The 71,592-nt window shown below is 47.6% G+C and overlaps 1 long non-coding RNA gene across 1 annotated transcript; it reads right to left on the bottom strand.

Annotated features, from left to right (window-relative positions):
- Window positions 1–34,090: 34,090 nt before the first annotated feature.
- Window positions 34,091–47,161, bottom strand: LOC136012628 (uncharacterized). The gene is made up of 3 exons (XR_010611861.1): window positions 47,002–47,161; window positions 36,946–37,183; window positions 34,091–34,380 (listed from the first exon to the last, which is right to left on the bottom strand). It is a non-coding gene; the product is annotated as an uncharacterized LOC136012628 (long non-coding RNA).
- Between the last annotated feature and the right edge of the window lie 24,431 nt (window positions 47,162–71,592).

Here is a 71,592-nt window from a genome sequence, read left to right on the forward strand (position 1 = left end):
AGCAGAAGAAAGCTCTCCTGCTGACTGCCTTGTCCTGCTTCCCAGCGCTCACTCACTAGCTGGATGCAAGAGCATAGAGGCCACACAGTGGTCTGAATGAGAGAATTAATCTGGATTAAAACTAACCAAGGGAAAAAAGTATGTGTGAGGGATCAGTTCTCATGAAGCCAAAGACGAAGATTACCTTAGGGTGAGAACTAGCGGCAGGAGGCAAGGGAGGCTGGGACAGCTTCATCTGGCAGGGGATGGCTTAGTCTGTGATCACCAAACCAGTGTCAGCTGCTGTCCCCTGCCAGGGCCAGGCTGCAGATCTTTCTCTCCCTAACGTCACACAAGCCTACAGACGGAACCGGCCCCTGCAGGTCAATAAACACAGAGAAGCATCTCTACCTGACCCATTTGCTGCTGGTTGCTTAACACTCAGAAGCATGAACAACCCGTCTTCTGCTTCTGCCCCAGCTGCACGCGGTACCTGTGGCCTGGAAATGGTCCACCTGAGCCATGCCTTTCCCTCTGGGTAGCTGCTGGCAATGCAGAACCCACAGTTTCCCTGTCTGACTGGAAGAGTGGGTTACTTCAGCCTTTCTAAGACGTCTCTAGCTGAAGCGCTTCATCAAGGACCAAACAGGGGTTTGCATAACAGGTTGAAGCCACAGTGACATTCTCCTTTGGAATTGCGCTGTTGCAAAGCACAGCTCAGTTGGTTCAGAGAATCTGCCCCAAAAGATCAGTACTGCTGGAGGGAAATAACATAAGACAAGGCAAAAATACTGCCTTGTATTTAACATTTTCCACCAATGGTCCTTCATTTATTGGGTGTTTCAGACATGCAGAGGACACAAACAAGCTGGAGTGTATTACAATGCCTGAGTGGGTGCCTTGAAATCAGATTTTACCATCCTGGTGGTGATTCCTCTGCTTATATGCAGTCCCAGATGCAATCCCCACATCTAGCCTGAGGATGTGAAAGCTTTTACTGTATTTCTGGTGAGATGGCCAAGGACAAGTTTCTGAGAACAAAAGCAACTGGGCTTGTGTGACTTTTGTCTTCTTACTGGCCAGGAGAATATAATAAATAATTCAGACTTAGAGCAAGCCCATTAAGACACAAAACTTCACCTCTTCCTCTTTTGAACTTCTTAGAGCATTCCATCCTGAGTCTTTGTCATTTGTTTTGCTCCTCCACACTGTGCTACCTGCAGAGGTTGTGTCTTTACCAGGTATTCCTTGAGATGCACCCGTGCATGGGGCATCACATAATGATCAGGGTGCTGTTGTTTAGGCATGCTTAAAAAGCACAATTTAATGCTTGGGATTTGTCCCTGGGTTGGGGACTCCCTTTAAAGTCCCTGGAGCTACTCCTGAGAGCCAGAATTTTCCCTAGAGTAAAATGATTTTTCTTAAGTCCATGGCTGTCTCTGTCTTTAGTCTTCTACCATGCTGAGCACATTGCTGGCTCTTAAATAATACTAAAAATAAGTAATGATTATTATCAAATCCTAGGTTCATTGCTTCCCCAGACAAGGTAGATAACAGTGGCTATTGGTGAGTCTGAAGTCCTGCTGAAGGAATTCAGTATAGAGTGATTTTTTTATGCAGGAAAATGATAATCAATGATGCACTTCAATGGTTGCGGATGGGAGGGTCCCAGGTAAAATATGTTGTATTTCAAGAAGCTTCAAATACTGTTAAAATTAGAGGTGAGTTGGACTAATCCTTCCCTCTGCCCCTTCCACTTCAGAGGTGATCCAGAGGAGGAGTCAGACATAGCAGCTCCTGTTGTCAAAATAACACCTGGAGAATAAAACCTCAAGATGTACAATGGGCTTAAGGATAAACAGGTAAATGCAGAGTGAAGAAGTGGTAAATGTTCACATAAATAAAACAAATTAACAAAGATAGCCTTGTGAGAAAGTCTGCTTGGAACATGCACTGGAAGAAGTCTCCAAACCCCAGAAAGTCCATGTTTCTCCCACCTCAAACACATCTCGCTCTGCTCTTCGTCGCTCACAGGCAGCACCAGAACCCCCCTGCCTTTGATTTACAATTAAATTAAGAATTACTTTGGTAAAAAGCAGCGCTTTTCCCCGCCTGCTTTGTTTTGTGCCTCCAGGCTGCGCAGACCCCTATTGCTTGCTGTGCGAGAGACAGTGTCATACGGCTTGTGAGGAGCTGCAGGAACTGAAACCAGTTCTATGATTTATAGCACTAATAAGGCTCAACTGCCATTTCTTGTGGTTTCCTCCCAAGTTGTCTTTGATAATTTCTGCTTGTACTGTGTTTATTGTTGCTGCTGCTAGGGTTCAGTTGGCAGGTAACTGTTGCACTGTTTCGCAGGGTCTGCTCTTTCTTTGGCTTTTTTTATTGTGTTATTATCATTAATAAACATTTATGTTTGGGCAGTGCCAAAAGGGGTCAGTGGGCCACTGTCCTCCTGCTTCCCTCTGTCATACTGGGTACTGTCAGAGGGATGAAACATGTGCCCTGCCTTGAGGAGTGCACATTTACACGGTGACAACCCTTCCTTCCAGGCCACCTCCATGGCAGGAAGGCTGCAGAAGCTCTCCTGGTGGCCATCTCATGACCAGCCAGCCTGTGGTGGGGCTGTTCAGGCTTGCTCCAAGGGCCACCTTAGCTCTCAGAACCTTGCCAAGTCACACTAGGATGGTTTCTAAGAGTACATACCTTGGCAGGTTGCTGGCGGGTATTGCCTCTGCAGGTGAGCAGCCACAAGGAAGATGTGGCTGGTGCTTTCTCTCTGGCACAGATTAGCACCTTGGCTGTGAGCTGCTACAGCAAAGGCAAGGCATATCCTCCTTTTCTGCCATCATCACAACAGAGTCAAGCCATCAGAGGAGAGGTCCTGCGGACAGTGTGCAGTGGCCTGCTTTGATAAAATCTTGGTGCTTGGATGCCTCAACCCAGCCTGAGCAGGTCTCAGTGGCTGGGCTAGGTCCAAGTATTTTGATGGCAGGACATAGTTGGCATGAAGAGACTGCAATGGAAGAGAAAGAGGATCCTGCTGTTGACAGAAAGAAAAATCAATGCTAGGAGGATTGGAAGTGGGAAGACTTTTTGGGAAATGGCAGGAGTGAAGGCACACTGCCTTCACTGTAAGTCTGATGGTTGCAGTACAGTTGGGCAAGAGAGAGCCCGCCTGTAGCCTCTGATTTATGTGCTTCCCTTGTGCTAAATTTTGGACTGCTCTCTGCCTGCTTTTGCAAACTTGGCTCAAGTAAAGCCTGTGAAAACAACTGAACATTATCACCCAAGGATACTGGAGAGTCTTTGCTGACACTCACAGCTCTGCTTTGATAATTTGCCTGGTAGAACATGTGCGGAGGATTATGGGCTACACCACAAAGATGCTGATGAAGAGTGGCTGTGCCATATTTTCTTGCTCCTGAGCAGCAGTAGCAGTCCATGGCTGGCTGCAGCTGTACTGATCATGGCACAGCTAGGTCTGGGTTTCCCCTGCCTCATCGCAGGCTGTACACAGCATGAGAGGGCACTGGCAGAGGTGGAATTACTGTTGACTCAGCAGGACACACTGGCTGGAAATTTCAGTACTGTGGAAGAAATGATAGCTGCCCACTCTGCTCTGCCTGGATCCATGTGTCTGTGAGAGCTGAGCAAGGCAACAGGAGGGTTGATGTCACAGAGACGAATGCAAAACTCCTGCTATTTTCCACCCACCAAGAACTTAAAAGCTGGTGAGGTCACCATGTTGCCCTTGACTGTTGGCCTGTCATCTGCGCCAGGGCCACAGAGCCTTTCTTTGTCAGACTCCCATCCCATTTCAGCTGCCAGCTATGCAGCAAACAGGGCTATTACATGTTTGCCTGAAGGGCAGAGGAGGGCACTCCGTGTTGGGTTGATCAGGGTGATGGTGTTGCTATCAAAACTAGGCAACCCTAATGGCAGAGCACCTGAGACTCGGCAGTACCTTATGCCCAGGAGAAGGTAAAACCTCAGAGGAAAAGAATAAATTAAAGGCACTGTAACATGAAAGCAGCAACAGGAGTTTCGTAATGCAGCTTTCTGTACCTGGGTGAACTGCATTTATCTGCTTTCTGGAACTTGCCATGTTTCAGGATGTGCTTGAGTTAGAAAGGTTGGTGGGAGCCCAGCTTCTTTTTTTTTTCCCCATGGTCTGATTTCTCAAGGTGCTATGGTAACTTCTCCTGGAGCCTTCCTAGGAAGAGGCACACAGGCTTTGGCCAGTGGCAAGCTCCAGATCCTCTGCCACTGAGCCCCACTGCTTCTTCAGAGCTATGTCTTGGGGTAGTTCTGGCTCAGGCCATAGCATTTTGTTGAGCCTTGGCTGAGAAGAGAGCTAAGTCAAATCAACAACTCTAAGACCAAGCACTTCCCATATCAAGGGAGTTAGATCCATCTGCTGCTTTTTGAAAAGCAGTAAATTACTGCTTCTTCCCCTGCTGCACACATACACACACAAACACCCACAGACTTCACAGTCTGAAGATCTGCTGTCTTTCCTGCTAGAAGGGCAATTTCTACTCTCATTTTCTATGCTCATTTGCCAGTAAAACCAGCTCTTCTCTCACATGAAAGTCTGAAATAATTCTTGCAGGCAGCTAAGAGGGCTTGCAGTTATAATACTTGACATGGATCTTCATGACATTGCACTGGGATTCATTACTCTTTCCTGCTATCCCAGTGAAAATGAAGTGGGGCAACTGAGGCCATCCACAAGGTCAGCAACAGGTTCACCATTCCTGGCTTTCTAACTTGTCTTCTAGACCATGGAGGAGGCTCTAACCTGGGTTGACATTGTGAGAAGCTTCACCGTGCTGTTTCCATCATCCAATTGCTTGTGGCACAACAGGGCTTTTGAATCAATCTGCCAGTTATTCGTACTTAGGAAAAGAGCATTCACAGGTGATGTGGAGAGTTTTCCAGGCATCAGGAAGTGGAGTAGATAAGGCAAAACTGCAAGTCACTTTAAATCAAGGAAAATGCTTTGTTGTAAGGATTTTTACAGTTCTGATTCCTTTTGACTTTTCAAAATCAGGAAATGTTCCTTCTTTTTAGTTTGGTTGTTCCCTCCTTATCCTCCCCCCTTTTTCTTCTTTATCTCTCCTTCTGCTAGATTTTCCCCACTTTGTTACTAAGGAAGTAAGAGTAAGAGAGGGGAGGAGAAAAAAAAATGGGTCAGAAGACATTAGAAAAGTCAAGCTACGCATGAAAGTAAAAAATGGGTGAGATTCAGCTGCCTAACCTTAGGCAACAGGAGATATATGAGATACTTCAGGGTTCCCTTCAGCCACAGATTTGCAAAGGCATGGTCGCTGTTAGGTCCTCTGTCATGTCTGCAGTTCTGTGCAGGTGTCTCGGATGCTCTAGCACATCTAAATGGTAACAGGCACCCTGGCTTGAGCAGCAAAATCATCTTGATTATTTCTATTTCTGTTGGACAAACTAGGAGTTTTCTGACATGCATGGAATTTTCAAGATTCAAGAAAATCCCATCTGCATACTCTGAGGGACTGAAAAATAACATTCTCCTCTATACAAATTCATGGAAGTCTCCTTAGAATCAGTGTCAATGTAATAATACATGGTGTGCCAGCCCAGCTGTATTTGCTGCTGTCTTCTATATGTGTGCCATTAGCTGGCAGGCATGCACAGAACAGAGGTTTCCATAAGCTGTTCTTTATAATGTAACATTACATCTCTGAGTGTTGAACTCATTTGTGCCTTTATCTTGTAAGGTATTAAATACAGGAATCTGGCTTTTCTCTGGCTTGCTTGGTCTCTTGCATATATATATATGCCTTAAGGTACTGCTTATATGGTGATTATAACCGTCATTTTAAAATGTGTTTGGGTTCAAAATATGCTTGCTGGTGCTCATGACAGGATATTCCCTATTTACCTGAAAATCTCATAATTTAAATAAGCATTTACCATCAACCTAATCTAATCTAATCAAAATCAATACCAATACTGCAGGATCTTGTAGAACATGACCCACATGGCAAGTTCTGCCACTTGTTAATTACGCCCTTGGAGGCAGCAGTCAATAACTCCCAAGGGTTAGATGGTTGCTACTTAGTCAGGTGTTTTCATGGAGTACTGCTGGCATTCAGTAAGGACTTCTGCAGTCACAGAAAACTTTATACTGTGACATACCACCATGCAAATTAAAAGGCTTAGGAAAGTCAGCAATTAGAGAATATTTTTAAAGGAAAAAGAAAGAAAGACAGAAGCTGGCCATGGAGCCGTGCAGAGCAGCCTTCAGGGAACTGACAAAACAATTTTTCATTTCAGAAAAAACATTTAGAAGAGGTTTGTGTCTCATCCAAAACCAACACAGCAGCCTGAACTAGCACAGAAGTCACCGCAAGTACTTGCTTAATGAAATGTCCAAACCTTTGGCTTGGGTAGTTCAACATAGCTCCATGGAAAGAAGCTCTTCCAGCATCTGGCAGATGATCATCTGTCCAAATTAATATGTCCACTGATAATAAAAGCAGATAATCTTGTTCTTTTCCCTCCATTAAATATGAAAATATTTGTGGTCAGAGTTATTTATGAAACAGAAAACCTTTGAAGAAGAAAAGATGGGAGCAAGCATAAGCTCACTGTGCTGGAGAAACTTGGTTTTAATTTTGTTTTAAGCTGCTGATTTAAGTGAGTGAGTCTTATGAAAAACCACATGTGATTGGGTTGTTGTGACACAGTTGGACCACCTACATTAGTTAATTTAAAAGAGCATGAGGGGAAAGTTGATGGCCTGCCTATACTGTATATCCATCCCAACGTTCAGTTATTGGTGCTATTGTTCTTTCCTAATTTCATTGATTTATCTGCTTACAGTAACAAATTGAATTGTTCATCTATGCAGTATGAAAGAAAGGGCCCTGGAAACAAATACTAGTACTGTTCCATTGGTGAGAACGCAATGGAGGATGCACAGGAAAGGCAAAGAGAGGAGTTACAGTGCTGCCTCGGGCTGTGATCCATAAAGACCTGCTCTGAAGACAGCATGAAATTCCAGGGCACCCAAGCAGGGGCCACCCAGCCACATCCTGCTGGAGAAGCAGGTCCTGGCTCTGTGTTTCACATGAGTAAGTGTAAACTCACACCAACCTCTGCCTACAGAGGTTGAGGTTACAAAACTAATGCAGCACATCAGCCATGTATGGTACCTACCATATAGGTACTCCTAATGCTAATTGACTTGTTTGCATCTCATTCAAACTCAGCCTATGTTCAGATAATGCTCTGTGTCATGCTACAGTGACTTAAGAAATGTGTGCCACTGTGGCTGGAGAAGGCTGTCTCACAGGAAGGAGAACTGTGAGGGCGTGTACTATTGAAAATGCAAAGTGAAATGGGTTAGTTTCCTAAGTGTCTGAAACTCATCTTACTTTGCAGTGCAACAGACTGAGAGCTTGCAGATGGTCAGTGGCTCTGCCTCATCTAAAAGATATTTCTCTACTAGGTGTGGTAGCATTTTCAGCCATTCTAACGCGGTTATAAGGGTAAGTCTGGTCATGCCCTCATATGTCTTTCTTTGCCTTATCTGGTTAGACAGTGCCCCTTTCAGAACAGAGACAAGCAATGTGACATTTCAGGTACTACTGCAATCTTAATTGCAAGTCATTCTAGTAGCTGGGGTGACTAATGTAATAAAGGCACACACAGACATTGATGTCGACAACACACACTGCAAAAATGACTTTGCCAGTCATTTCTCTAAACTAACTAGAAAATACTATGATGTGCATCTTGCTGCTGAAGTCTTAGTGGTACCCCTGAATAGCAGACAGCTGGGCCCCACTCTTAAAAATAACAGCAAGGTATGAATGAGTGCAGGTTGGTTCAGCAGGAAAAGAAGAAAACGTGACTTCAGCAGGAGCACAGGAGTTTGGTTAGGTTTTGTTTCTCTTGCTACAAACTGCAAAGAAATAACTTTGTTTCATAATGAAAAAGGCATTTAATTCAAAATGAAACATTCAAGCACCCCAACCAGAAGTGAGAGGAAGAGGTTAGATTCAAAGGGGGAGTGTGGAGGTGAGGGAACTGCCCCTCTCTAGTCTAGTGGCCTGGCTGTTAGAGCACAGCCATCTTCATTTCAGGGTAAGGAGTAGGCTCAGGGAGTCAAAGATGCTAACGTGACCCTGACACTGTGCAACATGAAACACCTGAAAAGGTTTTGGGTTCTGAATTCAGAGACCTCAGTCTACTTGGTTACCATGGCAAACAATCACCAGTAGAAGTCTTTTAACCTTTAATTAAAGATACACAAAAAGGAGAAAAACCAGTTTAAGCACTTGAAAAAAAAAGTATTAAGTAAGGCTTTCTTTTTTAAAAGCATCCATTATTCCTCTTCCTTTAGCTGTTGAAAGTTTTTGTAGCAATGTCTCCTTCCCTTTATTGAAGTTCATAGCAGGGGTAGCTGTTTTGGGGAAAGAGAGCCACTCGACAAGACAGACTGGATCTGTTGTTACTACTCATCTTTTGACTGAGTTCTGATCACTTGAAGACACACGTATGTGCAAGGGAAGAGAAAAGGACAGCAAAGACAAAAAATATGACTTCCTATTCTGGCGCTTTTACTTGCGGTCTCCCTGCTAGAAAAAGACAAGCACAATACATGGCCTTAGCCCCTCTGAGATCTAGGAAATTTGAACCACTACCTATCTGCCTCTTTCAGACATTGCTTTTAGGTGTCTCCCTGACTGCAGTTCACAGCTGTATTGCACAGCCTGTACCCCTCCTGTCTAGGCTAGTTTGATTAAACAGAAGGTGAGGGAGAGAGAACAAGAGAAGCATGTGAGGAAATGACAAAGCAACTAAGAAAGGGGTGGTATGAGGACCCCAAATCTCATCTTCCAAGTGGGTTTCCAGGACTGAGCTGAAGTTGGTGGAGCCAGCAGTGACATCTGCTTGTCTCCTGTCCAGAAGCTGGCCAGAAGGTCATAGTGATAATCTAGGTCTCAAAGTTGGCGGTGGTAACTGCCAGGATTTCTACTTAGCATCAGCCTATCCTATGCCAGCAGTCCCCAGTGATCACACCAGTTTTGGTCCATTGATTTTGGTATTCATGTTATCAGCCCTAAGCTCAGTACAGGCTGATATCAGAAAGGCTTTCTGTTTGGACTAATTTGGTCTTCCTATCTTTAACTTGTGCTGACTGTACAAGTAATTTTCTTTAGGAGACTAAGCTGCCTTTTTTTTCCTTATGAGCTTTAGTGTATGGGTCTGCCTGACATAGTGCTTGTGCAGGATGTGCAGTGCCCTCTTTTGCTGCTATATCTGCCCTTCTGATTTCCCAGGAGAGTGCTGCAGTAGTGAGAGCAGGGGGATCCTGGTGGAGGCACTCTGCCAACAGGACTTTCATGTTCCTTAATAGTCCAATACTCATTAGCACAGACTGGGGAAGCCAGGTGAATCATTTCCATGTGAGGGTTTCAGCCGAGGGTCTAGAAAGACCTGCACAGACCAGGACACATCAGTGGCGGGGAGTAAGAACAACCCACCTTAGTATGCAGCACAGCACAACCTTATGGTATTCTCCTGAGAGATAAGTGATGCTGGTTCAAGTTCCCCCAGGCAGAGGAGGAAATTAAACCCAGGACTCCCACATCCTTTATGAGTGAATAAAAAGTGGCTGTCTTCCTCTCAGCTTTGTGAATATAATCCTGACATTTTTTCTAGGAAAGCAATTTGGTAAGTCCACACTGAATGCGACAATCATTTCAGGACAATGGAAAAAGCATTTTTCAATGAGAAGAATACTGACTAAAAATAAATTCTCCTGACCATAGTGACAATAAAACAACCAGACAGACCCCACTGCTCTGCCACTTTATATCCAATAGCTGGGGGACAAGGAGCCTCTATTGCTTGCAGGCAATGATGGAACTTATCTGGCAATGTGAAATCTTCATAGGAAAAAAACAATTTGAGGGAGTAATGAAATCCTCTAGGTATGGCAGATGAAACCTGAATACTGGTGGGACTGCTCTGAGTCCTGACACAACTGCAGTGGTGTACAGGAAAACCTGTGTGAGGAACAAACCCACTCTATTTGCTGAGATGTGACCAATGTCCTGGTTCTAGTTAGGTATTAAAGGCCTGAGAAGGTTTACACTCAGTGTTTTCAGAGTTTAAAGACGGGCTGTATGAGGCCTTGCTGGCAACTGTAAGACTGCAAAAGGAAGCAGAGGAAAAATGGCTCTTTACTTCTCTGACCTTCTTTAGTGAACTTGGAACTGTGTCTACTGGCGGCCATGTCCCACACAGACAGGAAGAACTGACAGAAGTCAAAATCTGCAAAGTGAGATGCTCTGCTACTGCAGAAAGCCCACCTGTAGAATGTCAAACATCTGTGGGTTGTTGCCCTGGCAGTCTGTCTTTCCAGTCTTCTCTTGAGAGAAGAGTAGGTCACTGTGTGTGTTTGTGTGTGCATGTGTGCATGCGTGTGCATGTACGTGGTGCTGAGGGTGGGCCTGAGCATAAGTAAACTAGGAAACTTTTAAGGAACAGCCAGTGTCCTGGACCTTGTCATGAGCGAGCATGCCTGTGATGGCAAGCAGTGTCAGTTGATGGCTGTTGCTCCACCCTGCAGTTCCTCTCTCCTTCTGAAGGAATGTAATTGCGAACACACTCCTTCCTGCTCTGAGCTCAGGGCTGCGGAGGACAGACTGGTAACCTCAGCAAGAGGGAAAACTGAGGTTGTGAGTTTGTGTTCCTTATCTGCTTTACAGAGGTGGGATGAATCAATAGAGACGTTGCTCAAATTCTGCAGCATCAGGTCACGCACCTAGCCAGCCTTCTGTGTTGTTAAACAGGGATAGAGGAACTATACATCCTCTTCAAGCACTTCCAGAGGCCTCGGGATACAGTTAGACCGTGAATCCATCCTCAGTAGTGTTAATGTTTCATTATCAGTGTCATTACAGTGATGTGAGTGTGTTTGCCTTCCTGTCTGGACATGGTCTGAGTATTCCTTCCAGGATAACACCACTGAAACAGTGTATGCACTGTTTGGAGATGTACAGAGCCATGGCTGGTTGTGAGATGCACCAGCAGTGTCACTAAGGTGTGATACAGAACAGAAGAGCACAGGTGCCAGGCTGTGGAGATGTGACAGCACGAGAGAGTGTGAGGGAGCATAAGTACCAATGGTTGTCTAGAAATGGGTTACAGCTCAGCAAAAAAATGTTTCGTTTCAGCCAGAAGAGTTCCCTGTTCCACCTTTCTGCTAGGCTACCCAGATGCTACTGCCAGCATGAAAAGCAAAGAAAATGCATGGCTGGAAGTGGAGGGGAGGATGGGACAGTTCTCTATTGGTCTTAGTCTACATAAGAAGCCCATCTAGTATGACAATATGAACATAAGCTCCTCTGATCCATTACCTAGAACTTATTCCAAATGCCACACTGCTTCATACCTCCTTTATTTTAGGGAAGGGAGGGACTCCATCAAGTGAAATGCAGAGATTGCAGAGGGCCAGGCCACTGTGCAAGAGCACGCATCTGCCTGTAGGGAAGCAGGGTGGTCCTTAGCAAAGGGCAATGGACTTAAAGGCTACCATGGAGGCTGCATGTTTGTTCTGACAGGCACCTTCTTCACTCCCCTTCCAGCCAGCATGAGATACACCTCTACACACATGCATGCTCATTTCCTATCAGGTATAGTAAGGAATGAACAGGGACAGAAAAGAGAGGCTTATCTGACGCCAGTGGCCATAAAATAGAATTGCTACCATACTGGCCAACGAGGCTGTGGCAGCGAGGCTTTCTTTAGCATGCCTGCTTACAGTGTTGTGCACTGGCTACACTAAACTTTCTGGGTAGAGAAGGAGCAGACACTTGCTGAATCTGTGTGCTTGATCAACTTGGCACCAAATCTGTGCAGGTACAACAGCAGTAATAGCTGGTATGTTCAGAGCCTCATATCAGTGCTGTCACTGATTTTCCTGCTGCCAGGATAGGACATAGGACAGAAAACAAAGACTTCTGTGATCAGACTGTGATTCAACACCTAAAACCACCTTGAGTCCAAATAAAGGTCACTAAGGACAGCAGGACTGCTTGCTGACGCCCTTGGATAGCAAACTGCAGCTCTCTGAGACACAATATGCAGATACGGCAAAGTCTGATAGATTACGAACTCAGACCTGGAGCCTGTGGCATAATCCCTTTGATCAGCAAGACTGGGGTTACTGTAGGGTCAGGGTTGACAAACCCAGCCAATCAAGGAAGATCACCCACATATTTAAATTAACCTTTTTTCTTTGGGGCAATACAATTTTCTTTAAGGATTTTTTCTTTTCTGCATGGAGCTCTGTGTGTCTCTGTTTGCCTCCACATCATTGCTGTGGTAGACGCAGGCGTTGTTATTCATGTACTTCAGTCCCTCATACTGTCGATGAGCAGTGAGCAAGGTTGCCAGAGGTTTTGTTTTAAAATAATCTTTCGATCTCAAGGAACTTTCCAATAATCACTATGTACTTTCACTAAAAAAATTAAAAAGCATCAAAGAAACAAACCCCAAAATGTCTTCAAATCTTACATGTAATTTAAAAAATGCACAAATATTCTTTCATTTCTTTTTTGCAGAGGGGGAACAGAATCAATTTACCATGGTTATGCCTCCTGCCAATTGTTTAGAATTTCCAGGATTTCATCTTTCATCCATGTGTGTATCCACTATTTACCTTTGAATGAGATAATGCATAATGCATTGGGCTTTATGGAAATGAACCAAGAAAACCTGCTTTCTTTTTTTCTTTTTTTGAAGAGGAGAAAGTTGTACTCTCCCTTTGTGGGCTAGAAAAAATAGTGTCAATGTTACAATAACAGCAAAAGCATGGGGATGTACAGGTTAACTTACTATGAACTTAGAAGATGTCGCTTGTGAGGGCAAGCATGTATAGTGCAGTGGTCCTGCATAATTCCTCTACTTGAGGCTTAGTACCGGTGAAGTAGCATCACTGCTGTAATGTAAGCAGAGGTGGGATATTTACTGTCTTCTTCCCTGGATGGAACTACGTCTTTGCGAGTGCTTGAGAATCTCAGGGAAGTTCAGGAATTGTGCAGTAACATGATCAAAGTGTAGAAGGAAGGTGCAGAAGGCTGTGAATATGCCTGCTACCAGCAATAGGACAGAGGAGATCATAAAATGGAGTGTTATATTGAACAGTAAGTACTTACAGATCACTCTAGAGGTGTTCTCTGGACACAATTATCCTTGGTTTGAATGCTGCTGTCCACTGCACCTACAGCCAAGAATTAAGTGACTGAAATGGATTCTGTCTGGTTTTACTTTGTGCAGAAGAGGTAGCAGTAGCTTTGATGTAAATCAGGCGCGATGCCATCTCATGCTCTAAGTGTCGTGTTTGTCTGCAACCATCAGCAGAGAGAAAGCAACACTTTGACATGTCTCTATCTCTGCTTCACACGCATACATGTGCATCTACAGATCCTCAAAGAGCCAGAGCTGGCAGAGGTCTTTTAAGGGGTTTCCTGTCTAAGAGCAGTGGGTGTGAGCAGTAGATGGGGAATTTGGTCTCAGCTTTCTTCTCGTGCTAAGAGGTTTTTTTTCTTTTTTTCTCTTTTTTTTTTTTTTTTTTTTTTTTTTTTGTTTGTGGGTGATTTACTGACTAGAGCAGCGACTAGACTTTTCCTGAAGCACACGCACAGAGGAATTGTTCTCTCCTGGCCTATCTGTTGATATCTAGCTAAATGTGATGGAAGCATAAAGGAAAAGCAAAGAGGTCATGGGCACAGAATTTGGTGCACAGACTGGATCAAACTCTACTTTGCACTACACCAGACAAAGGGAAAATTGGCTGTGGTTTGCTGAACTAGCTCCCTTCCTCTTACTCAGTGGTCAACACACTGTCCTTCCTTTACAGAGAGGCCAGATAGCCAGAGGTAGCACCCAGACACATAGTATCTAGGTCTTAACAACGTAATTCCCTCATTGCCCTAGGTGAAGAGGGAAGCTGTGGTGTGAAGAGCACCACAAGCACATAGAAGGGCTCCCTTCAAGTTGTCCCTGTGGGATCAAGACCATATTGTGTTACGTTTTTGCTAGAAATGCTATTCCTTTCTTTTTTAAAACAGTAAGTCTGTGTGCCTTTCTCCTCCTGGTGCAAAATAGAGAGAACTGTCAAAGTCACTGATGGAACACAGTTGGAGGAGTGTAAGAGTGAAGAGATCAGGACAACAAACTGAGTTACTTGGATTGTGCCATTGGGCTGATAGGCCTGATGAAGGTTGTATCTTCCTTTGAAAAAATCACTCAGCAATATACAAATGTGCTGTCTGATGCCATCTCATAATTCCAAATCATGCAGTTGTGTTTCAAAACAGCTTTCATATAGGCAAAGCTCAGAGGAGATGTGAATTTAATCCAAAACAAGGAAGTAACTCTGAGCTTTCCCTCATTGCAGAATTGTAAGAGGTGGCTCACGAATGGTTCTTGTTTCATCTGTCTGACTAAGGAAGAGATGGGAATGCTACGCCTGAGCTGTGCTGCACATGGAGGAACTCCTGCACCTGCATTCAGACCTCCTGATTCCACAGAGGTTCTACTCAGGCCCCAGAAACCTGGTTGTCTTAGCCTTCAGAAAGCTAAGCATGGCAGCCTCACATGAAGGAGCATAATTTCTACAGGGAGAGCAATCAGTGAGGGACTGCTAAAGAAAAACACAAAGCTTTGGTTCAGACAGGAGATGAGAATAACTTGCTAGTGCGGTCTCCCTCCAGCAGGCAATTTAAAAATGACCTTGGAGAAGAATACAGCAAATTAATTTGTCTCTGATGAGAGGTTTTGGAGAGTCTCTTGCAATCTTATGTATGTTGGTTAGGCAGCCTTGTCCTGGCAAGAACCCTTGCCAGTTGCAGGGATGCAGATAGCTGCTGAATCTTCCATTGGACTCGAGGGGGGCTTTTGAAAAAAAGATGCGCTTCTTGAATGACTGAATATATTGTGAGGAGATATGGCAAGGTATCTCTATTATGCTTGTAACTGGCAGTTGTAGGTGGAACGAAAGGAGAGGCCTTGGTGGATGGTCAGATTAGGGTATTTGTCTTCACTGGAAGGAATAAAATTCAGGGAGAGGCCTTCAGGATGCTGGGGAGGAGATTAACAGCTGGAGTACTTTCATGCCCAACACAGGTTTAGAGGAAGGGTGTAGGGTGAGTCTCTAAAGGACAGAGACAGTTACAAATGTGTGGAAGTGACTTAGTCACCTTGTGAAGGTGATCAAGTAAGTTTTTCCAGCCCTTCTTTTGCCAGGCTCCCTCCTAAACATCACATTTGAGAGCACTCTGTGTAATATCAAGTATTTTCCCTTCTTTGCATGGAAGTAAGTTAATCAGCACTCTAAGACAGGGCTTGGGAGTATCTGCTTCTCCCAAGAACAAAAATCCCACAGCTAACTGAGTTGCAGTGGTGTTCAGAACTCTGAGATTCCCACAAACCAAGGAGATGCAGTCTTAGCTAGAAGAGGCTACTTAAAGGCAGCCTGAGGAATAAGCACCATCCCTTTCAGTATTTATTACTATCCTCTTTTTCCCTTCCTACATGTCTTGGCTACCTTTCTGGTAGCCAAGCACCTGCCGTGCAAGTGGACAGCAGTCTCTCAGTGCAGCTCTCCTACGCACTAATCACTTGCTCACTCTCTTCTTGCTGGCAGGGATTGGGAGGTGGGCAGAAACTCAGGGGTCTGAGCTTGGAGCAAGTAGGAAATAAGACTGCTCCTGTAGTCCTGAAAACAGAAGATGTCAGAGTGGAACTCCTGCATCTCTTTGTCACCATATACTAGTCAATGACTGCAGTGTCTGGTCTCAATCAACAGTGATTAATGAACTACCCATGTTTGTCCCTAACAGATGCTTGTAAGTGTGTTGGCTAAGGTTTGGAGTGAAATAAAGTACACCATTTAACAGGCAGACACACTTGCAGTGAAGATGAGTCACATTGCATCATTTTTTCTGGTGGTGGTGGGGAGGATTTAACCCTCACCAAGTAAAGGAAGAGCTGATTTAGTCAAGTCGAGAACAGGATGCAACACATTGGTCTAGCGCATTGACATTTGCATCTCTGAGTGAGAGTGCTGGTTTTCAACAGAAGAGCAGCAAGACTGCCTTTTGAAACATTTAAAGGTAATTAAGCTTTTGGAGGAAAAGAAGCAGATGTATTTTGATGGGAAGCTTTGAATCTCTCTGGACTAACCAGAATGGTTACAGAAAGACTTCAGCACTTTTATGCATGCATCTTTTTAAATTGTGTGGTCTGTTTTGGGATTTGTAAATAAATACTTAATATTTGCATTCTACTTTCACCTGATGTAATAGTGATTTCAAGGTACATGGCTAACAGCAAAGCATCGTTGATCTAAAATTAAAAGAATGCATCTATCTAAAGCAGGGCAGCTCAGGTTGAGAGCAAGTATCAGAAGGGTAAGAGAGGAAAATGTCTTTTCCACTGCCAAGGAGACCTTTCTGGCATACAGCAAAGGAAGAAAACACATGCTCGAATGCTTAAGTCCTGAATAAATTTTGCATAAAGAAAAAGAAAAGCCAACTTTTGCCCTGTAAGTACACCATTTAAGTACACCACTCCCCGCTTTGAAGTCCTTTGGGACTGCCGTGCTAATTGCTGGTGGCTGGTACCTTGCACAGCGGCTGCACTGTGTCAGGCGAAGGAGAGAGAAACCTGTCAGAGCTGTGTGGAAGAATCCCTGAGCATGTCCAGTCCCCAGACACAAGCTCAGACTATGTCTGTTCCTAGATTTAAAAGCACTGTAGAAAAGTCCAAATGGGCTAAAAGCTAACTGGGACATGAAGGAGGACTAATTCTTTTGAAATATCAAGGCAAATATGTGCCCTTCCTCCAAGGAAAATGAAACAAATGTTATCTCCTTCCATAGTGGGTGGAATCAAAAGCAATCAAGAAGTCACCCATACAGCACATGACAGCAGCACAGTTGGATCCCAGCTCAGTCTTTTAGCTCTCTGTGCTGCCACGCAGAGAGAGCAGTGCTCAGCCTCGGGACTCCAGGCTTTCGTCCACAGTGTGTTAGGCTATTGTCATGGAGCCCTCATGAATTTTGCACAGCAGCAAACTCTGAACCTTACACTACATGTGTGCGTTTGTACAGGAGACAGAAAGTAAAATTAAACAGGGTATGTAATCAGGTATTTCATGCCACATCATATTCTGCTAGGGTTTAAAAGGCATATCCAACAATTGCTAATGACCCAAACTAAGGTCCATGTGTTTCCACATGCCTATCTCTCAACTTTCGTATGATACAGAAGCCTACAGGCATACATCATGCATTTAAATCTGGGCAAGATTTGTGCTCCTATCTGGACACCTTTCTTGTTGTGCCCCTGTTCTGGTGAGTTACTCCTGGAAACCAGTGCCACAGCTCTTAAAAGCAGTAACAGTGAGGCCTCTGTAGGCAGATAGGCAAAAATAGCTCACACAAGGGTGGCCAGTTAGCCACTTCATAGCTAATGTAGGTAGGCCAAAGCTTATGTGAACTTTGGCTACTCCGTGGAACTTTTCAAAATTTGCTTTTATTCTATTCGCTGCCTTTCAAGTAGAATTCATCTTAGCAAAAGCAGGAACTGTAAGGTGAAGAAGCAGCAGGTATGGGGGCTGTTCTAAATGCTGGAACACGTTGACCTGCCTGTGTCCTCATGTGGTTGTCAAAGAACTTAGAACAATGCCAGATGCTCACAGCCATGGCTGACCAAAGTCACCCAGCCCCATCTGGTCTTTGATGGTAAGTGGTTCTGGGTGCAGACAGTTCTCACCGAGAGAGCATCTGAGGATCCTGGATGTTGTGGTAGGGCTCATATAATTCCTGGGGCTGTGACTGTGCCAGTTATGGTCAGGAACATTGTCTGCAAAATGTCCCAAGTTATGCTGGTTTTTGCTGTGATAGAGTTAAGTTTCTTCACAGGAGCTGGTATGAGGCCATGTGTTGGATTTGTGCTGGAAACAGCATTGATAACACAGGGATGCCTTCACTATTGCTGAGCAGTGCTTACACAGAGCCAAGGCTTTTTCTGCTCCTCACAACACCCCATCAGAGAGGAGACTGGGAGTGCACAAAGAGTTGTGAGGGGCACAACCGGGACAGCTGACCCCAACTGATCATAGTGGTATCCCATACCATGTGGGGTCATGCTCAGCATAGAATGCTGGGGAAGAGGATGGAAAGGATAAAGAGTCTTTATCTCAACCCACGAGTTTCTCACTCTTACCCTTCCGATTCTGTGCCCCATCCCACCAGGGGAGAGTGAGTGAGCAGCTGTGGGGGGCTGAGTTGCTGGCTGGGGTTAAACCATGACACGAGTGTAGACAGAGTCTTTGGGAAAATGGGACTGGAACTGTGTTTCACCAGCTGCCTGGAATGGAGCAGGATATGTTGCTATCTGGCAGCCTTTGCCAGCCAGTCTGGCTTTCCACACCCCTTGCAAGGGCCAGCTTCTCACAGACAGGCCCCTGATACTTTCAGGACTGAAGTTTTCCAGTATTGGCTTTTCACCCAAAACCCGTGCTGCAAATCTCAGGCCTCGCTTGAGCTGACAAGAGGAAAAACATCTTACCATCTCTTGAATGGTCTGGAGTAACAGCAATCTCTTTGACGAAGGTGGTAACACAAGTTGGGTTGAGCATCTCGTTAACATGGTTTGTAAAACTGCCTTATGCAAACCAGTATTAAATAACAGTTGAGCCCTACCCCTGGTAGCCAAGCAAAACTACTATTGCATCTCAGGCAAAAAAAAAGTGTTCATAGGCAAGATTTTTGAACAGTGTTAACGTGATTTTGCAGGCCAGTGTAGACAGTCCTCCAGGGTTGGAATCAGCAGAAATAGGATGGATGTTGCAGCTGACTGAAGTTTTTGGAAGATTTTAGTTAGCTAGGAATGAACAATAGTGAAATGCAAAGCATCGTGCTGGGCCGACTCAGTTGGAGGAAGCGATGCAGCTGTGTCAGTGCAGGGCCCTGTGTCCGCTAGCGACTCCTGCCTTTGAGGACATCACAAATCACTCGCAGCCCACGTACTGGGCCACCCACCCGCCATGGTCCTCGGCCAGCATGGCTGGAGCTTGCTCGAGGTCCTTCACCTCTCAGTCTGTGGTCCCAGACCTCGGAGCAGCAGCAGGTCTGTGGCAGGTGGTAGCTGGTAGATGCCAGTGCTTTGCTGCTAAGCTTCACGTGTGCTGTATAATGGTGTATGAGAGGAGTCAAACCTCAGTGCTGCCTGGCTTGATAGCATCTTTGAGTGAAGTGACATTTTCCTCCCCCCCCACCCCGCACTCTCTCTCCCCATCTTTTTTAAGGGAAAAAAAGAAGAAAGGAAGCTTGCATTCTGATGCTGGGTCAGTGGATATAGGATAATTCAAATGCAGCACCTTCCTCCAAGCTATGTGGTACCCAAGGGACAGTATCTTACTCTGCTCCTTCCTATCACTCTGTGCACTTGTAGGGGCTTATGGTATTACTGCAAAACACTCTAGACATGCACAGCATGAAGAAACAAGTTGAAAGGTGCATTTGGATGCTCCAGACTCAAATCAGATAAACTCACAGGATTCACGTGGCCTCTGACACCAGGTGATTGCAAATGGTAATAAATACAATCCAAATTTAGGTTGGCACATGATTTCCTCGCAAGCGGACTGAAAATAACTGCATTTTAACAGACTAAGTGGTTAGAGAACTTTGTTAATTCAGACATAAACCTGTTAGCATAAAATATTGCCGGAGGTCTAAAATGGCCTCAGACAGTTTACATTTTTTATCAGGATCGCTGTTAGAGACAACTAACCCTTTCTCTCCCTCCTTAAGAATAATGTTGCTTTTCCACAAGACAACTCAAAAGCCAATCTCTTTGTACACAAGAGAAATGCCTCTAATCTAGACTTTATTAGACTGATCATTATATAATGGCTTTAGAAACTCTGGACAGAATAGAGCAGTGGGTTTAGCTGACGGTAATGTCAGATTGCTGTCAATAATCCCCAGCAGATGCAAACGTGTGACCCTTTTTCCCCTTAATTGTTGAATATTTATTTTTATCTTATAATGTTAATAAGGTTTATTGTGCTGCAGAGAGAGCTGATATCACATGACCTTCATCTTCCTGACTCACAACAAAACCAGAAACATTACACTGCCTGTCACGTCCTGTTGTTTAATGATAATGTGTAGGTTAGTTGCTTTTCTTCCCCATACAATATTATTTATTCCTTTTGGACTGCCTTCCCTTATTTGGAGTTGCCATCATGTTGAGCAAAAAAGCGTGACTGAAATAGGAGGTTCTGGAGCACCTTTTCAGCCCAAGCAGCGGGAACAAAGAAGACCCCAGTAAACTCGACTAGTTTTAAGGTAGCACTTTATCAGTTTATGAATGGCATTATAAGACGTGATTGCCTACCAGAGCAGGGGACTGGATTTGATGAAGCAGGAAGGACCTAGCAATTCCATCTTCCTAAATAAGACCTAGATAAAAGCCTGAGTAACCCCCCATCTCAGTAAACAAAAGCAGACTATGAGAAGCACATGGGAGGAAAAAAAAAACCCAGACAATTTTCATTTTCTTTGGAACAAAACTGACTCCATCATGTATATTTGAGATGGCAGGAACCCAAAGTAAAGGTTTGCATCTGGTCCTCTATTTGTGCTGCGCTGAGCCAGGATCCCCAACACAGATAACTCATTTTGGATCAGCCATGTTGGTGTTGCACAGGATGTAAGAGCCAAATTGGTATGAACAGAAAAATGAAATATCTTGGAGAGCTAGGCTGTAGCTTAGGCTGCACCTTTTCACAGCACTGCAAGGAAAGGTGAGGCTCACATTCAGATGGATCAAACTTATCTTGAATTCACACACCTGCAAACGAATGGCTCCAGGTCCCAAAGCACTGAGCAACACTGCCATGTCCAGCAACTGCTTCCCACTCCCTCCACAGCAAGGGGAAACCCAAGGTGTGCTTCAGGCCCAGCACCTCCTACCAGTCACTGGGGCAGACCAACCAGGGCATCACACCCTTCAGTTCTTGGCCCCACATCTAAACTAAGTAGGGATATGGAGCCCTCCTCAATACGCTTCAGAAAAGCAAGCCCAGTGGGGAGGATGCACAGTTAACTTCCAGCTGGGAGGTCAGCCCTTTGGGCAGTGGGTACCAGCCGCCCAACACGGCCTGGCTATGAGTGGTCTTGCTGGAAGAAATGGAGGAGGAGAATTGTGGAGGAGGTCCCCCACTTTCTGGGGGCAGACAGGACCTGGCTCTGGCTTTGCATCAACAGCTTGGCAAGGGGTGCAGTGGGATGCCCAGAAGATTTAGCATATTGTCTGTGCCAGGAATCTCCAGCTGCACAGTTCTGAACACAAACTTGGTATATCCTCAAAACAGTGAAGATAAGTAATTTCTGGGTTTGTAACATGTTTTAAATGGCGTGAGAGCCCTCAGCTATTCCAACACATTCCCTTTGCAGGTTCATTAATGAGACCTATGGGAATTGGATTGGGTTCTTTTTCACTCTGTTATTTGGACTGTGAGAAAAAAAAATGCAGAAAGGAGAAGCTATTTTCAAGCCAGGACTTTGGTTTTTTGGGTTTTTTTTTGTTTTGGGTTTTTTTTTCTGCTTCAAAACTGAAGTGTTTTACCAGGCTTTTGCTGCTAAGTCCAGATATTTTGGGTATTTATGAGTTGTGCTGAGACTGGTCTAGATTTTTGTGGGTGGTTATTTTCCTTAGATCTCTGTGATGAATTATTTACATTGGCATTTTTTAAACATGATTTTATGGGCTGAAAATAATAATTTATGGTATAAAAATAATGTTTCGATCCATGTGGTAGTCAAACAATATAGTACTTTTGTTTTGTTTAGACGGTCTGTAAGCATTAGTGAAGTGAATGTCAGAGTGCACTTGTGAATTAGGCAGTACATCCCAATCACAGTGACACATGACAGGACTCCTAAATGATTTGGCACGGGTATAACTATTTTGATGAGAGGAGGATCATTTTTACTAGGATGATAAAAGCTCCACAACCCTTAAGCCTGGTTGCAGTTATATCAAAAATGAAAGTACTGTATCTGGGTCTGGCTGTCCCCCAAATACTGGTATTAGCACTCTTCCACTGACTCTAAACTGGCATAGACCAGGTCTTGGTTTTCAGCTTGTTACATCAGTACTGATGTAGCTAATGTGTGACAGATGTCGTGGTGAAATCGTAGATCCATTGAAGTCACTGGCAAAATTCCATTCATTTAAATAGTCCCAAGGCTTTGCTCTGCACAGTTTAGGCTTCAAGGGCAGTACTCAAAACCCAGGTCACCCCCTGTTACAACATGGCTGTTTCCCTAACCTAGGAACAAGATGATCAGAAAGTGGCAGTGTCCTCAGGCATTTTCACAGGGTGGGCAAATCTGGTGGGGCCAATTGCCACAGAAACACCTCTGACCATCTCTTCTTTACATGCACATGACACTACAGAAGCCACTGTAGTGGGCAAGCAAAGCTTTAGCTAGTTTTGAGGCAACTTACTGTTAAAAGAGAAAGAAGAAGAGCTGCATTAACTTTCAGCTTCCCACTGGCTGCCTATCAGGTGGAAACTTTGACCCTCTGTGTGCAGTTTTACTGGTGATGCAGGCCTGGGATTCAGTGCATAGCCTCTGGGAATCACAGGGAAATCACCCTGCAGTCACATTCCCTGAGCCGGGAAACAGGCACAGATGCACATGGACTGCCTGCATGGCCCCATTTTTCTGTGCTTTGGCTGAAGCTGTGTGTGCCTCTGCGTCCTGTGAGTGCTTATGCAGACGGAAGCTGCCTGTGCTGTGGAGCCACAGTCCCAGCTCGGTGCGGGAACCAGAAAAGCTGGCCCATATCTCCCTTAAGGAAAAATCAACAGTCTGGACTTCTTTTTGTGTCCCTCCTTGACGGAGTTTATGTGCCATAAGCAGCATGCTTACTGCTGTCTGTAAATCCAGGGGAGATGTTGATTCCTCAGCGAGCACTGTTTAAGAGGAAATAGCATCCACCCCTGTATGGGCTGATCCACTGAGAGACAGCATCATGAGCTCTAGCTTGGCTTTGCAATGCTTTTGATGCCCACTCTGTTTAAAGTTAGGCAGGACGTCTCTGCCATACACAGTGGTGAAGTCAGAACCCACTGCATCGCTAAGGTTAACTTCTTTTACCATTAAAGTAAATGAGCTAGCACTGTGGACTGCAATGGCAAAGATTAGGCCTCTGTTTTCAACAGAGGCAAAAGCTGAATGCTAGACTGTCCCATCCTCACACCAGTTCCTATCCTCCACCTCACTCCTTCCGAAGTGCTGCAATGGGAAAGTTCAGCAAAGGGAAGGGAAGGTGGGATGTCCAGCCTCACTGTGCATGAGGAAAACTCCTTGACAGTAGGAATGCTGGCTGAAGACTGAAACAGGTAGATCAGTAAGGCAGTATGGCCTGGATCACTTTAATGAGATAGGTACAAACCCCAGAATGTACCTATGTAGTCAAACACTAGGACATACATTCAGAAACAGAATACATGCTACAGTCCTAGGACTGCAGAGAACTCCAGATCTACAGAGGACTGACTTTGAAAAAGATGAGTGTGTCTAACAGTTCAAGAAGGTTGTGGATGAGGTGAGGATGAATCCAAGAAAGGCCATGGAACAAAATGACTAAGTACTGGAAAATGTGGCTTGAAGTGACAGACTGGAGAAGACACTCCATCTGTTTAGCTTAACGAAGACAAAGTTGAGAGAACGACTTGATCATGGTCTCAAAGTACTGACATGGGGAACAGAAATGTGATAATAGAAGGCTTTTCAATCTAGCTGATGCAACCATAATATGATCCAACTGGAAGTTGGAAGCCAGACAAATTTTGACTACAAATAAGGTGCAGATGTTTAACAGTGAGGGTAATTAACCAGTGGAACTAATTACCAAGGACTGTGGGGACTATCAACAACAACTTTAAACCAGGATTAGATTTCCCCCCTCTCCTGCCAAAGATGTGCTCTAGTTCATTCAGGAATGAATTCATAGATGTCCTTCATTGCACGTGTTATAGGCAACCAAGCTGGCTCGCTCTGCCGTTGCAGTCTGCACCCCTACGATTCACTGTCCCTCAGAGTACCCAGACGCCACGCAGAAACCTGCAGTGCCTGCCCAAGCTGGCTCACGCTCTTCATTTCGTACCCCAGGCTGTTAAGTAAGGGGACAAACGGGTAAGAGTGGGAGGAGAAGGCTGTGGGCGATAGGATCGTACATCCCCTTCATGAAAGCCTGTGCATTATGTTGGTGATTCAGTTACCTCTTAAAAGATATAAAAAGAATGTAAGAATTAAGATGGTAAATGTAATTGTCTGCCCTGCTAAAAGCACTGCAGACAAAATGAGCTTTCAGGAAAGATACTGATAAAGCACGTTTTGTGTTCCTCTCACTGTGGCCGTCCTGACTTCGGCCAGGGCAAGGAGCACCCTAAAATTCAGCAGAGGAAGAAGCAGCCCCTGTCTGGAGTGAAGCTGTCCTGGAGAACGTCAGGGAACCACCGTGTGGGTCCTGGTCTGCAGTTACAGACAGCGGAACTGCCACAATCTGTGGTCAGGTCCACGTGGGCATTCGATCTAAGAAAACAAACAGCCCAGCACCCGCGAAGTCTTGGGTGCAGCAGCCAAGAGGGAGGCGTGCTGGCTGGCCTGGGGATCTGCGATGGACAGAACCCTGTCCAGGACTTGCACAGTCCCTGGTGGGACTCATGCTCTGCTCCAGCTCCCACTCGCCTGCTGCTGGAAGGCCACACTGGCCCCTCAGCTGAGCTCAGGGCGGATGAAGGGGAGGCCAGCACATGGGACAGGGTATAGACAGTGTCTCCCTGGCTATGAAATCAAGGGAAGACAGGAGGTGTTTGTAGTTCTCCTGTCACAACCATTCTCCCTCCTGACATGGTGGTGATGCTGACCCCATGGCAGGACCCAGGGGCCGGGCAGCATGCAACTGCAGCTGGATGACAGAGAGACCATGGGGGGCTCTCCCAGGCAAGGCATAGCATTGCCCTGGACCACAGTGGCCCTGCCAGCCTTCGGGAGCCTTCTAGAACCTTCCAGCACCTTCTCCCCCTTGCCCATGTTGAGCATAGCCCCTCAGAAACGAAGCATGTGAGACCCATGTCTGCCAGCCGCGCCTCTGTCGAGGCCGGGACATGCCGGGAGCCGTCCGTGCCGAGGGGAGGGCTCCTCAGCTGCCTGCTCGCACCTGCCGGCGCTCGCAACTGCAATTAGCTGCACCCGGTCGAAGCCAAATTGAGGCCCCTTTCAAACCGCAACTCTGCACGTTTTGTTTCCAAAGGGAAGTTCATCTTTTATGTGCATGCGAAATGGATACAACCCAAGGAACGGCTCTTTTTTTAGTGTTGTTTTCCTTCTCTCAGTCAGGCAGGGATTTGCTTAAAAAAAGCAACCGCTGCTGCGGCGGGGGATGCAGCGGCTTGGGGTTTTCAGCCATCCTTCTTTTGTGGCTTCGGAAAGGTTGTGTTTTCCCAAAGAGCGGGCTCGGCGTGTGGCCTGATCACAGTGAGGGGCTCCCTGGTGTGGGTGGGCAAGCTGGACCCCCTGTCCCGTTTGGGAAGCCTGTTCCCTTTGTCTGGAGCTAGGAGAAGAAGTGGGGGGGGATGCACTTCTGCTGCTTGTGGGGAGGACATGTGTCCCAGGGGTGCAGAGAACCCTCTTGGGAGCAGCACGGGTAGGGAGCTATCCGTGCTAGGCAGCCTTTCCATTGCCTTTGGCTCTTTCCCTTCCCCTCAGCGTTGTTGTTCCTGCATACACATCCCCATTCCCCCATGTGGGGTTCCTCCTTCCCAAGGAGGCTGCAGGCGTGGTGGTCCCCAGCCCCACTGAATCTGTTCACCTGAAGGCAGAGCCCCGCTCCGGGTGACTGGCAGGAGGTGCTGATTCAGTGGTGTGTGTGGGGTCCGGCAGCCACAGCACTGAGAGGGTTTATAAAAGAGATAAGGTGCAGCGCTGAGCTTCCCTTGGTACTCATATGGCATGGAATTCGGGACTGTATGGACACTTCTGGCACTTTGGCTGACAGGTACACAGTGCTGATTCAATTGTCCTCAAAGCCGCTACTAGCCAAAATAAGGGGCAACTGGAATTACAAAGGATTTCTGGGTAAGCGCTTAGCTTTGATTCTGAGTGATCTCTTAGAGATAATCCACATGTAATCCTCAATACAGAGACTCTGCTTTAAAGGTGGCTCCATTTTGAGCAGGCCTCAATAATGCATGAATGTGCCGATTCACAAAATAAAGAGGAGGAGGAAAGGGGAAAGCCACATTGGTTTTGCAGCCTTTTTTCTAGGCTGAATAAAATTTAGGGAAGTGGGCGATCATGTATATACCATTTATTAAGAGAAGATTACCTGCTTGGTAATTCCTTCTTTGGGAGAATAATTTTACACTACAGTGACCATGTATGACTGTCTCAGGCAGGTCTGATGTATCTAGAAAACAAACAAAAGAACAAAAATCTCCTGTAATGACTCGGTTCATGATGTTTATACCTCAGAACACTGTTGTTGTTGTTATTTTTTTTTCTTCCAATGAAGAAAGTCAGAAACTGAGTAGCAGCTGAGACTCAATGTGAGGGAATGATTGCGCTGATGGTTATCGCCTTCTCTTTTCTCCTCTACACATGCTGGTGTGAAGGATTGCCTGGTCCAGTGGCACTTACGCAGCACCTGAGTGTCCCTCAGACACTGGTGCATTGGTTGGCCTCATTGCAGCCCTATGAAGTGAAGGAGGAAAGCGTGCTGCTCCCAGAGGCACATATCCCAGAGAGGAGCTGGTGCTTTCCGCCTTACTTCGGTGTCCATACCCCTGCAGTCTTGGTCACAATCTGGCACCTGACCCTGCACGGCCCTGACTGCTGGGGCTGTAAAGCTGCGGTTAAGCTCAGGCCCCTAACATCTGATACCTGAAGCCCCTTCTGTGGTCAGCACCATCACTTCAGGCTCGTTCTTCCCCTCCTGAACTCATCGTGTCAGAGCGAGGCATGGGGAACACCGCAAAAGGGGCGGCACTGCAAGAGCAACACTTCCCAACCAATCCTCTTGCTCTGCACGATGATGAGCCCTGCTGTTCCCTCGGAGAGCTGTCGTGGGGCAGGAGGGAGGCTTGCAGGCAGGATACAGGTCTGAACTACCTGTCATTTGCACATGTGTGAAACTACAACCGTAGGCTCACAATTTGTACTGCTGTGAGGCCAGACCCAGAATGAGAGAGAGATCTCCGAACCCATCTACATGTTTTGCATGCTTTATGCTGGCATGAGACTTAGGGCTGGGTTTTCAGAAGGTCCAATTCCCCCGCTTAAGCATTCATGCCTTGCTATTTATCTCCTTTGAAGAGTGCTCTTCCTACAACAACTTGGTTGCCAGAGAGTGAGCACAGAACCTTTTGAGTCTGCGACAATTACTTGTGTGAGTAATCCTTGGGTAATCCTGAGAGGTTTTACCTGTCTGACTAAGGACTCTCAGAATATCGCCAAACTCTGGGATATACATCTTCTAGAAATATTTTTGGCCCATTGCTTCCTCTAGGGTTTTGAAGGCAACTGGAATAGGTTTTGTAATCTCGGGTATACCTTAATTTACATCCCTGCAACATTTTAAACAACAGGCTCAGCTCTTGGCTATACAACAGAGACATGTGGGAAATGATACCTGCTCATCCTGAACCATTATTCTCCTAGCTACCTGCTACAAGCAGGGAAAGGAGGCCCTGCCAAATATCACAGGAAAAAAATTTAATCTTTCCCTGTTAGCAAATTCTGAAAAAGCAAATAACATTTTCCTAGTTTGTTTGCCCATTTGTTCCTTAAAAGAGGCAAAGGAATCTGTGAATCAGGAGAACTTCCATCTCAAAAATTGCTTTGGCAGCCAGTGGCTTGTAATTTAAGATTAAGTGATTGAATTTCATGCAGCCTTGCTTAAAATTCAGTACCCCACACACTGTCACCATACGCATAAAAAACCCCACACAACAGCCCCCCTCTCCCCCACCATCTATAACATCTACTATAAATCTACTATAAGCCGGTAAAAAAATGTCCAATCAGCTGGGAGGTCACAAAATGCACTTAATAAAGACATTGCCTGCATGACTGCTGGATTTTTCCCCTCACAGTATTCACAGCCTATCAGGCAGCTTCCGTTCCGATGCAATGCCAGTGCCCGAGCTGACTTCAATCAGGCTCCACAAATCAGCAGAGCAGAAATGCCTCCTTTCCTCCATCACCTGAAGCCAATGCTGACTCATCTCTCCAGACCCATTCCTGCTGCCCCTCCTCTGAATTTGCTGATTGCTGAATCATTTCCCACTACCCTCCCTTTCTTTTTTGATTCCCCCTGAACTGAGTGTCCCGCGCTGAATGCAACATGCTTTCTTTCCACATCTGACTGAAAGGGAATATGGAAATTAATTGGCTCAGGCTGCTTGCAGCCTTTTACACATGCCTGTACTCCGTGAGAGGTGCCGTGCAATTGCCTTTCCATTGTGGCTCCCCACCAGCCACCTGTCTCTATGCGCGCACAAGCCTGGGTACCAGAGATGGATGTCCCCTTTCTCTCCCTGCTGTCCAAGAGGAAGGGCAGCTGGCAGGGCTGTCCTCCTGAGGGCTGGAACTGCCCCCATTTGACTCAAAATAGGCCAGATTTAGTGAATTCTCCAGCTTGTGGTAAATAGCGTGTGACTGGTGCTTTGATGAGGGCTGCAGAGAGATGTTGTACAGCGCAGTGTCACTTCTGCTGAAATAGTTATTTGTTCTCACTGATGGAAGCAGAGCCCAGTTGAAAGAGAGCAGCCGGGGAACATCCCTCTGCTGTGGGAGGAGGGTACTGGGGCCCTTGCAAGTTGGAATGTAATCTGGCTCCATGGCTACACTCCATCCCAAACATTTTCACGCCTAGGTTTCTAACTTCCATTGGTTTCAAACCCTATTTTCTCACGGGGCTTTCTCCTGACTGTGGAGAATTTGGGTTTCCCTGGAGAAGTTACCCTATGCCTTGGATGCAGGAATGCTATTACTACCATCGCAGATGCATGGACTGAAGATAGTGGTCCCTCTGTCCTGCACTGAACAGTCTCCTGATGAGCAGACCCAGGGCTCTGTGGAGCTTTCCCAGCTCCATGCAAAAGACAAAGCTGGGCAGAAAGAAGGCCTTATCTCCATGTCATGCAAGGGGAAGCCCAAATGGAATAAGATTTTACAGCCAGCCAGGCAGCAGGGTGATGTCAGGCAGGCCAGGAGCACCTGTGTAACGTAGGGAGGAATGGTTCAGACACAACTGCTCTGAGATTCTGGGAGTAATCCAGTGATTGCTGGAGAGTAATAGGCTCTTTTGAGTGACTGATTCAATCGCTTGCTGGACGAGCAAATCTGAGATCTAATGTTCAGGAGAATATTGATCATTTGTACTGATTGTGTTTTCTTTGGAAGCACTTCAAAAAGTGGTTTTTAGAATCCCGGAGAAGGACTTCTGTGCCCAGAAACTTGCCTCATTTTCCCCTCTATAATCAGCTGGCCTAACAAAAGATACTGTTTCTACACACAGACTTTGTTTTACTTCTGTTCTTTGACCATTAGTCATCACAAAACTACTTTGAGGTTGCTAGGGCATTTGGCAGGAGACAAGTGGCATGAACACTACAGAAGTCTATAGCTGTCCTAATAAGAATATTTAGGTAGAGACACCCTGACACCCTCACCTCACCTACGGCATCAGGCCTTGCGTCCTACTCTCAACAGGCTGACGGTACGAGGCCCACTGGGTGTTTGTGACTCACTAGTATTTGCAGAGACTTGGGATGGCCCATTCTCACAGAACTGTAGGTCTGATGCTGCTTGTGGTGTCTCTGGCATGATGCCCATCTTTCTCTTCCATCTTTGAACTACCTCTTGCCCTAGGACTTGTGGCCTACAAGGACCACTTCCTATTATTAATACAATAGCAAGAAATGAAAGAGCAGGCACATTTTAATGTGTTATCATTTACGGAAAAGACACGATCTTCTGCACACTGGATGTCAAAACCAAATGAGAAACTTTTCTTCTAGTTTTGTCACAGTTTCTCCCAAAGCCACTGCTACTTGAATTCTAGAAATTTACAGGATGAAGGATTTTGTCATGATATCTAATTCTAATCTGAAGTGATTTACTGTTAAGTTGAAAATCAAGCCTGTACATATCCCCCTCCAAGTGGTTTCTATGACAGTTTCTATTAACCATAAAAATGTCACTTGCTAGGAAGTATCAGCCTTCTTACAGGCTTTGCAATCATCACTACCAGATGCACACTTACTGAATGGAATAAATAATAGTCTCATACAATTAGCCTAGCATGCAGGACATGTCTGGCTATCTCTCTTGGCTCCAAAGTGATGTTTTCACAAGCAAACCCATACATCAAGAGATGAGGTCTATTTGGATCTCTGGAGTTCTTCACAACTTGAAATGTTGTAATGCCTTATAGGTAAAGCATAGTGGTATATAAACTTAGGCTAAGAGTTCTGGCGCATATTTTTGTGGTTTCAGTTTGTATAAGCAACTGAAATACCCATTTTCTACTGTTGTGACCCAGAAATTAAAAAAAAAGTGTCTCTTCTGTGGCTTAGAATGTATTTTGAAATACACCAATGGCTCTGTGGCATTTCCTGCCATTGCACCATCACAGTAAACCTGGCACTGTGCAGATGCACTTTGTCCCCATCTACCCTTGAAGGAAATGACACACAGAGCCTTTACTGAGGCTGTGTGTGTGGTTGAGGGCTGCTGTCCGTTTGGGATGTGTTAGCAGTGTTGAGACACAGATTTGAGTTAATCTGGTCTTCAGTTGTGAGCTGGAATGAGAGTTTGGTTTCGCATCATGGTCTGCCAAAAATCTTAGTCTTTATAGTTAAGGTCTCTGCTGTTGGGAGGGAACTCAAGAAATCAGCCTGAATAATGAAAAGGACATTGACTTGGTCCCCACATTTTAAGCTATATTCTGAAGAGAAGTCATAAAGAAAGTTGCAACCTGGACATTGCTGTGCTTGCATCTGAAGATTGAAATCCATGGGGTTGCAGAGCTGAAGTGCTGGATTTGGACAGCATGAGACAGATAGATACCCTTGCAACAGCAGAAGAATTGCAGCCTTGCAGCAAAGCAATCAAGAAGTCTTTCTGTTTTCACCTGCCATGTTCTGCTCTTCTTTGCACCAATCTGACTACAGAAGTCAGTGAACTTTGACTTGTGTGTTGGGGAAGAAAATCACCATGACACGGTTTGCAGCTGTCACAGTGAATAGAGATATCAGCAAGGTCTACGGAGCATCTGGATCCACTGATGGAGTGAGCCTACAGAGCCTGGGTAGATCTGAAACAGTGAGGGAAAAAAGAAAGCATTCAGTCACGTTTCTAATGTAAGGAGATTGTGTGTTTGAAAGTAGAATCTCTGAGAGAGACACACAGGCTATGACTTCAGAAGAGGTTGTAACTAACCACCGTACCAAGGGAATTATTCTTGTGTGAATGAGAGCAAATGTCCTCTCCTGAGATGAGCATCATTGGTGCAGGGAATTGTATGAGGCTCTTGAGGATCAGGCAAATGAAAGCTCTTCTGCCACGCTGGGCAGTGCTCATGGGATGACACGAGGTAGACAATGGAAGGTTTAGTTCCTTCTCCCCTCCGTCTGCTTTGCAAAGGCTGTTGTGAAAGCGGAAATGGTTTAAAAATGTCTGGCAGAATGATCTGCGATCTGTCAAACCTTCTCTAAAGGGGAAGCTGAAGAAGCTTATTCTATGAGGCTTAAGAAAAAAATCTTCGAGTATGACTTGACTTCAGTGCAGGCAGAGGGAAAGTATTTCTGATGCTAGCAGGTCCTTTGTCTTTTATCTACCAAGTGAGCATATATCCCAGAACAAAAAGTCACCATGTGTCTCTCACCCATGGAATTTACAAAGATTTATAAATTAAAGTTACAATTACAGAATATTATACAACATACAATGCTAAAGACCGCTGTCAGAAGGAAAAGTACATGTTGTCTGTTTGTGACTGCAGAATCTAAGATGAATACCTAGAATGTTCCTCTCCTGGAAATGCTATTAATTGTTTTTTCACATGGTGAAATTGCTTTGAAGCAATTTCACTGTTCCTTGAAGTCTCATGAAAACAGAAAGCCGAGTATATTGATATGAGAAAAAATGATGCTCAGAGTTGTGTAAGAACCAAGCCCCCATATATGTTCTTTAAAGTCTGTGGGATGAGGCTGCTTTTTTCACTGCAATATTAACACATGCACCTTGGAGACTCTCATCTCAGCCAGTGTCTGAGCATGCTCTTGCATTTCATCTGATGGCTCAGGAGCAAAAGCACCAGCTTTTATTCAGTAACATGTAGCTCCAAAATCAATATCAGCTAAGCATTTTCATTGCTAACAAGCTAAATATATTCACAGATATTATTTGGACTAAAGCTTGATAAATAGCACTGGAGGACTCTGAAGAAGAGAAATCGTGTGTGAACCTTCTTCTCTGCCTGGGACAGAGGAAAGAAAAGAAAAAAGTAATTTTTGCATGTTTTCATCCCTGATCCCTATGATGTGGCTTTTGAACAGCTGAATGTCATCAGAAAAGCAATGACTTGGTGAGTATTTTGTGTGGAAAGATCCAATTTAAAAAGTGGGATTTGTAGGCCACACAGAAAAAATACATCATGTCTCCAAATTCCAGTCCAGTGAAAGCTTGGGAATTAGTTGGGCCAGGTAGTAAGCGACCTCTCCATATTTCAGAGTGATAGCAGGAACGCATATATGCTGTGTGCAAAGGCACTCGCTGAAAAAAACAAAATTGAGCAGTATCTCTGAAGGGTACCAGACTAATAAAAATGGGAAGACAAGACTTTCATCTGCAGAGTAGGCATTCCAAAGGTCCTGGGAGCCCTAACTTATCTGCATAGTGGAGAACTCAGTGACTGAGTTTTGTCTTAGCATCTGTGTCTGTGAGGAGAGAAAGGACAACTTGGTTCCAAGTGGATGATCCCAGCTCACTTCGTGACTGAAGTTTTACCATTATCGTGTATTAGATTTGCCATGGCAATAAAGAGTCGAAATTGAAATAAAGTATTGAAATTGCAGTAAAGGCTACACGTGAAATTTAACTGTGTCATAAACCATACCTTAGATGGCTATAATAAAAAAAATGTTGGAAAGCCAGGACAGCTGAAGACTTTGTGCTTTTCAAGAAAACCCCAAATAACCCAAGCCCTCTCTCGACTCTTAAAACAAGTCTGTACAGACTTTAACATTGACTTTGTCTCTCTATGTTCAGTCTCTATGCTCTCTGTTTAGGGAAGCACATAGAGAAAATAGGAGTTCACTGGCAATCCAGACCACAGCCTTTGCTATGACAGTATTAGATCAACCTGCTCATGGATAGGGGTCCTTGCCTGAAGATTCCCACTCATGTCCCATTGGCTTTATGGGTAGTCCTAGGGATCTTGTTTGAGAACACCTGAATATTTGTACAGCACCTGATGCAAATGGCCTGCTGTCCTGCTTCATTTATCAAATGATAACATAATAATACCATAATTGAAGTCACTCACACAGGCAGTAATTATCTAGTGATTCAGTGCAGCACAGACTTGCTAGGTGGAAGACTGCACTAAGCTTATGCAGAGATTTCTATCTTGCCCATCAGTTTCTGCATGCTAAATGTATTCTGAATTTACGAATGTTGAAGTTTTAAGGTGAGATTTTCTATGCTTGGGCTAAACCCAGAAGTGATTCATTTTTGTAATGCCAGAACAAAACCATTCAGCTCCTTTTGAATTATGTGAGACTGAAAGACAAGGCATTGATAACGTTGCTATTAACAGCCGAATCAAGACTCCCTGACAGCACGTATAATAATATTTTTTTTTATTTATTGAGCAAGGAACAGCAATACAGGGGGAGGTGGAAGGCAGGAAACTTCACCGAGTTTATGCCTGCCAGTGGGCGACACCTGATCCAGAAACCAGGCTCTAGTGATGTACAGAGCAGGCAAAGTATGCTTGAATTAATGCCTAAGACCTGGCTGATGCATACCTCATAGTTAATCTGGTTACGCGGGGTTTATTTCACAGTCGGAAGTTCTTGCGCTGGAAGGGAGTCCTGCTGGGGTTTTCTGAGCACACGACTGAATTAATGAATGAACGAATGCAGCTTGCCAGCACAGATTTAAATTGCTTACTAGATCAAAATCTGCTCATTTTCTCTGTCCTTTCTTCCAGCCTCTCTGTCTTTTATTTATTAATTTATCTGAGAAAACAGATAAAGAGCACAGATTAAAAAACCACCAAACACCCCCCCCCCCACCCCCCACCCCCCCCCGCCACAACAGATAAAGTGCCTGCAGACATCATCAAGGCAGCAAACGCAGATAAATGCTTGGTTTTCATGCTGGCCTGAACCTTGGCACTGAGCTTTGAGCCGTGGTCCTGGGTTGGGAGGTCCCTGACAGAGGCTGATAGGTGGCTGGTGCTGGCCGTGGGGCTGGGGGTGCAAGGACCCAGGCTGTGCAGCCTCTGTGGCCCGGCTACCCTGAGAGAGTCATCCTGCCACCGACAACCCTTTTCTGCAGCCCCTGGGAAGAGGACAGCATTAAAGCAGTGAAGCGCTGCTTTGAAAGGGTGAGAAATAAACCGGGGCTGCTCTGCCTTCCTGCACGCTCTTTCTATCTTTCCGATCCACGCTGTCTGGGGTATTAGCCAGTTGTCAGACTTTAATGGGCGCTTGCAAACAGGATCTCTGGAATATTTTGATTTATTTGGCTACTGGGCAGACGTCCAGCCTGCTGTCTTGACTGTGGTGGCTGTATTTTAATAGGAGTTTTAAGAACGCTTGGCCAGGGGTATTTAAGGTAGTCCCTGTGCTTTTACACAGACTTTCTCAGCCCTGGTTAAAAACATAGCACTGAAGAGATGTGGTGCCAGGTTTTTCAGAAGCAGAGAAATAGGGACCCTATAAGTGTGCCACTGTTGATGCTCTCTCCCGAAGCCCCTTTCAGATGAGCGAGCTCGTCTCACACCGTTCTGGCTCCTTTTGCTTCGTTGCGTCTGGACTCCTTAACTCCGTGTCCAACCATGCTGCGCAAGGCCAGGATGCAGGCAGCCCTCCTCCACGGCAGGAGCAGGGCACTGGGGAAAGGACAAGGACGGATGCCTGCTCATCCCCACCGCGCTCTCCAGCCCCTGCTTTGCAAGGCCAGACGCCTCCCTCCGAGCCCCGGCACTGGAATGCGCTGCAAGGAAGTGGCGTGTGGCTGCAAGGAGCTCAAGGCAGCAGCGAGACGCCTCCTCGGATTCCGGTCTGCACGATCGCGAGCGAAGGGGATAGAAGGCAAATGTTGCTTATTCAAGGTGAAGCCCAGTGGTGGCGGAAGGAAAACCAGCCTGAGCTCTGCGCTGGAGTCTGGAGACCTTCCTGAAGGTTCAGTTTTTACGGTGTCTTAGATTTGAATTTTAAAGCTTGTGGAAAGAAGAGGCTGATAATCAAAGGGAGATTCTGCCAATATATCCAGGTATCCTGAGCTGAACTGCCCCTGCTCTTCCTCACCTTCTTGTGCTGCTCGCACAGCCTGAGCAGGGATGGATAGCTATGCTGCCTGGTGCAGTGCAGGCGCATAGGCATCTGCTACTGCATTATTGACCAGGCTTGCTTTCCTCATCGAGAGACTCGACTGTGAATTTGAATCCAGGTCTCTGGAGGTGCATGCCCAGTGTGCAAGCACTCTGCCTGCTGCTGGCTTAACAAGGATCAGCACCAAGGTGCCCTCCTGCTGCATACCCTCCCAAAGGGAGCTCAGTGCTTCAGAAACGAAAATCTGCTTTGACCGGAGGGACTCAGCTCTCTAATAAAGAGAGGAGCAAAATAAGTTTGGACTTTGAAGGGGTCACAGTGGTCACCTACTTAATGCACTCTGGGAGGCTGTTTAGCCACTGAAAACCGAACTGGGGAGCAGTTGCAGTCTCCCCAGCTGCAGCCGGGAAGCAACTAAAACAAGGAGGTCCATGGTGGATGATTTTAAAAGGCACGTCAGAGCCCAGATTGTCAGTAAGCTCTACAGGTATTTGGTTGGAGGTTTCGAGTGACCTCTATCAGCGTGAGCCCCTTCAGAGCCAGTGAGCTGTGTGTGGCTGCCCTCCTTCCTCACCTGCCCCTGGGGCACACACTGAGAAGAAGGGAAGCTTGAGACCTCGTGGCAAGGTTGAGCTGCTCTGCTTGGCCTCCCCGCACCTCCAGCAGCAACCACCTACCCTGAGAAGAGAAGGTGTGATCTCAGCTCATTGCATGCATCCATGCAGAAGGATGGGAGCGCAAGGGTAAATATCAAGGCACCTGGGAAAAGGCTTGCTTGCGTAATGAAATGATTGTGAAGTGACACATCGATTCAGGAGGAAAGATGCAAAAAGCAGCGCATCGTAACTTCAAACTTCACCAGCTTGCAGTACCAAGCATCCCTTGAAATGCTAATTAAAACGAGCTGAGGGAGAGGAGCCTGCTAACAGGATCACAGCCACGCTTGGATTGAGTAATAAACATGTAGTAGGCATCCATGTTTCCCTGTATGCGAGCTTTCCAAGCTGAGCTGACTGTAAATGTTGCGTTGTGTGAAACCCACACAGAGTAGGATGAGAACACAAGCTAGGAAGAGAGGCAAGGCCTAGTTACAAAGCTGGAGAGAAAAAAACCACAACAGCCTTCCACAAATAAATAAATAACTGCCTGAAATGAGGGCTAATTAACTTGCAATAAACCAACTTAACCACTTAGGGGCAGCGTTAACACAGAGTTAACATGCAAAACAAACCTGTGTTTTCTCACCTGGTTAATTTAATATGCGCGGTGAATATTCATGGTGTATGAAATCCTGATACATCAACACACCAAATGATGCAGTCTGTCAAGCCCAGGAGCGTGTGGCAACAGGAGTAACTCAGTCGCTCCTCGCACGGTGTTAACTTTGATCAGTTGGTGTTTCTAAACGTATTCATAGAGGAGGTAGGACTTCTCTGCTTTGCCTCTGTCAGGGTCATGGTATGCTCTATACAAAGATTAAAACCTAAAAAAGGAGATAAGAAAGGGCTTCGCTTAAAATAAATAGAAAGAAGATGAAATAGAAAAAAGCTGTCTTTGAGAAATGCTGCTCTTGCACGCAGGAACTGAAAACCCCATTTATCTCCATGGCCACATTCAGAGTCACTTTGCTTCCAGACAGTATGTTTCTTTCTCTGCCTCACATGCAAAAGAGTCCTGGTTCCTTGGATTCCTCTGAAATATTTCCTTGCATAAAAAGGAGCTCAGACCCGCTTCGGGTATGTTTATACTCCCTGATCAGAACAAGTGCATAAAGGAAAGGTGTTTTTTTCAGTGTTGCTTGTCTTAGTTGAGTTAGCTCTGCCAGGCAGAGGCAGCAAGAAAAACACAATAACCTGGTTTTGTTTTCTTTTAATTTTTTGAAATAAATAAAATAAAGGGGGCTTGCAGCTTGAGTGCAGCCTCAGGTAAAACTCTGCTTATCTCACTGCTTTCTTAACCCGAAGTATGAAAAGCACGACTTTTCCCCTCCTCTTCCTACCCCCCCATTGGCACATGGTCATTTTCATGGCTCATACATGGTTTGCCAGTGTCCCAGCACCATCTTTACAAGCACCAGGTACTCCCGCTGCTCTGGCCAGGGCTGGGGGCAGCTGGAGACATGCTTCCATGGAGTGCCTGGTGCTCCTGGCAGTGAATGCCAGATCCGTGCACCACCAGACCACTTGGCAGGAGGGATATGGTCTCGATCAGGTGCAAGCATGTGCTCCTGTTTCTGCTGAATTAGCCAGAGCGCACAGTGGGGAACATATGCCAGCTTTATGCTCTGTGCTGGCTGAGGGAGGACAGGCGATACCTGATGTGGCATCAAGTGAGCTCAGTGCGGAAAGAAGATATTGAACATGGCATGAAGTTAAAGTGGGATGGGTAAACAATATCTGATCTGGCAGAAGAAGCTGCTGGTACGAGGTTGGCCTGTCAGAACCATTAAAATAAATTAAAACCAGCAGAGTGAACGCCACGTGGCCAAAGTGTTTTTGCTGCGGTACCAGGGAATTCAGAGCCAGTGTACTATGCTGTCAAACCATGCACTTGGGAAATGGGCTGGAAACATGTGCCTACCCTTGCTGGCATGCCTCTCTGATGAACAACACAGGCAGATAGGGAGGTGAAGGGCCAGGGATGTGCAACACTGGAGGTACAGACCTTGTCCAGCATTGCCCAAGTGGCAGCAGGTACTGCGAAGCAGATTGTGCCCTAGCAAAGGGCTTCCCCTGGGGCAGGAAGTGGTGCTGGGGGTGCTGTGCTGGGGCCAGGCTGTCAGGGAGGCTGAGCTGGAGGAGAAGAGGGCTGTGCAGCACTGTCGCCAGCGCTGCTCCCGCAGAGGAAGGAGGGTCAAGCTCCAGAGCCGTCGCCCTGCCAAAAGCATTAAACCGACTGAAATACAGTCCTGTGAGGAAAGGAAGAAAGCAAGCTGTCAGAATTGAGAGAGAAACAGCGGGCCCACTGCACAGCATCATCCGCAGACCACCCTTCTCCTTTCACCTGACTCAAGTGGGTGAAGAAAATGGATGTTTAGGCACTTGCTTCCTTTACTCATAAAATTTAAGTGTTGCCCCTCTCTTTTCTTCTAAGATGGCCAGCACAGCCTGGGGACTTCCAGTCCCACAGCTCCTAGGAACTGGAAGGGGAATGGAGGGGCTGAGTCGTCATGCATTATGCTGAATATTTACCCCTCATGCATGCTATTTGATTTTAAATCTAGCGTGTAATATGCTTTGCATCTAGCGTGTTGCTCTTGTGTGTTTTTCCCTTGCCCTGCCTGTCTCTTGCTGGCAGCTGCCATCGCGAAACAAAAGGCAGCTGCCAGTTTGAGTGAACATCTCTCTCTCTCTCTCTCACTCTTTTCCCTCTTGCTCTTGGAGCTGATGCAACACCACTTCACAGGCTGGGTGGCAGACACTGATGCAAGGGGGGCTCACTGCCCTTGGGATGCTTGGGCATGCGGTGCCTCTGAGATTCACTGCCAGAACTCAAAGCCAGATTCAAGCTCTTGAACCTGGCTCAGCAGCAGCCAAGAGACAATCGGCTGTCACCCTGCCAGCACACCAGCTCAAGCTGCAGTGACTGCCCATTTCACAGGGTTTGATGTTGCTGCTTTTGGCAAAGGTGACAATTGATTAAATACTACTTTGGTCTTCTGCCCCAAGAGTCAAACACAGGGATCTCCTCCTCTAAACAGGTGGTATTCCCATGTCAGCTGAAAAAAAGCCTGGAAGCAGCAAGACTGAACTGAAACGGCACTTGGAAGAAGAGACTTTCTTGTGTCAAATTGAAGTACCACGAGGGGAAAGCAGGGTGAGATGCCAGGACCTAGACTCTCAAGCCAGCTGTGAGCCTTGGATGCTGCTGTTCTTTGGCCAGCGGGACTGTGCAGAGTGCAAGCTGCTGCACGTGTTGAGGGAGTGCATCCCAAACTCACCCAGGATATTTATCCCTTTTAAGACTGGCTCACTCCATGTTCTGGGAGACTCTGGAGACCATCAGAGGGGTCAGTTCAGCTGTTTTTTTCAGAGATGGGAAGTAGGAAGAGATGCTTCTGCTTTTCCTGGGGAGCCTTTACCCTGAGCTATAATGGGAACTTGCTTGGGGAAAACATGTTGAACTCTTGAATGCTGTAAATAGCCATGGTCTGGGTAGTGCCTCTGAGAAGGGAGTGTTTCCTGCTGGAGAGGGACGGAGATTAACTCAAGTTTGCTGGAGCTGTGGTCACTAGCACATCCTCAGTTTTTCCTTATCTCTCTGAGCTTTGGCAAGGGGATAGGGAAAAGGTGAGGGCAGGAAGGTTGTAAGAAGTCAAGCAGGATCCTGAATGATAGTGTAAAATGAAAAAGCCACATAAATGCAAGCCTCAGTTCCAATAGGGAAGTTAGGAGATGAGACCCGAAACACCCTCCTGGAAGTTTACCAACCTTATAGCCTTCTATGAGGAAGTGACTAGGTGGAGGGATGATGGTAGAGCGGTAGATGTAGTTTTTCTTGATTTCAGTAAGGCATTTGATACTGTCTCCCACAGCATCCTCATAGATAAGCTAAGGAAGTGTGGGCTTGATGATCAAGTAGTGAGGTGGATCGAGAACTGGTTGAAAGGAAGAAGGCAGAGAGTTGTGGTCAATGGCGCAGAATCTAGCTGGAGGTCTGTGACTAGTGGAGTTCCTCAGGGGTCGGTGCTGGGACCGGTGCTGTTTAATATTTTCATCAATGACCTGGATGAGGGAACTGAGTGCACCCTCAGCAAGTTTGCTGATGACACAAAACTGGGAGGAGTGGCTGACACACCAGAGGACTGTGCTGCCATTCAGCGAGACCTGGACAGGCTGGAGAGTTGGGCGGGGAGAAACTTGATGAAATTTAACAAGGGCAAGTGTAGAGTCTTGCATCTGGGGAAGAACAACCCCATGTACCAGTACAGGTTGGGGGTTGACCTGCTGGAAAGTAGCGAAGGGGAAAGGGACCTGGGGGTCCTGGTGGATAGGAGGATGACCATGAGCCAGCAATGTGCTCTTGCGGCCAAGAAGGCAAATGGCATCTTAGGGTGCATTAGAAAGGGAGTGGTTAGTAGGTCAAGAGAGGTTCTCCTCCCCCTCTACTCAGCCTTGGTGAGGCCGCACCTGGAATATTGCGTCCAGTTCTGGGCCCCTCTGTTCAAGAAGGACAGGGAATTGCTTGAAGGAGTCCAGCGCAGAGCCACAAAGATGATTAAGGGAGTGGAACATCTCCCTTATGAGGAGAGGCTGAGGGAGCTGGGTCTCTTTAGCTTGGAGAAGAGGAGACTGAGGGGTGACCTCATCAATGTTTACAAATATGTAAAGGGTAGGTGTCAGGATGATGGAGCTAGGCTTTTTTCAGTGATATCCAGTGATAGGACAAGGGGCAATGGGTGTAAACTGGAACATAGGAAGTTCCACGTTAACATCAGGAAGAACTTCTTTACTGTAAGAGTGACAGAGCACTGGAACAGGTTGCCCAGGGGGGTTGTGGAGTCTCCTATACTGGAGATATTCAAGGCCCGCCTGGACAAGTTCCTGTGTGATGTACTGTAGGTTACCCTGCTCTTGCAGGGGGGTTGGACTAGATGATCTTTTTAGGTCCCTTCCAACCCTTGGGATTCTGTGAAGTCTGGTGTGTGCTGAAGAAGCGTACTGAAACAAATTCTCATGCAAGCTGTGTCACACTGACTGTCAGAGAAACTGAGCCCTCACTCCTTGCCTTTGTGGCAGTTTTCTTTCACGCAGCTCCTGTTCGGTTTTGGTGTTTTTTATTTATTTATTTTTTCATGATAGAAATGGGTATCCTCACATCACTTACTGTAAACTCTTTTACAAAAATTACGGGAATATGGGCTTGCTTTGAGGAGCAGTTTGGAAAGATCCTGTTTTGTTCGATTTGCCTGATAATAAAGTCCAGACACTGTTTATTGTAAAGCATGGAGGAAAGTGAGGAAAAGAAGCTGCAGAAGACAGGTCTGAAGTCCTTGAGGAGCTGTCAGGTCAGAGGAGAAATTACAAATGTAGGTGAGAAGTTTGTGCTTTTTATAAACAAAGAACGAGGTATGCTTCCCAAGTGAAGATGATTTCCTCTAGATTAAGAAGGGTTGCAAATAAGCAAAGAATAAAGGTTTATTGCCACAAGCAAGAGAGGGCATCTTGCATTGTTTCACAGCGCTGACTTGCCTCTCAGATAGGCAGGCAGGCTGCCTGCACTGAAAGGGTGCACTGCAGGAAAAGAGAGGCAGGAAAAGATAGGTATGAACACTTCTGCCTGAGCTATCATAATCCCCCTCACCTGAGCCCCTGGGTGGAGTCCATGGGTTTTCTCTGGTTTCAAAAACTACATAGAAAGTACAGTTTATGGCAATATTTACAGTTTGATTTATCTAAGCCACGCTCTAGAAGTGGAGTGTGAAGAAGCAGTAGCATAAATGAATGGCTGGATGCCTTCAGGCTATCATGATCTTTGTGCTCTGATTTCCCAAAGTTATGCTGCGAGACCATCAGCAAGTCCCACTGCAAGGAACTCTGTTGCTGTGATGGGACATGGGGCTAAAGGTGCTCTAGCCTACACAGTGGCTGTAAAATAGGTAAAGCATGGTTCTGCTCTGAAAACCAATATATTTAACTCCTGCAACACTGATGAGTTAGCACACCTATGGCAGAGGGAGTGAATGAATCAGAACCTTTCTCTTTGCCACTATCTGCACTGGCAAGTCAGGACTGACAGCTCCTGAATGTCTATCCTTTGCCATTGCTTTGGCTCTTCTCTGAAGGCAAAGGAGCTTTTCCTGATTGAAATATTTTCATAATAGCTTTCCCCTTTAGGGAGCCCTGTTTAGTAGCAATTCTGAATGGTCATTCCATGTCCCCCTGTGCAGGGGCAGGCTGCTGCTGCCTGTGCTGGAGGCCCTGTGGGATTTGGCCTGCCACAGTCCCTTACAGTGTACCTGGCATCTCCACGTCTTCCCTGGTTTGGATTCCGGCCCCTCTGTGGCTCCAGTCCCTCTTTGCCAGGCACAGCTCCTTTCTCCAGCACACATAGAATCATAGAATAGTTAGGGTTGGAAAGAACCTTAACATAATCAAGTTCCAATCCTCCTGCCATAGGCAGGGACACCTCACACTAAACCATCCCACCCAAGGCTCTGTCCAACCTGGCCTTGAACACCGCCAGGGATGGAGCATTCACAGCTTCCCTGGGCAACCCATTCCACTGCCTCAACACCCTTACAGGAAAGAATTTCCTCCTTATATCCAATCTAAACTTCGCCTGTTTAAGTTTTAACCCGTTACCCCTTGTCCTGTCACTACAGTCCCTGAGGAAGAGTCCCTCCAAGCATCCCTGTAGCCCCCCTTCAGATACTGGAAGGCTGCTATTAGGTCCCCACGCAGCCTTCTCTTCTCCAGGCTGAACAGCCCCAACTTTCTCAGCCTGTCTTCATACGGGAGGTGCTCCAGTCCCCTGATCATCCTCGTGGCCCTCCTCTGGACTTGTTCCAACAGTTCCATGTCCTTTTGATGTTGAGGACACCAGAACTGCAGTGAGGGCTCACGAGAGCAGAGTAGAGGGGCAGGATCACCTCCTTTGACCTGTTGGTCACACTCCTTTTGATGCAGCCCAAGATACGGTTGGCTTTCTGGGCTGCGAGCACACACTGAAGCTGGCTCATGTTCATTTTCTCATCGACCAGCACCCCCAAGTCCTTCTCCGCGGGGCTGCTCTGAATCTCTTCTCTGCCCATTACACTGCTCAAGTGGCCTGTCCCTTTGCTTAAGAGACATAATGCTCCCCACAAAAGGGTTCTAAAACACCTTCATTAAAGATATAAAAAAAAATTCTCTTGCCCTGCTCTTTCCTCTGATCTTTCCAACCAGATCTTCTGTAAGCCTGCCTCAGTCTGTTACTGGCCCTGGTCTCTGGTCAGCCAGTCGCTCCTCACTGATGGCTGGGGATCTTATCCCATTCGCAAGGCAGCAGTGGCAGGGAAACAGGTTGTCCTCTGCTGTGGGTCTCTAGGAATGCCTCAGCTGCTCCTCCTCTGCCTCACCATTATTCTGATTTCCTTTCCAAGACCCTCTGTCCTTTACTAAAGGGCCTCCCTGGCCTCTCCTTCTTTCTCAATATCCCCTTCCTTCCTTCTGGCCTGTACCTCTGTCACCAGGCTGGGGTTTCTGCCACCCTGTCCTCCCAGTGCACACTCTTGTCACCTCAGGCACATGGGCACCCACAAAGAGCAGCCCCAAGCCCATAAAGCGAGCTGGTTCATCCTGTGACATAATGATCTTGGGGATGATCTCAGAGGTCAGGAGGATCTGAGCATGATCTCACATAGGGTGGGAGTCATGGGCCGTGGTATGTAGGGGTGGACCCTGAGCCTGAAATAATTCACTTTACTCTTGCCTGGACCTCTGCCCATCCTGGAGATAAACACTGCTGAAAAACAGAGGATCAAGGCCAACTGCTTCCCTCTCCCTCTGACGTTCCTTGCTCAGTGAGAAAGTAGCTTATGTATGACTGATTCCCCTTGTGAAAGGGAGAGAAAATCACTCAGCACACTCAGATGGAGTGTCAGGAGTGACAATGGGGATCAATCAGACTTGCATCTCCTGAAACAATTCAGTAGTCTTTTCTTTGCTGTGGCATGAGCCAAGAAAAAATATTTCTTCCTTTACAACCCTTTTACATGCCACTTCTTCAGCTGAAACTAAGGAGTGTGCCTGACAGCGTAGAAATAGCCTCTGCTGAACACACTGGAGGGTGCTTTCCAGTGGTACCATGTCAAGCAAGGACATGCAGAGTGTCACTGCGGAGTCCCAGATTGCCCTCCTGTCCCCAGCCACATTCCCAGCCTAGCGGGAATGATGCAGTGATGTTGGGACACACTCTTTGCTAAACTGTTAGCCCTGAAGGAGTAAGCAGATCATGCTGTTTGCACACTGAGATGCCTTCTGTCACCCAGCCCGAAACAGCCACTTGCTAAGGTGTAGGCCTGGGTCTCAGTGTGAAGTTTTGAGGCCAGATCTTCCCTACCAGTTCCCCCACCAACTCTTGTGCTTTACCATTCAGTGTTTTCAGCTTTTAACCGTGGCAAGCTGGGAACAGACCTTAAACTTGCATTCAGTCTCAGGGAGAGGGATCAGAGATCATTGCAAACCCTGAGGACCCCAAGCACTGGAGAGGACAACAGAAAATGCCGGTTGCCTCAATGCTGGAGGAGGTCCAGATCATCTGCATTCATAGAGGGACTGATTGTAGCCAGCCGTGCCGGCAGGGCAATCCCAAGCTCTCCCTCCCCTTCCCACAGTAATGTCCCTTCCCGAGAGTGGTGTGGACTATGGCCCATTGCATTGAGTTATGCAGCTGGGAAAAGCCCAGGTACACAACGAGATACAAAAACCTCATTAGCAAGCCAACAAGAGCAGATACAGTACAGGGCACTTGGGAAACCGGAGTTATGGGGGTCTGCACCACACAGCTAGGGCAGGTTCACTTGTAAAAGATCCCAGCAATGGGCACCTTTCCTGGGGGGCTTAGAGTTAACAGAGGCAACATGCTGGCACTTAGAAATGCTCTGCAGTGGACTGTGAGGACACAATTTCCCCAGGGAGTAGCAGTGAAGAAACCTAGTCTCAGCCATCTGTAATCTCAGCAAACCATGGAAATCCCCTCTATTTTTTCTATTAAAAGGCTCTCTTGTGTGGGGAAGAGGAAGGCTGAGCTGGCACACTGTTGAAACCTCCTTTTTAAGATGCCCTACAATACCGCTTTTCTCACGTCTCCCCCCATCTGTCAGACTTGCCTGCCTCCTGCAAACGCATCAGCAAGGCTGCATTTCAAGTGCCATCTTACAACTGTTGCTTGCATGTCATCCCCCAAAACGAAAGCAGAAAACGGGAGGACGTTGAGGGTTAAGATACAAGCAGCCCACGCGTACGTGATGCGGGGAGACGTTCAAGGGTGGCCGAAGCTTGTCCTCCCTGAGCTGGGCTCCGGCTCTGCACAGCCTGGCCAAGCCGAGAGCCCCGCTCGGCACAGCCTCAGTAAAGACTCTGGTTCTGACGTGTGGATTTCTCTTTAGGATGAGGGGGGAACCCCCCCCCCCCCCCCCCCCAAGCCTCCTCTCAAAAGCCAAACTTCCCCGGCTGAAGCCAATAAAGAGCAACCCAGCTGTTCCCGCTCCCCGGGGCTGGCACGGGCTCTGCAGGCAGCAACCCCCCCCGCAGCAGCCGGGAGCCTGCAGGGAAGAGGGCAGAGACCCGAGGCGAGGGCCCCGCTGCGGGTGTCCCGTCTGGAAAGCCGGGGCCCCGGGGAAGCGCGAGGTGCCTGACAGAGGGCTGACTCAGCGGGAGGCAGCGGCTTGTGTAACCTCCAGCAATCCATTATTACAAAGGGGCTTTCAGGAACTCCTCTGTGCCAGGCACAGCGAGGGTTATTGATTGAGGAGACAGTGTAAATGCACAGAGAGGCTCCATCCATTAGGGCCGCTGCTCTCCACCAATTAGAAAAAAATCATTACTCAGCAGCCATCAATGGGCTCTGCGCAGCGCTGGAGTGCATGCATTCAATCTATCTTCTCCCACCTCCCTGAAAACTTAATGACAACTATTAGAGCTCCGCTGAATGCCCGGTGTGTACAGAAGCAAAAGATTCATTCGGTAATCTTAGTAATTACAACGCCATAGGAGGATGCATCCTAAATTCAAACAAGGGTGCGAGGGGGGAGTGCGGGGGGAAGAGCCTGAATTCCTGCGCTGTGAAAGCCCTTGTCATGCTCAGCTTCCCATCCCTTCCCACTCACCTGCTGCCTCCCCTTCGCTCTTCCCATGGCCTCTCAGTGGGCTTTCTGGGCTTGCTTTTCTGCTTTCTCTCCCCTCCCCAAAAGGGAAACATCATTTTGTGAAAGCAAATTGAAGTGGGGTGACTTGGGAAACATTTGAGACCTCTGGATGAGGCACAAGCCTGGCAACACTGTTTGACAGCACTGCCCTGAGCAATTGAGGAGGCGAATTCCCATTTACAAAAGCCCGTAGAACCATTCTGAAGCCCCGCTGGCATAACACATGCAGGGTGCAATTTATTTACTCTGCCACAGCCCTCTCCTTCCCCCCTGCCACCCAGCCTTTTCATTTACACATGGCAGGACTGAGGCTGGGCGAGACCCTTGTCTGCCTCCTTGCCAATGCATGTCACTCCAAGTTACGGGGAAAGCAAAGTCCCAGGAGGGAATTTTTGGAAGAGCTCAAGGATGGATGTGACATGTCATTGAAGTTGAAAGGAGCAGTTACTTACAAGCAACGGTGCTTTTCACAGGCCTCCTCTTCTCCAGTCTGGGAAGAGGTAAGTCATCATTATATGAGGGGCACCGACAGTGTTCATCAGCAGCCAGAGCCTGGAGACTGCTGTCAGTCATGCCGGTGTTCAACACTGCACCTCCCAGCAGAGGAGTATCTTCCACACCACCAGCAGCTGTGCATCTGACAGATGTCATCAGGATAAGGGAGATCTGAAAGAGAAACTTTGCTGTTCCCTTTTTAGTACCCTCTAGAGGAGCTGATCCTGCCACCGCCAGCTCGCACAGCATCAGCCTGCCTGGAGGGGAGGATCGGTAGTGCAAGGAGAAGACAAGCTCCCAGTGCCTGCCTCAGTTCAAGATTGCAGGCTGATCTTGCAGAGGGTGAGAAAGCTGGGTCACCACATCTCTGTAGCTAACCTCACCGTGTCTGGGATCAAGACATTAGCCATGAGCATCATAGCTATGATTGGTCTCAGTAACGATCAAGTATGAACAGCATGAGACTTCTTAGGCCTTTGCTTGGACTCCTTGGTCTGTTTCACATGCACGTGTTGTAGGAATAATGCAAAAGTTCCTGTAACATGCAGCAGATGGAAAAATATGTTAAAGGGGAGATGGCACAGACAATCATAGGAAAGTTAGGAAAACTAAAGTAAATCCCAAAGAGCCAACTCAGTTTTTATTTTGGTTTTACTCACGGGAGGTATCTCTAAGTTCAGCAAGATTTATGAACTACAGAGTGAAGGTCTCAGACTTCGTCGGGTTGTTAAGGATAGTGCAACATCCAAACTTCCTCCAAAATGGAAACAGAAAAAGGAAGACATTAAAGATTATTCAGTGGGGAGAATAGCCTTCCTCCTCTGTGTGTGAAATGTGAGAAGGGCACTGAGGGAGCGGTTACTCTTTCTGCCACGTAACACCGCGTAGGACAGGTACAGAGAGCCTGTTCCTTGCTGAAGGCCACATGGGCCTTTGGAAACCTCAGATAAGCAACATATTCATATCCATCTTGATGTTATCCAGCAACAATGATGAAAATATACAGGTGGCTACAAGCCATGTGCAAAATGATTTTGCAGCCTGTGTCTGCCCCTCATGTACCCTAACTTTCATAGAGGCTAATGGGTCATACAGCAAGGTTGTACCCCTGTAAGTGACTCTAACACTCTGTCCTGATGACCCTGTTACAGCCACCACTAAGTGGCTTTTAATGTGAAGGTTTATTGAAGAATTACTTCCCAGTCAGGCAAAAGGGCACATTTTGGTAAAATGCAATGACAAGATCCGCACGTTGGAACAACGCGGTGAGGCGTTGGGAAAAATGGATGAAAGAACTGGGGAGAAAGGATGTTGCCTTCATTACAAGAGCCTTCAATGCCTTCTCATGATCTTTAAGGTCCCTTCCAACCCAAACCATTCCATGATTCCATGCTCCTTCCCCCGCAGTGTGCTGCCAAAAGGCACAGACATTCTCCCTTCCTTCCTTTAGGCTGGCTGGGGAGAGCCCCTGTTCCAGGGGCACTGGAAAAGGGAAGACCACGGCAACCAGATTAAATGCTGGGCGCCTCTGTGGTTTCTATTCAGCCATGCCTGACCTTGATGTGTGAATCGGAGCCAGGAAGGACAACGTGCAAGAGTCCATCTGATCTGCTGCTCCCGGGGAAGGTGCTGGCAGCTACCCTGTGGGCTGTGGATCCGGCCATCTGCTGCAGACGTGGGGTAGCTGTGTGGAGGCCCAGCTGGCAAACAGGCTGGTGGCCGGCTGGCCCTCAGAGAGTGAGCAGTGTCTGCAGGCTCAGTGCAGATGGACCCAGGAGACTGCGGCATTCCTTGAGCATGGAGTTTTGTCTGTGCTCCTGGGGCCGGATAGAGACCAAACTCATGGGCAAGGTGCCTTGCAAATCAGGCGGAATGAAAGATCAGAGGACCAAGCACCATCTTGGCCCTTCTTCTCTTTATGACCTAAAGCCAAGCTGGCTGCTAATACAGAGCTCACCGTCTGACTGTCGTAAGTCATGGGATTGCTTCCCCTGCTTAAATGGGAGCAGTTGGTGCTGGGCTCTCCGGTATATACAAATGTACTACTCTGCAAAGCCCTGACCACTGTCCTTTAAGGTTCCTTGTGAAGACCTCTGCAATGCAGAGAGGGGAAAAGGGCAGGTATTGAATTGATAGCACTGGCCATTTACTACAAACTGCAGGCTTTGGAGGATGAAGGAGGATATATTGGATTCTTTGAGCAGTGGGGCACTTTGTTTCTCTGACATTGGTGCTCAGAGAATGGTGTAGAGGATGATTGCCTAGAAATACATTTGCTAAGCTATTTGCTTAAACTACAGAGTCACTTGGGCACCATCAGACAGAAGGAAAGCCATGAGCTCTTTTGCCAAGAGACTATTGATAACATCTTTGAAGAGAAACCTTAAAGCCCTAGGACCATTTGCTGAGCGTCCTTCTCCACATTAAGTGTCATTATTGTATTTAAGGGGTAAGGACAGTAAGATTTAGGGTCATAGTTAAAAGAACTCCAACCCAATAAAGAGACAAAGCCAAAGTTTGAGAAGAGGAACACATACTACAACAAATACTCAAAATGTGGCTATTTTACATTTTTCCTATTTTTTAGACCATTTTTTTTTTTTTTTTGACTCTCTGAATAAGGAAATGGCTGATGAGGGTGAAAACTCTGTTGAGATGTTCTTCAGCGTGTGCCTGGAGATAGCAGGCAATTTCATCTCCAAAGCTTTAACTCATCCTAAATGACAGACGCACATCCTAAATGCCTTCTAATGAGATGATATTTGTCCATGTTCTCTTCCTGTAATTCCAGGAATGTTCGAAGAAGCTGGAACAACCCATGGACTTCCTGCACATATAAGACCACGTTTTGAAACTGTACAGTGTCCTTTGCTGTTTTGCAGGCTGTGTTATTGCGCTGAATGGTATATTTTCAGCATATTTATCTACATTTGGGAGAAGGTCTTCTTGATGGTCCAATCTTACCCTATTTGGAAATACTCCAGTTGGAACCTCTCAGGGCTTCTTTTCAGGGTTCTCTTGCCTTTCATTATAGACTGTCTATAGAATTTTAGATGTTTCTTGGTGATTAGGCTGCTCCTTCTGGATCCTTGAACCAGTTTTGCCAAAAAACACAATTTCTGCTGTGGCAGACCAGACAGGAGCCTTGCTTTGGTGGGATCATTGCTTAGGTGTCTTCCCCTCACCCCTTTCACTATTTATGAGTTCTCTCTTAGCAGCATTATCTTTCCCCCTCTCCTAGAAAAGCTTGTCCTCTTTTCTATAATTTCCTGTTGCCACCTACAGAGCGTTCCCCAATCTGTCAGCCATTTACAGCTCCCTCTGTTCTCTCATCCCCTCCACTGTGCTTTTGTCAGTCATTCCTTGTCTTCCCCAGCTCTTTTATTTCCTCATCTTCTGCTTCCCTCCTTCAGCATCATGGCATCCCTCTTGTATTTCCTCCTTTACCCTCTGCACCATGACGTATGTCCCAGTACTAACTGACTTGCTACTGTATGCCAAGACAGGTCTTCTTGTCTTCACTTGGCCCTTGTCTGAAATACCATAAATACCTATTGGATCAAAGGCAAAGCCACCCCAGCATCCCCCAGTCCTCTCCATTTGTCAGCTATCCTGGGAAAGAGCTGCAGGCTGGTGGGGAGGATGTAGCCCCATTCGTCTTCAGCATGAGGAAGGACCTTCCTGACCTTAGACCCTAAGGAGAGAAGTGAAAGATGAGCTACCTCGTTTAGGCTTGTCTCCTCCACCTTGTTATTGTTACCTCCTTCCTGGAGGCCCCCAACTTGCCCTGCAGATGCCAGCTATTTTTATTCTCAGATTCTCCTGCGGATTAGCATACACCAAATTGCCCTCATCCATATTTACCTTAGTAAGACTGTTGCTTCTATTTCAGACCTGGTGGAGTGCTTACATTCTCAAAATCTGGGTTGTTTCTCTCAGACACACTATTTCACTTAATGAAAAATGCTACCTCTGTCTATAACCCTTCCACCCTTTCAGGTGAAGACATGCTGAGGTACAATCTCCCTCACTTCCTCTCTGAGACACATCTGCTTTGTGTCGACTCTTCCATTCAGAGATGCTTCCTTGGACAGGACAGGCTTCTTGCCATCTTCCTGGAAGCAACACCCCTGTTCTGCCTCTGCCGCGACTGAAATTTATGTTGCTAGAAGAGTCCCTACCACACTGTTAGGAACAGCACAGGTCACCCATCAGCTGCCTAGAAAACCAGGCAAAGAGTGTCTTTCCAGCTGAGATATGAGGACCACCTGCTGCCAAAGTGGGAGACTACTTCCAAAGTAGTTGACTGGAGTCTGCCAGACTCATGCCAGGGCCCCCACAGGGTTTGAAGTAGTGATGGTCAATGCAATTAGACCACGGCGGGGTTGCAGCCTGAAAAGTGTGCCCTACTCAATCTACCAAAATTACTAGGTGCTGAGGCTACAAAGTCCACAAGGCTGATTTTGTGCTCTGCTTTGTGTCTCTCCACTGCAGAGTCTGTTATGCCTCTCATCTCCAGCAACAGGGAGACCTTAACTGCATGAAACGTGGCCTGAGCTGCTCCTTTTTTTCTCCACAAAGCACTGGAGAAGGGCAGAGCCCGTGGGCAGGCAGAAAATGGAGAAGAGAGTGGAGAGGATTGCCCTGAGGAAGGGACTTGCCACTGCCTGAGGGTTGTGGTGTGAAGGAAGGGGGAGGCTGTACCAAGTCCTCCAGTGCAAAACACTCTACAGGTTGTGCCAGGGGATGCAGTGTCTCAGAAGCGATTTCACTACCCCAGTGTAGCTGGACTGACTAAGCAATAAGAACTAGGGAATGATAAAAAGAGACTCTTGCCTTCACACGGACTCCTGAACATTTCCAGCTCAAACCTTTGTCCTAGAGGCTCAGGAAAAGCATTGCTGTGGCCCTTCTCTTGGTATCAGTGTCATGAAAGATTCAAATGGCATTGTCCACCTCCAAAGCTTTTGCAGAATGAATCAGTTTTCCTATGTGCCTGACTTGACACACATTCCCGGACCACTTGGAGGTCACAAATGTAATTAAACCTCGGTGAATAGTAGCAGACCTCACAGAAATAAAGGCCTTAATCCAATCAAGCCACATTTGTACTCCCTGTACAGCATCAAGCATAGCCAAAGCAGAAGGGACAGACCGTGGCGAGCTAGAAGGGCCCCAGGAATTTCCTTCGTTCACCGCTAATTATGGATGAGAATGTGATTGTGACACTTGCAGACAATACAGGCAATTTCTCAAAGTGGGGGTCCAAGGCTTGGTATTATCCTGCCCAGTTAGTGCAAGAAACACTGGAAAGATCACAGCTACTTCTTGGAGGAAAATGGTTAGGGCTTTCAGGAGAGCTATAATTTGTTAGGTGGAGATCAGCTTTAACAGGTTTGCTTTGTATTGGTAAGTTTGGGGAGAAACTCGTCCTCTCTTTCCTGCTAAAAAGGGGAATGCAGAAGCAGCCTGTTGCCCTAGGAAGTGCTTTTAATCAGCCCGTGCAATACTAATTAATCTTTGCATAAGGTCTCATGCTGCATTCCACCCTGGAGGAGGCAATGCTTGATGTGTGGGCCAGGTGATTCACCGGTGATCAGAGAAGCCGGCTGCAGACCTTTTCTGGAGCGGACAGAAAAGCCTCCTGGAATTCTGAGAGGAGGAAAATGTGACAGTGCTGTCACAAGCTGTGCGACTTCAACCCGTACACCTGTCAACGTTTGTAGGGGGTTGAAATTTTAGCAAGGAATGGACAATTTCTTTGCTAAAGAATTCACAGTATTTACCCCAAGTAGAGAATTCCTACTAGCCAGGTGTAGTGAGTAAAAACCATTTCACTGATCAGATGAAGATGCAATCTGTAAGTGGAACTCTATGGGGCTTTGAGGCATTTTCTGGGTGAGCGGCATGTTGCTAGCTGTCAAAATATTAGTAAATTGTGCCTTAACAATATACAGTGAAGTAATGAAAAACCCCAGAAGTCTGTAACAGGAGCAAGATAGGTACACAGAGATGGGAGATGGTTCCTGATGGCAGGTTCTGGTTAAAAGAAAAGGTGCTTGACGTGTGGAGCAAGGCGATGTTAAAGGATCTTATTGATAGAGACCTTGAAGAAAGGTAGGAACAAACAGCTGTGTGCTTCACAGAAGCCTGCATCCACCCTGCTCGGAAACAGGACAGAAAGTGGAATGAGAATTGTTGCTATTCCTTCTTGTTTAGACTGAGGTAGGGGATAGAAAGCACTCTGGTGATCTCCATGCGTAAAGCTGTACGGAGAGTAAAAGTGCTGGTCCCAAAATGTTTGTAGTGAAAAGGGAAATAATGCCATTGGAGGGAAAGCACAACTTTTGCTTCATGTTTTTCTGCCAAGGTAGGGCTGAAGTTTTGTTGTGCCTTCCCTTGCGCTGGCGGAGGAGGGGGAACATATGAAAATTACTTTCATTGGAATCACTGAGCTTGAAAAATGGGGCTTTAAAAAGGAGAGAGTGGGAGAGAGAGAGAAAACCGTAATGTTTTACAAACCATTTCACCTGCCTGATGAGCAGCCTCGGATCAGCTCCAGTGTGCACAAGGTAGTGCCCTGCCTGCTCTTCTCCAGGGACCTGCTCCGGAGAAGGCTCCTGCCGCAGGCCAGATAGAGGAGACCGCAGCCACGCTCCACTCTTCGTGCTGCCCCGGGCTCTGTGCTTATGCTCAAGTTCAATAGGCTTTGCTCCTCTGCTCATTCAGCTGATTAAAAGTCATTTTTTTCTCAGGCCACCAGCATGTGAGCCGCAAGGATTCGTTCGTTATTGCTCAGCCATGCTGCGAGATGCCGTCTCGAAGTAATTAATTGAGCAATGCTTTGGAATCATGGAGGAAAAAGATATTCGGGGGGGGGGGGGGGGGGGGAACATAATGCAGGAAGGTGGGGGGAGGCTCACATATTTTTTTTCCTTTGAAGTGAGGATCTTTTGCTGAGAGGGAGGGAGGCGTAGCCAGAGAAACCAGCTAGCTTGTTATTTTACAGCGTTATTCTCCACAGCTGTATGGGTAAACACATAGCTTCAGCCTGCTGCTTCTGCCTCATTTTAAAAATAACTGTAGGCGCGGAACTTTGCTAATGAGAGTTTGTTGCGAGGATGGTTTTCAGGAGAGGTAAGCCCATCCCCGTTGCAAACCCTCCCTGCTCTCCGGCACGTGCGAGTGGGGAGCCCTGGGAGGTCCAAGCCACCATACGGCTCAGGGCTTTCGGTGTCATTTGCGGAACATCTGCTCCTTTGCAGCCAGACCTCAAAGAATCCTGCAAGGCTAACAGGAACCACAAGTTCATGCAAGGAAAAAAGGGTGAACACCCGGCAGCTGTCAGGCGGGAGTATTTATATCCAGGCTGCCAGCACAGAGTGACGTCCGTAATTTCCCCATAACCTCTCTTGCCCGGCACGGCATTGGCTGCGCGTTCTGTCCTGCCACGGCCATGGGATTAAATGGCACTAAATCAGAATCAACCTTTTAGACAAAACTGCCTTTAAAAGCAGTTAAAGACAAAGTCTTTACAGACAAAGTCTCCTGCCTACCACCCGCACTTGAGCCTGGGGGCAGGTTTGGTCAACTTGCGCTGAGAAGGTGACACCCTGCAGGTTGTTTTGCAGTCACCCTTTGTCATGGAGGTCCTGCAGAGTGTGGATCCACCAGTGCTGGGAAGCTGAAAGCACTCTAAAGTGAAGTGGTCTTTCATCCCAACGGGACAGGGAATGAAGTGTAGAGGAGCTCAGATAAAAAACAGGAGCCCTTGGAGGAAGGAGGGATGTATCAGGAATTCTCAGAGAGCTAGAGCAAGAGCGGGACCTATGGGCAATCCTTTACAGAGACAGAGATTATGTGTGAGTATATGTGTGAAGTCTCCAGGCAAATCAGGCACTGTGTATTCAAGTGTACAGATAGCAGCATGGTGTATTTTGCATGCCCTTAGCAGATTTTGAACTGAGAGGCACACAACCAATTGACTTTCTGTTTCACAACAGGGAAAACAAGGTAGCAAATTCAGAGACGAAAATTGAGTGTGGCCCTTCTCACACAAAGACCTCTATCTCCTGTGAGTTTTGTCACACCTGTCTGCCAAAGATGGCACATATCCAAAGGCAAGGGCTGCAGAAACTGCTGAGAGAAGGAATTACAGTAATATAAATAATAACTAATAAGCTACTGGCACTCCCAGTGTCTACCCACTCCAGAGCTACCCAGCCTCTGGCAAGACTCAGCAACAGTGTTTCAGGCAAAACACAAGTAGCCCTGTCATCAGTGCTCCTAAAAGAAGGATAACAGTTGTCAATCTGCTTGCCAGTGATTTGGCCCAGGCACTCCTGTCCCTGCAGCAACTCTGTGATGCTGGGCTCCTTGTATGAACTGTGATGGTAATGGCTCTGGCATGCTCAGATTCCTGAGTTTGAGGGTGATCTTGCGTACCTTTGTAAAAGGAGTTATTTGAATCATTGCAGCAAGCGGAGTTTATGAAAAAGCAGTGTCTATTTATGAATCTGTGGCTTTAAAGGAGCACCGTGCTCCTGCTCGAAAGGGCTCAGCTGGGGCTGTGAGTTCAGCATTGTTTTCAGCCTGTTCTTGGGGCTGCGTTTAATTGCGCTGTTGTGTAATGTTTTCAAGCTATTTTAAGGAAGCGTGTGTACTCATCACCATTATCAGAGAAACACAGATTCCCAGAAGCAGCCCTCATCGCAATGCAGTGCTCAAGCCTCCTCAAATAGCCAGGCCTGATCTGCCTCCCCCTCCACCAGCCCTCTCCTTCCCTGGCCCCCGCCATCAATAATCTGCCTGCTTTCGCCAGCAGTGATGCTTATCAGAAAGGGCAGCTCAGTGAACTGGCAGGGACGCGATGCGAAGGTCACCCGGGGATCCCTGGCCTCAGGCGCAGCCCACCCTGAGCCTCCCAGCCAGCCCAAGGGCACAGGGCTGGGGAGCAGCCCCACCGCCGCTCGGGGAGGGAGAAGAATAGGGCAAAGAGAGGGCAGAAAGAGAGAGAAAGAGCACAAAAGAGCGCGAGGCATTTAAATAGCGCTTGGGATGGTTGTTGTGATGGGGCCTGGGCCCTTTTGGATGTTGCTGCTGACACTTCTAAACAAGCTGACGGCGCTCGGTCTAGGGGATTATGTTCAGTAGCGACTTGCTGTCCTTGCCAGTAGGCACAAACAAATAGCTTATTACATCGGGGCCAATGTTATCAAAATGGCTTTAAAGAAGCAGTCAGCTTTAGTCTCCCTCTGCTCATTAGAAACGGTGGTTAATCACTTGCTGTGAAAAGGCTCACCACCACGTTGCTTACTCCTCCAGCCCTCCTTTGCTGCCCTTCTCACAAGTAAATTCCTTATTCAGCTGGTCCGTCCCCCACAATCAAGTAATTTCTTATGCCTGCCACCCACTCTGCCTGGATTAACCTCAGGTGGTCACTACAGTGCAGGTTTCTTGAAAAGCACTGCTTCTGAGCAAAATCTTCGCACTTTTTATTCCTAAGCCTGCTTTTTAAAATCCCTCTGTGTATCTTGAACCAGCAAGACTCTTTCCCCACAGGCTCTGCTAGTGGTTTAATAGCCTCCTGTTTCTCTTAAGTCCCAGTGTTAACAGTACTCAGTCTTACCGGTGCTGGAGGTGCAAAGAGCGCTGGTGGGAAGGCTGTTGCTGGCTCCCCAACCATGCTGGGCGCCTTCTTCACTGGGAGCCTGGGCTGAGATGCACTGGGCTGTGAGGAAGGTGGAAGAGCTCAGGCTGCGCTGGCAGCAGGCTGGTTGTGTTAGCTAACTCAACATGTAACATGGTTGATATGGAAAAGCAGTCCTAGGCTTTTGAATGGAGGCAGAGGCCAGGGACATTGGTTTATTACATGTTAGCGCTGCCTGATGTCAAGTGAGGGTGACAGTGTCCATTGCAGGGACATTTTGACAACCTCTCTGCTCTAGCTGGCTGTTTATTAGAAGCACCAAGACAGTGCCTGAAAAAGGGGAAAGTAACACTTAGACCCTAATGTGCTGCTAATGTAACCACAGCAGTTCAAAGCTCCGGCCAAAACAAGAAGACTTTCCTTCTGCTCCGTGCTGTAGGTGACTTTGAAAGAAATTGCTGCCCCCAGGACAGTGTTGGATGCAAGCAGGCAGGGTGGGCTTCCACACCTCACAGGGTATCCATAGATGCAGAGAAGCCTTCAACTGGTTTTCCAGAAAGCCCCAGGGTCTCACTCCCACCGATTACAGGAAAGAAAAGTAGATCAGAGGGAAACATTAGAAATGCCTTTGAACAGAGAAACCAGGGAGACACCTCATTTCCTGAAGAAGCAATAATGTTTCGTGGGAGCATGGGGAATCTGTTTCACACTGCAAAGTCTCAGCTATCAGGATGTGATTTTATCTATGTCACCATGTGCTGTGTTACTGCCTGCAGACCCCTGTTTGCAGTGGCACAGCCTGCAAAGGCTTGGCTGGAAGTGGCTGTGTGGCTTTTGCTGAATCCCAGTGACAATGGAGAAAAGGAAGGTGCTCCAGTCCACTTCCACCTATTGGCTATGGTGTGTGCCATAGCTTAACATACAAGGTGGCTAGCAGAGCTGACAGCAAAATGTTCCTGCTCTGTTGAATGTGCTACTGGTTTGCACTGGTTTTCAAAATTTGCAGAGCCCCTCTGATGTAATGGAATCATAGAACAGTTTGGGTTGGAAGGAACGTTCAAATGTCATCTAGTCCAACCCCCTGCAATGAGCAGGGACATCTTCAGCCAGATCAGGCTGCCCAGAACCACATCCGGCCTGGCCTTGAATGTTGCCAGGGATGGCGCATCCATCACCTCTCCGGACAGCCTGTGCCAGCATTTTACCATCTTCATTGTAAAGAATCTTTTCTTCATGTGTCCTCTGCAAACTTCGTGGCAGAGAAATTCAGCCTCTGCCTTGGCTTCCTTGCAGGCAATGCAAATCTGTGACTGAGCCCTGAGGAGGGAGGCAGAAGCAAGCACCCTTGATACGGCCACTGTCTTGTCTGTCCCCTGGGCCACTGGAAGCAGCAGGGGGAACTGCCTAGCCTGTGCCTGCCCATGGTGAGCCCCAGAGCACTGTCAGTGCAGCTGGGAAGAGAGCCCCCCCAGCACTTCAGAGGTTTGGGGTTTTGGGGACAGGGACTGATTTTCTGCCGTGGCTTTTGGCGGCTTTTGAGGTGTAGCTTGGTATCCACAGGGGTCCTGCCACAGGTTGTAACAAGGGGTGGTTGAGCACCCAGCTTGAGCTGGCATATGGGAAAATCCCTTGCAGAGGGAGAGGTGACTGTACACACTGGCTGTCATAGGCAGCACTGGCAGCAGTGCCTGCCTTTGCTGTGTGTGCTGCAACACAGCTCCTGCTTCACAGCTGGACTGAGGTGTGCTCTGGGCACAGAGCATGGAGCATGGAGGGAGTGCAAAGTGAGACCTCAGCTCAGACTGTCTCCATGTTTCAGGGGGATTAATCTGTGAGGCAGTGGGTTTTAAGCCATTCCAGTCTTTCATTATGTGCATCGCAGTGCAGCTCCTCATGGAGTTTCAGAGTTCAGCTCCTGTGGCTGCAAGAAAATTCCAAGGCACATTTTTTCTGCAGCTGTGTGGAGAGTTCCCCTCACCAGATTGGCCAGGAGTGAATCACAGCGCCTCACTTGGGACATCCCCTGTACCTCAGGCAAGGCTCACCGCTGCAGCCTCCCTAAAGCCACCGAGACACCAGCACAACCAGTCTGTGGCTTGCTACTGTAAAACAAGTAGAGCCGTTTCGGCTGAGGGAGAATAAACGCTCATGGGGGACAGGGAGGCCCCCTTGCACAGGCAGCTTGCAGCAGCGCAGGGCCGGGCGTGCAAGGATGGACCGGCTGCTTTAAGACCTTCCTCCGCTGCTGAGGCAGCTGGGGCTGGACCGATGCCTGGGTATAAACTTAAGCAGCTTCACAACTGCTCTAATTTATGTTCGATTGCCAGGGGCCTCGGGGCATTTCTGTCAGCCGGGGCTCAACCAGCTGTAACAGCATCTTGGTTTCAGCTTCTCCTCCTGGCCCTCACTGCTTTTGCCGGTGGCTGGAAGGGATTGGGGTGCAAGCAGCCCCGTCACAGGTCTCTCTCAGCAGACAGATGTTCAGGGCATCTGTGCTGCTCACCCCAGTATCTTCTGGCCAGGTTACAGCCTGTGTTTCCTCCTCCCTGGATGAAAAGCGCTTCCTACTCATACGGTACGTGTGACGGTGCTTTGCTATCTATATCTGTACATATGACGTGAGCAGCAAACTCCTCTGCAAACCGCCCACAAATCACCCTGGAGTCAAAAAGCCCAATCACAAAGACTACAAAGAAAAATGAAAAGCGCCGTCTGAAACTCAGAAATAGGCGGTGTACAGTAATTTTTCCCATCTCTCTGCCTTTGCTGGAATTAATCAACAATCTCTGCCTGCAATTGCTGGGAGTAATTTATTTCGAGAAATGTAAAGAAAGAGCGTTTAGGATAAATATTTAAATTTCCTCTTCCAGCCCATCCTATTCTCAATCATTGTTTGTGCTCGGTTCAGCCAGCTATGCATAAGCTGATGCTTATTCTCTGTGCTCTGGATATTTACATATTTTTTTCTGCACTGAATCTCTGATCCCTAAGTCTTCCTTGGGTAGGGAAAGAATTATGTAAGTAAAATGCCCTTGGTGAATCAATTCTGGGTGAGAACACATAGGGTCACCTAGGGCACAGAGAAATCCTTTACAGACAGGGATGGTACTCCTACATGGATGTCAGCACCTGCCGTTTTTTAACTTACTTCCCCCTTCCCTAGGATGGTGCTGAGGAGAAGGGAGCAGTAGGAGCAAACATGCAAAAAGCTTGGTTCTGAAAGTTGTATGTACGCTAAGTTGTACGGTGTGCGTAAAAAATGAGACTGGAGTTTGGTGTAAAAAATGCAAAACCTTTACTGTGAAACTCATGCAAGACTTACTGCTGTGGGAACTACTTTAAAATGTTTTGTTGTGGTTGTTGTTTTTTTAATAGGAAAAAATACCTAAATTGAGCTTTGGGAATAATCAAACAGAAGAGCATGAACTTCAAAGGCAGTGCTTTGTATCTTTCAAATGGAGAAGTTTGAAAGGAGGAAGAAATGAGTATAAATGATTGATTCCGAGCTGTGATTGTTCATGCATGTGTGGGATGTGGGTTTCCCCCAGCTTCCTGTAGCCAAACGTCTATAGACACAGTCTAGATGGGCCCTGGCTGACCCCCTGCCTAACTCATGCTGCCCCACCAAGGCTGTGCTTCCCCCTTTGGTGAGCTCTAATTAGCCCATGCCAATAGAGGTTTGCACTGGAGCTGGGTGGGGGGAAAGCAATCTATAAACTTTAAAGACAGCTCATCCACCACGTGCAACTTGTATTTTACACCTCATGAATTTTAACAGCTGAAGTTATAACTTCACTGTTAACCCCCTGCATGCTGCACGCCTGCCTTGGTGCTACAAGGATGGAGGCAGTGTCAGCACATCAGAGTGGCTGCAGCTTGAGAAGCTTTCCTAGCATCACTTCCCCGCCTTGGTGAGCATGGATAGGATGGAGGTGGAGCTTCCCCTGCCTTCTACCCCAGCTTTGGCGGCGTTGCAGCAGCCAGGAGGTATTCCATACTTCTCCTCCTAAAACAGCTCAGCCACTTGTTCAAGCCCTTCCTTCCACGCACATTCAGGCTGAGCATTAGAGTAGCAAATGCCCTCCAGATACCACTAAGCGGCTGCTTAAAAGCAAAATAACAAACATAAAACCATGGATGACTGCAGCATGAAGTTAAGATGCGCTGCACTGCTGGCAGGCTGCACACGTAGCTCTAGCTGGACGGCTGCATGCTTGATCTTCTGCGACTGTCATTTACACTGTCATTAAAAACCGTTGTTGTGACTCTAAAGCAACACCTCGAAACACTTGGTGGAATCAGAGAGAAGGGTTTTTATAGCATGAAAACTGCGCATGGGGGTGAGAGCTGGGACCTCTGCTCCCCGGTGGTGTTTCATTACGGGCGCTGAGACTATTAAACCAATTTCCTAGTGCTGGGCTGAGAGGTGCTTGTTGGATTTCCCCAGCCAAATGAACTGGCTCTGGAGCCTGCAATTCTTTAAGCGAGTTATCAGGCAAGAGCCTCTCGTGCTCTGTCTTTGCAGTGCCTGCGATCCCTAACTTGCAGCTTGTTGTTTTTCCAATTTGGTACCCCAGGAGCCAGTTTCAAAGTCTCTTTATTTGGAGCCACAGTGACCCAGCACTTTGTTTAGTTGAGTGCGAGCTGTTGTGTGAGCGAGGGCCAGCCGTGCCACCCACAGCCCTGTGGATTCAGCTCCCACAGCCACCTGGGATGGCTGTCAATGAATGAAATCAGGTAGCAGCATACACATGCTGGCCCAGAGCTCTGCTGGGACCGTGTCCTGAGCTCTGTGGTGGGGTTACTGACCAAGCCAGCAGCTGGGAGTAGTGGGAGATGGCTGGGAGCAAGCTTAGTTATCTGGAGGGCATGGTGCAGAGATACCCCATGGCCAGCCAGCCTGATGTGTGCTGTTAGACCTATGTAAGCTGTCAGCCCCTTAGCTAGCACACTTGAGCTAACATCTTAAAGCGAGACAATGCTGTGAGACAACATCTTAAAAGTGTCTTAAAGGCAACCCTCAATGCAACCTACACCACCTTAGGTGAAGCTTAGGCTTCCACATCAACAACCCCTTTCAGAGAGCAGCAGCAAGAGTGTGTTCCCAGTCATCCTCCTCTATGTCCTGGTTGCCAGAGAGCCATGCTGCGCTGTTTTCTAATGTCCAATCTGCACAGGTTTCCTGGTGAAGGGACAGAGCCTGAAAACTGCTGTTGAGGGCTTGCTTTCCTCATGCTGTGCTGTGAGGGACCCTCAAGAACCACTGGTGGGACAGGGATTCAAAGCCACTGCCTGTAGGCTGAAGAGGCACGAACTCCCACCCAGCCTAAAGGTGTCAGAGGAATGTGGTATGCCGGGTCAGCTTTTATCATCTCTCATCAAATTCAGAACCGGCTCTGAACCAGACCCCATGCTGCTGTCCTAGAGCCATGACAAGTCCCTTGGTGACTCTGCAGGAGGCTGTGCTGACTGCTTGTACATCCAGCTGCCGCCTGCTCCCCTCTCCCTGAGAGTGAAGCAGGGAAAATCGGCCCATGCTGAGGTCTGTGTGGCTGCAGCTGGATGGCTGCCGACGCTCAAGTGTGCTGGGCTGCTGCCGAGGTACAGCACCCTCGTGGGAGCATCGCTCCCGGGGGAAAATATGGTCCTTTGGGAGATGTCCAGTCAGTCAGGAATGGGCTCCCCCTCCCTCTGGCTCTGCTTTCACCCTTCATTTGGGTAAGGGTATGGCAGGGGGTGACAAAAGAGCTGCGGATGCTCGATGGTGCCGGGCTGTGCTGTGCACTTATGCTGGAGCTCGGTAGTGCGGGAAGGCTTTTTCTTCCAGGCCTTTGCATTTGCAATTTGAATTTAATCCCATGAGCTAAAGATAGCTCTGGCTCGCCTATTGTTCCTCCAGCTGGCAACAGCTTTATTTCTTTGATGCTTTCAGTGCTCAGTCGTTTCCAAGGAACTGGGAGAGACGCTTTTAACACAGAGCCTGTCCCAGCGCTGAATCACACTGGTCAGCACATTCACCCTCCTGGCTCTCCCTTAGGTGCTCTGCTTCCTGCTGACGATGTCTCCTGCAGGAGCTGCAGGTCTCCCTTGTGTTGGCATGAGCTTTGTCTGCAGGTACCTGCAATGTCGCCATCCAGATCCCTCCTCTGGCTTCAGTGCTCCTCCAGCAGCAGGATGAAAGCCTTGCTCAGATATTTGGTAATTAGCCTTACTACCATTACTCCACTGGAAGAAGTGAGTGATGTGATCCTTTCTGGTATTCTTGGTGGCTATTGGGGTTCATCTGGGCACCTCTTTAACCCCCCCTTTTTGAGTGTCTCTTTGGTAATAATTTATTTCAGGACCTTTCTGTGTCATGTCAGCCAAGCAACCGCATGCTCTGCAAGGTCACTGAATGCATGTTAGTCTCTCAAGTAGTTTGCACCATGATTTGAAGTGGATTAATGTCAGTAAGCTCTTATCTCTGATTGCTTAGGTTTGTACTTGGTATATGCACATCACACGCATATATGTGTCATACATATTGTGTTGTGTAAGTGATTTGATATCTTCCAATCTCAGGGACAAAACCTGAATTTGGGACCGTTCCATGCTAATTCGTGACGTTAATTAGTTATAGCAGGCAGCCAATAAACCAACAAATGGTTTCAGATTCCTTAGGAAATGTGCCAATACGAGCGCAAATACCGATTTAGATGTGGAATTTTCACAGCGCCTCTCGGTGAAACTCATTCATTAAGTTAAATAAACGTGAGATGGCTGCAGGCTGCTGATCAACACTGCAAACAGGAAAAGGGAGAACGCTGGGTCAGTAAATCCCTGCCTGCGCGCACCAAAAGCACGGAACCCGCTGTCAGGAAGGGTGGGGAGAGCCCTGCCTCGCTGCGGGCGGCAGCCGGCTTCCTGGCCCCGCAAGCCGCAGCAGTGATTTCCTGGCTGTGTCAGGAAGCGCTGCTGGTTTGTACAGCTGGCGTGATGCTGAAAGGGCTGCTGGCCGTCGTGAGCCATGGAACTGTGCAGGAGGTGAATGCAAAAAAAGGAGGAAAAAAATAGTCAGGTTCCTGAAGCGTTCAACAGGGACACTTCCTTTCCCGCAGAAGAAAAAGCCGTTCCTACTTGGAGGCAATATGGCAAAAATCAAACATGCAGCACAAGGGGAGAGGTGCCTCTCTGTTCCCAGGTAAACTAAGGGGAATACTTGCAGCCTTTGCCCCCTTTTCTCGAGATCATCCTAGTGCTGCAGAAAACTGCATCTGAGTGTATGAAATAAATATTGTAATAAATACTGCTTTTAAAACACTTTTCTCTCCTTCAGCCCTGTCCCAGTTCCTGGTTTGGCACAGAATGGGGATCTCAAATGAAAGCAGATGGCAGGAAAACTCCGACTATTTGGAAAACTGGCTGCAAACGAGTGCAGCTATAAGGGACCAGACGCTCCAGCAGAATGGAAGCGGGATATGAGAAGTCTTCAAGAAGTGCGTTACCAAGTGGCCGTAGGGATGGACAAACACCGAAAACATCAATTGTTCACTTGAGCACACATGTTTCAGGCTTTCAATGGCTGCAGCCATAGGACTGTGAGTCAGATTTCCCCATGCAGCTTTGGGGACTTCTCCCACACTGCTGCTCAGGCTCAGGTGCTTTTCTCCAGGTCCAGGGGGTATCACAGTAACGGGAGCTGTATTTTGACCCTGGTAGCAAAGGAAGCAGACACAGGGAGCCTTCATTGTCTTGATACAGTTGTCAGTGAATGGTTGTTCACGTCAGATGCAATCTTGGTATCCCCAGGAAATGTGCATACCTGTGCAAACACAGGTCACTGCTGTACTGAGTCCATGTAGTCCTTCAGGTATAACCACCTGGCATCCCTTAAAATAAAAATAGCACATTTATTTTATTATCAGTATTACATAGGGAAAAAACTAAAGCCCTCCTGTAAGAGAATTTTGATGCTCTGATTTAAGGGATGAAATAAAACTGTTTGTGAAGATGAAGCGTGCCCCTATGTTTTAGGCAGAGCAACACTGATGATTTTAATTGCATGTCCCCTTGGGGGAAGCAATGACAGCAGCTACATTGATTGGGCATCAGTCTGTAGTCACAAGCAGGCACAAAAACTTAGAGGAAAAGGACATGTCTGACAGAAAGGAAAATAAGGGTCTTCTCCCTATTGGGAGCCTTGTGGAAGACATTATATTTGAGGAGCTAGTGACGTTGGGCAAGCCACGTCTGCTCTGTCGGTCCCTGTACTGCGGGGGCTGCAGCCCCATGTATGCAGCAGCATAAGGAAACATGCTGAGATGCCTCGTGCCATCGGTGTTGCGCTCTGGCAGACATCCTGAAAGAGAGAACGTCCCTGCCTGTCAGAAGAAGATAGATGACTTTGTTTGTCGCATGAGATTAAAGGCACCATCGTATAGGAGGGAGACCCAACCCCTCAGTGATGGGATCTGTGGTCTGTGCTGTGGCTATTCATCTGGAGCTGCATGTAAGTGGGGTTCCCAGCATCTGAAGGGGCATAAGAATTACTTTATATTCCCCTTCTTATTTTGTCTGATTAATGAAACAGTTTTATTATTACAGTACTTGCTTGTCCCTTTCTTACTGGCATTCAGAGGGACCCCTGCACCTCCCGGTTCAGAATGCCTGTGATTCCCCTCGAAGTCCCTCAGGGGACAGATCCATGAGGAGCTGGTCCAGGGTCTTGCAGCCTAAAGAACACAGTGTTCTGCTCGGACTCCAGACCTGAGCTCAGTCCGGAAGGCGTAGAGGGCAGAGCACAGGCAGCCATATAGGCAGCTCACTGCTGCTTCGTGTGCAAGTGATGGGAGCGAGGGTGAGAAGCCACAGCGACGTATGGAGGGCTGGGCAGCTGGATCCAGGCAAGGGGATGGATAATTCAACCCTCTCACCTACAAGTAGAAACATCTGCTGCTGCCACTGCAGATAGCACACACAAAAAAAGCTGTGGCGTTCACTTCCCAGCCTGGGCCATGCTCTCCCTCCCGGACCGCTGCCTGCCAGGATGAATCATGCTTGCTGCGGGAGCCGGGGCTTGGTCCTGTGCCAGGAACGTGCTCCAAAGGGAGACCACAGAGAAATATGGAATAATTTGCAAATCCATAAAAAACCCATTGCTTCTCAGCGGGGGTCTCTTGGCAGGTGCCAGAGAGTGCTTGTTGCAGGTGTCACCTGTGCTTGTGTGCTCCCCAGAGACAGAACCCTGTGCCAGGTCACCCTGCAGGCCTGCGGTGCACTGGGATGAGGATGAGCTCAGAGTGCTGGAGCATGTTGGTCTTGTGCATGGGATGGGGCTGCTCCCACCACAGGACCTTGGGAGCTGTTAGGCTGGGTGCATGGTAACGCGGTGCTGCAAGCTAAAAGGAATGCCGCTAGCCATAAAATGGCACAGAAGACCCCCAGGAGTCTTGTAGAACAGAATGGTAGAGTGTAATGAATAGTCAGACATATGGTAAAAATGAATTAATGTCGAGTTGCCATCCACTCTGCCATTTTCTGCTTTCAGTTTCCCCACTGTGCCTGTCTCCTGGCATCACTGAATCTTGATTCAGGGAGATGCAGCCAAGTAGCTTCCTGTGAAGCCAACATCACATCCTAAGTTGGCCAACAACTTGGTAGTGCTTTCTCCTGGCTCCGTCTGGCTGGGACTCTCTTCTGGACTGGTGGAGAGTGACCCAACCCCATTAGCATGGGTTTGTGTCTCCTTCCCTCTGGCAGGGAGCATTCAGGAGATGCCAGCTGATGGGGAGCACAAGTGCCCTTGAGCAGGAGCTGCTGTGAGCATGACAAAGCAAGTCCTGGGTCTCAGCCCTCATCACCTGCTGATGCAGTGGTCCAAATCCAGAACCACAGGAGGTTCACCTGGAGAGCTCTGCTGGGGGGTGCAATGGCTTGTCTGCTGTCTGGGGGATGCAGGCTGTTGTAGCAGACAATGTCCTGGCAGAGTAAGGTGGAAAGGTTCAGCCTGGTGAAGCAAACTTCTGGGAACGAATTCTGGGAGCCTGATACATTGCTACAGGCAGCACCAGTGCATACATGCATGCTTATATGCATGTGTGAGTACACATGTGCACGAGAGTGCTTTGAGTAATCCTACTTTTCCCACTGAGAAGAAGAATAAAGGTGCCACGTGCCATGTTTATGCACTATGAGGACATGCTAAAAAGAGGTTGCAGAGTCTAGACCGCAAGCATCCCTTTCTGCACTGCGCACAACATAGACGGGCTTTCTCCAAAATGAGCATGCTGCTTCTTTTCCCTTGGCTGGAACTGCTGCTGCGTAAGTCCCGACTTGAACATGCCTCAGGAGGTAAAACAGAGGGACAGGAATGCAGCTGAGGGGCTGTGCAGGCAGGGGCTGTTCTCTGCTGGGCTGCCTGCCTGTGGTGAAGCTGGAGGAGCGGGTTGGTGGGAGCAGCGCAGGCTGAGGCAGGCATTTACATGCATGTTTGTGAATGTATGCATGTGTTTGTGTGACAGAATATGGAAATGCTTGTGTTAAAGAGTGAAAGAGGAGCTACAGCCTGGAGACACGTATTTTGCTGCAGCTACAGCAAAACCTCCTCATGCTTTGGGGTACTTCCATCCTGGAGTGGGGAGCATTGCACCCGCTTCCCTCACCACAACACCCGCAGCCCCTCGCTGTGCCTGGGAGGCAGCGCAGTTTTAATCAAGGCTCCTCGCTGGAAGCAACCTCTTGTTTTTCAGTCGAAAGTCATCGTGTGACTGAAAAACAGCTGTTGTGGTACAGAGCCTATTCTTGGGTTTCTTGGAAAAAAAGGGAGTGCTTGTAGGGGCAAAAGGGCAGGAGACGGAGGTCGGGGACTTGCGCTCTGCTGCTGGCTCAGCCACCGACTTCTCACGTGATGGGAGGCAAGTCACTTGGTTTTTATTAATATGAAAGATATAAATAGGAGGGGGAGAGAGAGCAGAAGTGAGGAAGGGGACAGCGCTGTTAAGCAACCTTTGTGAAGTGATTTGAGAATCCACAGTGGAAAAAGCCATAAATGTCTCACCACATTCATTACTGAGCAGCAGTGGCTGTGGCTCGCAGAGAGCTGCTGTGGCTGGACCAGCCCTTGCTGCCAGGACCTGTGCCTCCCATTACCACCTCCTGAAGTCATTTTTATTATCCAGCAGTCACCTGTAACCCTGAGTTTTTAATGCTGCTGCATTCTGAGTGCTGCTGTTCTGCAGCCAGGCCCGGCTGCCTCCTCCTCCTCCCTTGAGCGCCTGTGCTCCTTCCCTTCTGCAGGCAGCCGGCTCCTGCCTCCCACAGCAGAGATCAGACGCAGCGGCAGCTGGGGAAACAATTGGGTGCCAAATTAGAGCGGCTCTTCAAGTAATTGACTGATGGAGCAGCTCTCCTACTCTTAAAAAAGGGAAAAATTAAAAACCCCCACAGTTTCGCACTGTGAGTCACTGGGGCGTCTGTGCTCTGAGCTGCCTCAAATCAGCCCATGGTGGAGGGCAGAGGATGGAGCTGTGCTGCTCTGTGCTGCCCCAGCTCCTGGAGAAGCCCAGGGTTTGTCCGTCTGTGCCAGGGCAGAGCTGCGAGATGCTCCAGTGATGCGACCAAGCCCCATGAAACTTGGCTCCCTGCTGACCATGTGCTCAGGCCCTGGTTGCCATAGGCTAGGGTGAGAGCTCCTGATGCAGCAGCGCCCACAAGACAGCTCCCAAAGGGATGTTTCAGTCAAGAAGTATGGGGGAGGAATTTCCTCCAGACCCGGACTAACCTTGCATCCCCTCCTGCTTCTGGCTGTGGAAGCAGTCAGAGCACTGTGGGCTCTCACCAGCACTGTGGGTCCTGCCAGCACCCAAAAAACAGCCCAGTACCTCCAGCCATGAAGTACAGGAAATCTGACCTTAATTGCTCTTAAAAGACCATACAGATGATCTTTTCCCCCTGTTTTCCCTCCATCATTTAACGTCATTAATTTCCCTCCATTTTAATACCTTTCTTGCAGGAATTAGGGCTAGAGAAAACAAGAGAGCAGTGATAGCCTCATATTGTCACAGGAACCCAGGAGCTGGGGCTGCAACAAAACCTCCCGATACCCCAAGACTCACAAGAAATAGAAATTATGTCTGAAGCATATGCAGCACTGTGTGGGCAGTCAAAACCAGCAATACAATGCCCTCGCTCATCTTCTTTCCCACTCTTTCCAGTGGAAAGGAGAAAGAAGATTTCTGCATGTTGCAGTATTGCTATTACTGTAGGTTAACCGTCTGTTTAAGAAAAATTGTAAGCACCAAGTCCACTTCAGGGAATGGGGCCAAAGCCCTCCTTGGTTGTCAAAGAGGTGACTCTGAGTGTGGTGATTCGTTGAAGAAGTAATGATGTCCTTTGCCATTGTGTTGTGCCTTGTCTCCCTGCTCTATTCCCAAAGAAAGATGCCAGGTTTGAAAGAGGCTGGCCCTTGTGTGCTTACTAGCATCAGTCTTCAACTCTGGAGCAATACTCTAGAGCAACATACAGAGCAAAACTTAATCCTGAGTTTTCCATACAAAGTGGCCCTGGTTTCAGAAGCCAGGCTGCAAACAAACTGGGAGTGTAAAACCGTAACTGTGGCGAGCACACAACCACGGGCTGTTCCCTTTGCTTTCCAGAGGCTTCTGTCTTACCTTGCGGTATATCAGAGCAGTGTCCTCACGCCGCTGCTTCTCACAAGCCTGTTTTTCAGGCTGCTCCCAAAGCTCTTTGCAGTTTGAAATGTTTTGGTTTTGGCTTTTTGTTTTTTTGCCTGTCAAAGTCACCTGGATAATGTGGCTGCAAGGCTGGGCAGCAGAGTGCAGTTCTTTGTACTCTTCTGTTTCCTCATCACTGGTGTCTACCCCTTATGTATTTTTCATGGATGACTATGCTGATGGCGCAAAGGCAGCTCCTTGCCTCCCTCCAGGTCTGGTTGTTTTCTCTGGTTTTGAGTACAAGGGACTAATTAGAAGTTGGCATCTCCCCCCCTGTGGCTAATGTGGAAGCCTGATGAGGCTCCAGCAGTGAGAGGGAGGCGAAGAAGGGATTAGCCCCTTGCAGGATGCAGAGCAGGGGGAGCATGGCTCCCTCTCCCCATCCTCAGCACCGAGGAGGGTTTGGGTCTTTCCCTGCCTCGTTTCAATGAGGATCCCCCAGAGGAAGAACGTGCATCCCTGGCTGTCCGGAAGAGATTCTGGCACATCCCTGGAGCTCCTCCACATGGGTTTGGCTGGTGAGGAGACTTTCTAGTCTCCTGGGGTTGGGTTTTGGGTGGGGGATGGCTGGTTTTGCTTCTACACCAGCTCTATCAGATGGCTGCACTTTCTCTGTTGCTGTGTGGATGGTGAGTGTGTGTGCATGTGTGTGACTGAGCGAGCCAGCGCTGGCTCATGCTATTTCCTCCCTTCCCTTGGGGATTGATTGGGTCCTGGTTTTTTTCTGCTGCCTCTCTAATAAAAAAATGTGGCTCAGCCAATTCTTGTGAACCTGAACGCAGAAGGAAGGAGATAGGGAGTGAAAAACGTGAAATCAAAGAGGAATCTCTTTCCCCCTGAAACAAACACAGTTCCCAGGGAGTGGGGCTGGGATCTCCTTGTCCATCCCCTGGGTCTGGGAGCTCCGTGTCCATCCCCCAGCAGCAGGTTGGGGCACTATAGTTATTCATGCTGGAACTAGGAGCGGGAGAGGTGCTCTCCCCATCCGAGAAGGCTCGTTAGAGCCTGAGTTTGCTTAAAATACAGCTCTAATTACCTGTTTAAACAATAGATCTGTCCCTTCCTTGGTCTATGAAGACTGCACACATTTTAATTATCAGGAAGACCTTGGCCATTCACCTTTCCGAGGTATTTAATGCTTCCAGTCAAATGCCTGCCCTGGTGTGCTCTGTTACTACGCCACCTCTTGAACTCTTGCTGGCAGAAAACTGCAGGATATCGCTGGTGAAATAACATTCTCTGGCAGATCTTTTTTTCCTGCATAATCGTGGTATTTGGGTTAATTTGCTTTGCTGGGCACATTAGTCTTTGAGCCTAAACAAGAATACGCAGGCCCTCCTCCTGCCTGGCCTTTTTCCCTGTACACACATGAAAAATAGGGCTTAGCTTGTGTCTTAATGTGTGATAATATTGTAATCCTATAAATGAAAGCCAGAGCTGTTCCTGGGATAGGATTGCCTGTTTCAGAGACACAGGATGGGAAAGGCCCTTCTTTTCCTTTGCCCAGACAAAGATCCATCCACACCAGCATCACATTCCCTCCTCACAGACCCTCTTATTTTGGGGTATTTCTCTTTTCCTAGCAAGCAGTGGGCTGGAAAATGCTTCAAATCACAGAGTGGTGCAGCGAGGGATCCTGCTGAGCTGAGCGCCCGGAGGCGATCGAAGCACTGCCATCCCTGGGCAGTCGAACCCAGCTTTCCCAGGCCTCGGCTGCACAGCCACGGGAGCCTGGCCAGCAGGAGAGATGCTGAAGCTAATGAGCATCCTTCCTCAGGGGCCCTTTCCTCACGGATGCCAAGGGAGCACAGGCTGGGATGCCCTGGCAGCTAAATCCCAGCTGCTGTCTGAGCTGCTGGCAGTGGCACAGGGCAAGGGGAGGGCTATTTCCAGCAGGCAGCAACTTCTTCTGCATCTCCGTCAGTGTGCATGGAAGGGCATCTCTGTGTCACACTGGGCCCAGGCAATGAAAGGGTGGCAAGAGGGCTTTGCTTCAGCAGAGTGCCTGAGAAGGGGGCCAGGATGCTCAGGAGAAGGGAAGGCAGGTATTTGCAGTCAGAGAGAAGGAGGCCAGACACTGCCTGGCCCGTAAGTCTCAACCCCCGTGGGCTTGATGCAGCTGCTTGGGAGAAACGCAGAGTAAACTCAGCAAGCTGCCCGGGGAGCCTGGAGCTGTAAATCTCAGCAGC

The sequence above is a fragment of the Lathamus discolor genome, chromosome 4, assembly GCF_037157495.1.
Source record: "Lathamus discolor isolate bLatDis1 chromosome 4, bLatDis1.hap1, whole genome shotgun sequence".
In the NCBI taxonomy this organism is placed as follows: domain Eukaryota; kingdom Metazoa; phylum Chordata; class Aves; order Psittaciformes; family Psittacidae; genus Lathamus; species Lathamus discolor.